Below are 72,089 nucleotides of genomic sequence, written 5' to 3'. Positions count from 1 at the left end.
ATCTTTTTACCCAAATTAAAAAAAAAAAAAAAAAAGGAAGTTTCCCTTGTTAAGAGTCTTCATTGCCTGCATACGACCTCAGTTAAAACTAAAAACTCAATTTTTTAACACATCTAGAAGAAAGTGTTTTGTGAGCAGAACTCTTGAGCTTATAAGTTTTATTAACTTTAGCCAAGACTATGTAGGTGCTACAGGATTAAATCCTTAAAATAAAATGTGCCAAAATGGGTCATTTGAAATCACTGCCTCATTGCAGCTTGGAGTTGGCATTTTGCTGATCAGCTCACCGTGTACTCTTGGGTACTTTCTCTATAAAGTAGTTACAAGTCCAGCCTTTCGATGTTATAGTTGGATGCACCATATAAAAGGGCCATTTTCTAATAAGTACCTTACTTGTTTCAGAGCCAGAGTGCAGAAGCTCTTTTCATCAGTCACAGTTTTGAAACAGCAAGGGGGGCAATGTATCAGTTTTTTTGAAATAGACATTGTGCTTTTTAGGTAGACATGGTGACAGAAATCAGGAAAGAATTTACAACCAGAGTGATGCCATATAATTTAAGAAACAAAAATTGTGCCTAATCTGACCCACAAAATGAGACATTTGCAAACCGCTATAGCAAATTGTGTCATGAACAGCATCTCCAGGGTCTTGTCATGTAACTCAGCTGTTTTTGGCTCTCTTTCATTTTGGTTTGAAGACAGATTGTTTTACAAGGTACATCAGCCTTCAGGGAACAGCAATTTCCTACTCCCACCCCCACCCACGTTCCTTCACCCCCGCCAATAACACAAATGTAACTTTTTAAACTGTTTATCTTTGATCAAAAATACATTACTTAGCGCACTAAGTAAACTGCCTAACAATTTGTCATAGAAATTACTGCTTCCTGTGACTATTTTTAGTGTTTTTAAAAAACATTCACTTGGCAGTTGGTAATGAGAGCTGATAACCCTGCCATTTGTTTTTTATTTTTGTAATGATCTCAGAAAAACGTTTTGAAATATGAACTGCTCTTTAATGTAATGGATAAACTACTATGCTGCCAGGAATTATACCCAACTTCCTGCCCCAATCGTCATGGGAACTGAAGCAGCAACCACAACCCACACACATAATGCAGGAAACGATATGGAACACATACATTACATTGCTGTGGTGATATGTTTACCAAGAAGGGCCACTTCAGCATTAATGAATTTCCAGAAATATTAAATCAGGAAGATTCAGTATATGGAAATACTGGTAGAAGAATATGCTCAATTGTAAAGTATTTTGCTTTTTGAAATAGTCTGATAGCCACCTATTAAATAATGAATTTTATTTAAAATAATACTCATAAATGTGAAAGGGAAAACAGCTTAAGGATAAAACTATTCCATTTGGTTCTTTCCTGGCATGCAAAAACATTTTAAGCCCTATATACATTTTGAATACTTTTGTTAACCTTAAATACAGCTTTAGTTTTTGGTACAGTTATTATAATGTATATAGTAAAACAGTCCATGGAATTCTATTATTGTTAGTTGCTGTTTTTGAATATCAACATTAGAGAAGTTATATCTTTGTACATATTACCTGTCTGTTCCTCAGTCACTATGGAGAATATATTTTCATTCTTGTGTGTGTGTGTGTGTGTGTGTGTGTGTGTGTGTGTGTTTACTATTATTTTGGAACTACATTTCCTCTCATGTTTAGAATAGTCTTAAAAAGTTGAGGTAATCAATTTCATTTTCTAATATATTAGATATGCATCTAGAACATACAGAACAAGTTTTTACTTCTTCAATAATACTTATGGACTGCATGATGGATAATTTTAATTTACTGACAGAGACGCTCTTGATCTTTAACAATGACTATATGTATTATCATTCTTACCCTATGTTTAATAATCTTACTTGATTTCTTAATACAGGAAAAAGAATAATTCTATTGTTGGTGGAAGAAATAAGTTTTACTTCTTCTGTTATCAGTCTTACCACAAGTCTGATTGTTTTTAAAAAGACAACATCCTTAGGGCATTTCATGCATCATGCTGTGCTTCCCAAATCCTATGCTCCATTAAGTTAAAAAAAAAAAAAAAAAGGAGTTTAAGGAAGAAAGAAATTGAAACTAAACAATATTTCAGAAATACATAGATTCAAGACTTTGTCAAATCCCTTCTGATGGGGGGGGCGGTGCCTTTTGAAGGTTTAAAATGAGAATGTTGGAACATGTCTCCACCTTCTGTTTGCTCTCTCCCATGTCTGCTTAAGTTGAGAGTCAGATGTCCTCTGCTACTAACATTATGAACCAAACTAAGAATCTCCCAGAGTGTTTTTGAACTGTTAACTATTTAAGATTTTTTATAGCTGTGACCAGACCTCTTTTTTTACACTTAATTTTATTAAATTCAAAACTGGATATATGCTCACACTGAATTTATATATATACTGCATATGTATGTATGCTAAGCAGTTATATATTCCTGATTGTCTCACTTCATAAACAATTATGAAATTACCTCCAACAAATCTCAAGTTGTGTTTCTTGATGGAGACAGGATGCAAGTGTAAAATTGTACTTGTTTTCACTCCCAAAACTGTCACAGAAGTTAAGTCCCATCCTTTATGGTTCCTCCTTGAACCCAGAACGTGTGGATAGTTAATGGAACAAAATAAAAAAATCAGTTGCTGTGTGTTATAAAGATGTGAAACATGGCTTTTAACCCACCACCCAAAAACACATAAATTTGAAACAATTTTAAAGCTAGTAATTATTTTTTTTAAGTAGTACTATTATTTGATTTGAGTATATATTTTGAGAAGCAAAAGATGAATTACAGAATTTTAATAATGTAAAAACTAGATAAATCATAAGCTATGACAAAAGAAAATAAAAATATTTCCGTATGGCCTCTATTAATTCCAACTGGTACAAGAAAAAAGTGTACACCCAGAAGTGCAATTTTTCCATAGTTTATAAATGTCAAAGTTAAAAAAAAATGAATGTATCTGTAGAAACAAAATAGCACAATGCTTTGCCAGTTTTCCTAATGCTTAGGAAGTAGACAGAACATATGGATTACAATTACCTCTTAAAATTCTAATATAAGCTTTAAGGAGATTATTCTGTATAATAAAAGGGGAATTGTGTTCTTAACTCAATGTTCCTAGTCTCTCACATTCTCCACAATTTCACAAAGTAATGCTTAAAAAAGAAAACCAAATTTAAAGTATTATATATCATAAACACATGGTAGCTGTCAGATAATTTCAAAAGCAAAGGCTTGTATTAATATAAACAATATTTGATGAACAGTGCTCTGACAGCAGATGTTTCCTACAGATCCATTAAAATTTGATTTTTCAAGGATTATATTGATTTTATATTATTTTTTATGCATAAGCCTTGTCAATGAAGAAAAAATATGTGAAAGTAGGCTGCAAGGAAATTACAATCTGCCTATACTCTCCCCTTACATTAAAAACGAGGGCCATTCAAGATACTTGTGTATTAGACCAGCCTTCATCCTATTAGAAACATAAAATTGAGGGGCGCCTGGGTGGCTCAGTCGGTTAAGCATTCAACCAAGGTCATGATCTCATGGTTCGTGAGTTCAAGCCCTGCATCAGGTTCTGTGCTGACAGTGCAGAGCCTGCTTGGGATTCTCTCTTTCCCTCTGTCTCTGCCCATCCACCATAAACTTAAAAAAACAGAAACATAAAGTTGAAAATAAACATTTTTTCTTAATCAGTTAAAACTGTACTCTAATAACTGCTTTTGTCCAAAATAAATTTTTTTTGCACCCCGTCGACTATTCTGTAATGCATTTCCTATTATTCTCTGTTAATAGCTCCACATCAAGGTACAAGAGAAGGCACATGGTCTTTTCACCTGATCACTAGTTATGTGACACAATTTTATTTTGAGGAATACCCACAAGAACCTATGTAAAATAATGCTAAATGGTACTTGACCCAAAGTTGGGTATTACAAGACTACTATTATGATTCCCTTCTTGGCATATATTCAGAAATCGTTCCATAGTTTGAATCTGCTTGTTATCTCCATTTGTTCCTCTGGGTCAGATTGCTTAACTACATAAAATGCAAGTTCTTGGATGAGCATTTCTGTGTATTTATAGAGTTTTATCTTTCTTAAATCCAGCATTCTTAGGATTAATAATTATAGTATCTACCGTAAAGACTCGTATGTGCCCAGTACTATATTCCCTTGGATATCGTTATCCCTCTTCTCTTTAATGAAACTAAGCCTCAGAAGCCAGACCTCCTGGTTGGAGTGTTGCAGACTTAAAATTCAAAGTCTGTTGGATTTCAAAGCCAGTACTTTTCTTCATGTGACATACTGACTCCTTTGGCACATTGGCCCCTGTACCTCACAGTGTAAGTCTACAAAAAGTTCAAATATTCTAAATTAGACTTAGACTATCTTAATATTGACTTCTGTTTCTTTTCTGGTATAGATTGGTTTAAAGTTTTTCTTTAAATTCAAATTTGTGAGCTTTTTTGGGTTGTTAATCTTTTTATTTCATATGGACTATTAGGGATTATATGAGTTACTCTAAAAGAATACATTTTCTGTATCTTGAAAAACTCCTTTAAATGTTAACTTTGTTCTATTATTTATGAATATTTTTTAGTTCAAGGAATCTTTAAAGGTATCAAAATGTGAGTAAAGAGAAAGGGTTCTTTTCACACTGTAGTCCACTTTGAAAGTGATGAAATAAAATAATTATAGGAGTGAAACGAATATTAACTTTAGGACTCCCAAGAAGGGCTAGCAATGGAAAGAATTATTTTCCATCTACTTTCCCAGGGATAGGTCTTACTTCTTTCAGCGAAAGCTAAGTCAAATGACCATGGTAAGAAGACTGGCTGGGGTTGAACAGGCAGTTGCCTGAGGCCCCTTAATTGGTGACAAAGTGTAATGGTTAGCAGCTGTTACTTTAAAAAAAAAATGAGGTAGGAAAGCATCACCAGAAGATACCATGATGGAGATTAAAACAGAGGCTCATTTGTTTCAAAATTTGGAGGTCAAAACATTTTAGTTAAATGACTATGCTTGTATATTTGTTATGTTTACTATAAATTCTTAAAAAGTTGTCAAACCTCAGGCAGATAATTTAAAGAAAACTTTACCCATTCGACTGTAAGCTCCTTGGTAACAGGGATCCTGGTCTATTTTGTTCATTAATGTGTCTAAAGTGTCTGGACCAACCCTGTATTATAAGAAGTATTTGAGAAATAGTTTATGTCTGAATTATTTCATAATATCCTAATACTGTATTCTGTGCGCAATTAAATTCAGAAGAAAACTAAGTTTTTGGTTTTGTTTTTAATATGTAGGTGTTTGATGTGAAATTTTAATTTTAATTTGTATAAGTTTTCATATTACGTAAATTAAAGCAATCCTATCATAGGGGACTTGTGCTGGTTTTCTACGTTGACCCTGGAATCTGATTGCCTATGTTACTATCTTGGCATCACCACTTACTAACTTTGTGATCTTGGGAAAATTAATAGATCTGTGACTTGGTTTCCTTTCTGTATGAAATAGGCATTATGAATGACATCATAAAGTCATTGTGAGAACTGTGTATTCAAGAGGATATTAGGTTTTAAAGTGTTGCAATCATTATATAAAATGGATATTTATTCAATGATGTATAAATGCAGTGCCTGCATATAGATAGGCCATAGGTAACTTACTGAATTACAGTTTTAAAAAACTTAATCATCTTAAAAACGTTTCCAATATCTTTGTTGTTGGAATTGAAATGCACATATCGGTCCCTCTTTTGTACTATATATCTTACAAAAGTATGCATTAAGCCAATATTGGCTTAAATGACATATTCACATGTACTTAACAGAATGGCTAGACAGATAAGCAGAATTTTAAGATAATAATTATAGAGCCCTTCCTGTATCCCAGGTAGTGCACTCAGTGCTCACATGACAAAGTTTTGATGAAGACACAAAGAGCCACAAGAATGACATTTCTGGGGAAGAGGGAAATCCCCAGAGAGGTAAGGTCCACATACAAAATCGCAGATGGTTATTACAAAGATCATTACTATGTGAGGTGTTGGGCTGGTTTAAGGTCAATCTGAAATTATAGTTTACTGACTTAAGAACAATCCTTGGGAATGTATATATGCCAGAACTGAAAAGAAGGGACACTGAGAGGGAATATATGATTATCTAAGCCTTGAAAGGTAGTGGCACACCTTGCTTTTAGTTTGCAAGCAAAGTTAAAAACATTAAAAAATAAATAAATGAAAAGGTCTGATGACTGTAGATCATTCGATCTCTCTCCCTCTCTCTCCCTATTTTGCTCTCTCTCTTTCAATGAGGGTATAGCTGGAAATGGTGCAATTACTAGAAACACTTAGAGCAAGAATACAGTTCCTGACAACTTACATTTGATTTATTCAACAAACATCATATACACAGAAGCAGCTTCCTGGCTTCATTGTCTTGACACCATCTCCTCCCTTTGTTTCCAGCAAGGGCTGTAATTTCTATATTTTAATAGGGTATCAGGAAGCAGAGCTAAGATAGAACAATATAAAATGTAAATGTAGAATAACAATCTTTGATGGAAAAGATAGTGCAGAAGGCTCAATGGAAAATCTCAACCAGTGAGACCATTGGCCACATAATCAAACATTCACCCTTGTAAAATTCTACTACTCATTGGTGGCTGAGGGAACAGGTTTCTTCTAATTCAAGGCAATGTTAGTAAATACTCATTTCACCTTAAAATAAAGGACACGAGCAGTATTTTATGCTATGTCAAATATATAAACGCAGCAGTGGAAACCATTTAAAATAATGGGTTGTGGAGCATCTGGGTGGCTCAGTCTATTGAGCATCAGCTCTTGATTTTGACCCTGGTCCCAATCACCAGGTTGTGGGATCGAGCCCTGAGTGGGGCTAGGCACTGAGTGTGGAACCTGCTTAAGTTTCTGTCTCCCTCTCCCCCTCTCCCTCTTTCACACACATTCTCTCTCTTTATCAAATAAAAAAAAATTAAAAATTAAAAAAAAATGGATTAGCCTAGTAGTTAGAACTTGAGTTTTTCAGGTGAATTTCATATCTTTACATTGCGGCTCAGTACTGTTTGCATAAATTGAGATTCTCATGCACTGTGGTTTAAACTAGGATTATGACACATGTTAAGAGTTAATTAGCAAATCAAATCCAAATGGAACTAAATACCTAATAAAAAAATAGAAGCTTGTGTTAAGAAATATTTTTCTTACTTTTCGTCTCTGTATACTTTTGTGTTCTACTCACGGATGGGCCACATCCAGCCTGCCACCTGTTTTTGTACAGCCCACGAGCTAAGAATCATTTTTATCTTTTTAAGTGGCTAAAGAAAAACAGGAATATTTTGTGAAATGTAAAAATTATATACAATTCAAATTTCAGTGTCTATAGTTACGGTTTTATTGGAACATAGACGCTCTCATTTGTTTATGTATCGTCTAGGGCTGCTTTCACACCACAATGGGAGAGTTGAGTAGCTGTGACGGAGACCGTATGGCCCACGAAGCCTAAAATATTTACTCTCTTGTCCGTTACAGAAATAGTTTGCTGACCCCTGTTGAAGCTCATGCACTGACCCTCCTGGGAAGCAAAAGTACTCGAGAAAATGAATGTGTGCGTAGTAGTTTGAGTCCGGGAGACTTCAGCAAAATAATTGTGTTGGCATTCTATTTAGTACTCTAATCTTAATTAACAGGTAATGAACGTTCCTAAAACGGTTACAGGACCAGTAGAAAAGGCACACTCCAAGTGTGAAAGATTTTTGCAGCTTAAAGGAACAGTATAGCCACTTTTTCCCCAAAGGACTTTGTTTCCCCCATATCCCGGGGGTCCTTGAGTCAGCAGATGACTGATGAAAACACAGACTAGCTAGGTAGATCCTTAGCAAAGATCTGTTCTCCGTTCTCCACCTGGGTTGACTTCACATAATTTGGCAGCTCATTTTTTTCCCCCATTTCTCTCGGAGCCTGTGCTACCATCCATTGTCAAGTATTTTGCAAGTCGCCGCAGGAATGTAAAATATTTATTTTCATGCAAATGTGGGCATATATCTGGAAACCTCTGATCTCAACCTAATGGGCCAGGCTTTGGAAATAACTTTCTCAACGTGTTGAAGTAGGTTTTCTTCATTTCTGTGGCATGGCCTTACTTACTGTTACAGTGATGGTTGGGCACCATTACACCTTAAATATATATTTATAACTGTACACCCTTTGCTCATCATATGTACTTTTAAAAGATGACTCTAAATAGAATAAAGAGACACTTATTTTCATTTATGACGATTTTACTCTGTGAGGGAAAAATGACAATTTGAATCCTTGTATTAAAAATCTTAAGCCTTGGGGCGTCTGGGTGGCGCAGTCGGTTAAGCGGCCAACTTCAGCTAGGTCACGATCTCGCGGTCCGTGAGTTCGAGCCCCGCGTCGGGCTCTGGGCTGATGGCTCAGAGCCTGGAGCCTGTTTCTGATTCTGTGTCTCCCTCTCTCTCTGCCCCTCCCCCGTTCATGCTCTGTCTCTCTCTGTCCCAAAAATAAATAAACGTTGAAAAAAAAATTAAAAAAAAAATCTTAAGCCTTATAACTTGCCCTCAATATACTTATTTCTCCTTAAAATTATTACTCTTGATGCAGCGATGGATACTCTATACTTAGAATTTAGGAAATGAAGACTTTAGCTAGCACTGTAAAATTATTGCACTGCTTTTTAATTGTAGTTTATAGAGTCACTAGACTGTTAGTGCAAATGCCCATGTAAATTAAAGTTCCATTTAAAAAACCACTGTGTTTGAAAAATAATATAGACCTTTAAAATCCTGGTTAGATTACCACTTTTGAAAAAAAAAAAAGGAGGTAAAAACAGAAGCCTAAAAAGGATGTTAGCTACCAAACTTCTTCAGCATTTAAACTTCAGCCAAGTACTTAAATCATAGAAAAATGGTTCTCAACTCAACTGATCTCAAGATGTTCAAACACCTACCAGGATAATAATTTTTCCCACCAGTCTGCAAACAGGAAGTTAATAAAAAAAAATAAGGAAGTTTAAGCAACAAGTTTATATTGTACATAACAAACCTCATATGTATAACATACACAGAAGTGTGAAGGCTGCCAAATTCCAATCTCACATATACGTTTAGATTGGATCTAATTTACAAACATAAAACAAGTTTAGCATGCAGACCAGCAAATTAAAATGAGAAAAAAATAGCTTCTTCCTTGTTCACAATGACACACACAACATGAGTGACTTTCTTGCTGTTATCATTAGAAATACCGAGTTTTTATCTTTAAATGTTAGTTCAAGTGTGGTCAAACTTAGGTTATTTTTAACGTTATGTACTTTTTTTTTTCATAAAACTGATTTGATAAGTAGTTCTTTTTTTCCACAGATGGCTTTATGAGATTTTGTTATAAAACACAAAACAGTCACTTTTTAATCTTTGCATTGGAAATACCTATAAATTAGTATGTATTCATGGTATCTTTGCTCCCTTGGCTCTCTCACCCTAAAACGAGAAACTTGCAGCCACCTGGTAAATCTGTTTAATGAGTATGTTAGCTTTGCACTCGGGCCCAGTTTTTCTAAATATACTGAGCGTTTTCCACTTTCCCCATACTGTGTCATCTGTCAGAGTCTCGGACTTTGTAGGGAGATCCTGCTCTCCCTTCCACATCAAAGCCATTTTCTTCATATAAAAGGAAAAACACATACTACTTATAATAACTTAGCATTTTTTTCCAAGTTATAAAAGCTATGATCTATACCAAAGTGTGGATAACATGATTCCTCTACCTTTGGCTCTTTTTGGAGGCCTGCTGCCCCCCAGTGCCCAGTCCCCAAGTGGCCCTAGTCAGGTGGTCAAGTATCAGTCCTGCAGCTCTTGGGGAACTAAAAACCAGCACTTAAAGCTGAATGATGGAAAAATAGACCTACCTTATGACCCAGCAGTAGCACTGCTAGGAATTTACCCAAGGGATACAGGAGTACTGATGCATAGGGGCACCTGTACCTCAATGGTTATAGCAGCACTCTCAACAATAGCCAAACTGTGGAAAGAGCCTAAATGTCCATCAACTGATGAATGGATAAAGAAATTGTGGTTTATATACACAATGGAGTGCTACGTGGCAATGAGAAAGAATGAAATATGGCCCTTTGTAGCAACGTGGATGGAACTGGAGAGTGTGATGCTAAGTGAAATAAGCCATACAGAGAAAGACAGATACCATATGTTTTCACTCTTATGTGGATCCTGAGAAACTTAACAGAAACCCATGGGGGAGGGGAAGGAAAAAAAAAAAAGAGGTTAGAGTGGGAGAGAGCCAAAGCATAAGAGACTCTTAAAAACTGAGAACAAACTGAGGGTTGATGGGGGGTGGGAGGGAGGGAGGGTGGGTGATGGGTGTTGAGGGGGGCATCTTTTGGGATGAACACTGGGTGTTGTATGGAAACCAATTTGACAATAAATTTCATATATTAAAAAAAAAGCTGAATGATGGAGGAAAAAATAAAGGTGGTATAGTGGTGAGCATAGCTGCCTTCCAACTCAGCCACATTAGTCACCTGTCACTATGTTACCTTGACATTTGCTTAGTGTCTGGAAGACCCCCTTAGGAAAATAGTTCCTCCCACGTTGAAAGAACTACATTTAGCCCTTTTCCTCTTCCATTTCTACATCCCTGTCTTCAATGTGGGAAATAAGAGAAATTGATCTATGGTCCTCTGTTACAGCATTATTTTATTTATTTATTTATTTAGTTAGTTAGTTAGTTAGTTGGTTTTTTTGAGTAAGGTATTGGAGGGGCACCTGGATGCCTCATGGGTTAAGCGTCTGACTCTTGATTTTGGCTCAGGTCATGATCTCACGGGTTCATAAGACTGAACCCTGCATCCAGCTCTGTGCTGACAGCCCAGGACCTGCTTGGAATTTTCTCTCTCTCCCTCCATCTCTGTCTCTCCTCCACTTGTGCTCTCTCTCTCTCTCTCTCTCAAAAATAAAGAAACATTTAATAAAGTAAAAGGTATTGGAAACTTTCATTACTATAGGTTTATTGATTACGTTTTATTTTTCATTTAGTTATTTATGAGATACACAAAGCCAGACGAAGATAATTAGGGAAAAAATAATGCACTGTCCTTGTGCAAGTATAGCTTAAAATAAAATTAAATGTATCAAATTTGTAATTTGTAACAGAATATTGAATAGCTTTCAAAATCAGGAACAATTCAGTAGTAGCATCCTACACGGGATTTGAACTAATAATCTAAATATAAAGATTGTATGAGCCATTAATTGCAGCCCTTAGGCACAAGTCCACTAAGCATATAGTTTCAATTTGTGTGACCATTAGAATAACAAATATGTAGATAATAAATTTGCCAGTTTAAATTGATTCAATGAATTCATTACATTGGTTTCCCAATATAACACACATATATTGAGCCTCCTTATGTATATACATACCTTTATCCACATGCATATATAGTATAATACATAACTTGATGCATTTTTAAAAATTAAAAAATTGAAAACTTAGGAAATAATAGAAACTATTTTTTTTTCATCATTATATCTTCTATGTCAAGAGATTTATTAGACTGGAATGGCCCGAAGCATAAGGTAATATCTGTAAAGGGCTGGTTTTCTATAAATACTGGGTTTTTAGACTGAATGTTAATAGTTTTTGTTGATGTTCAAAGATGATATGATTAGTAGGCATTGTTGTAGCAATGTAGTATGAGAGGTTAGAAAGCTTAGTTTCTTAATAATTGCTGACTAGTCACAGTGAATCAATTCCCTTGATTGAAATTACTATTATGACACCAGTCCAAAGACTGAGGATTAGACAAAAGGATTTTGGAAAGAATATTTTATTTCTAAGATCCAAAAGCATATTGTTTCAACTGACAAACATACCAAAATACAAATGTATCAATCAAGAATTTGACAAAACTAGCCCCAAATAAAATAAGGTTAGAATTTTTACCATTTCCCCCCCCCTGCGATTTAGATAATATGTTTGTGAAAATACATTTTGACCCATAATTATTTAATTTTTAACTATTTTTGTTAAAAAACTTATTGCCAATAAATAGTTTACAAGAGCATATGGAAACAGTTTTGAGAGCTAAGCAAAATTGATATTATTAAGAAATATTTGGCTGTATCTGATAATGAAAGCAATGTCAAGAAGTGAAGATTCCTCAGCATAGAAATGTCCTAATATGAAACTTATTAAAAATTGGGTTTAAGGGGCGCCTGGGTGGCTCACTCGGTTAAGCGGCCGACTTCGGCTCAGGTCACGATCTCGCGGTCCGTGAGTTCGAGCCCTGCGTCGGGCTGTGTGCTGACAGCTCAGAGCCTGGAGCCTGTTTCAGATTCTGTGTCTCCTTCTCTCTGACCCTCCCCCGTTCATGCTCTGTCTCTCTCTGTCTCAAAAATAAATAAACGTTAAAAAAAATTTTTAAAAAATTGGGTTTAAAAAGTTTTAAATGATGAAAGTAAAATTCATTTACTGATGAGATGTTAGGCTGAGAATATATTTTAGTTTACACAATTATTTGTGAATAGAATTCTAGGTAATGTGGAGAAGTGTTCAGTAAGGGAAAAGTAATACAGGAATTAAAATTTAAAAAGAGAAATCGAGGATATTCTAAAACAGAGGAGGGTTCAGTTCTTTTCAATGAATGTTGCTTCTTTCCAGAGGATTACAAGGAGAAGAAGATAGCAAAGAAAAATCAACTTTTTAATTTACTCAGCTCTGAATTTCATTTAAGAGGAATCTGTATTTTTTTTTCATAATTAATAAAAGGTACATGCTATAATGCAAATGAGTCCAAATTTATAATTTTATGTAGGAGGAGAGAAAAATACAAGTAAAGGCGGTGTTTGCTACACACTTAGCCAGATTGGAATATTCAAGGATGCTTAGTTTGTTCCAACAAGAACATTCACGGGTATTGTCTTCATAATTATACTAGGCATCCAGGGGTTCTCTTCAGCTTTGTCTTTGTCCTGCAGGATGCTACACACAGGCATCCGTGCTCCTGGGGCTGCTAAATGTTGTCAAGGGACGATTCGCGGCAAGAGAGTTAACTGCTTCTGCATCTTGACGCTAAGGTTACTGGGGATAAATGGATGAGTGTACCTGGTGCAATTGGTGTGCAGATGTAGTCAAGTAAGAACTAGTGGCGTAAATGTTTAAAGCGCCTACCCTAGTGAAGTGGTTGGCTGGTAGACGCATGATGTTAAGGTTTCTCTCTCCTACCTTCTTGCCAATGAGCAGAAGCAAAAAGCACAGATTGCTAACGCCGTTATCTATAAATCGATCATCTATAGCTTTCACACATAGATACTGAACGATTTTAGCAACTGTATTATTAGTCTGTTTCAAAACTGACGTGTTCCCAACGATGGAGTGAAGCAAGAATGGGAATATTTTCTTGTTTTAAAATTCTAAGAAAGAAGATCGGCTCTTTTTTAAATGCCATGCAGCTAAAGCACATGTCATGTTAGAATCAAACTCTTTCATATCTGGCCAAAATTATTTTTATGTAAAATAGTAAATGTCTACGAGTTTTAATTTTTAGGTCACAAATTTTTGGGGGGCAGTGAATCTGTAGGATCTCTTTGAGTTTGTTCTACTTGGAGTTTATTGGAATTCTTTGACATATAAACTAATATTTTTCATAAAATTTGGGGAGGTTTTGACCAAACATCCTTTCTTTTTCTTTCTCCTGAGGCTTCCATTATGTGATTGTTGGTATGCTACATATAGTCCCACGGATCTCTGAGCTAAGCTCCCTTTTGCATTCTTTTTGCTTTTTCCTGTTCCTTCAGACTGGATAACCCCAATTTTCAATTACCTTTTTTCATGTTTCTGGATTCTTGATTCTTCCCGCTCAGATATATTATTAAGTCCTTCTAGTGAATTTTTAATTTTAATTCGTTTCATCTCTAAGATTTTAGGTTTATTTTTAATAATTTCTGCCTTCTTTTTTTTTAATGTTTATTTATTTTTGAGACAGAGAGAGACAGAGCATGAATGGGGGAGGGTCAGAGAGAGGGAGACACAGAATCTGAAACAGGCTCCAGGCTCTGAGCTGTCAGCACAGAGCCCGACGCGGGGCTCGAACTCACGGACCGCGAGATCATGACCTGAGCTGAAGTCGGCCGCTTAACCGACTGAGCCACCCAGGCGCCCCAATAATTGCTGCCTTCTTAATGATATACACTATTTGATGAGACACTGTTTTATAGTTTTCTTCCTATTCTATAGACTTTGCCTTCTTTAGTTTTGGAACTATTTATAAGAACTGATTTAAAGTCTGTCTAGTAAGTCCAACACCTGGAATAAGTTAAGAAATCAGTTTTAGGATACTTGCCATTGACTGTTTTAGTTCTTTCCATGTGGGCCGTACTTTCCTGTTCATTTGCATATGTAATTACTTTACATTTAAAACTAAATGTTTTATAATGTGCCAATTCTGAAAACTACATTTCTACCTTCCCGGTCCATTTTATTCTAAGTTAGCTTAATGGTCGTCCAATGATTGTTGACACATTCCTTGTAATGGCTTGAACCAATGAATCTTCCACCTTTTATGAGGGATCTGTGTTTTTGTTTGGGCATGCCTTCCTGCTCACTTAGCTTAGAAGTCTGTCTAGCTTTCACTTTCTGCTCATGTAGGGACTTAAGGTCAGTCATGTGAGGGATCGGGGTCCTCTTTCTTGTGTATGCCCACAGAACTACACATAAATGCAACTTTCTAGATCCTGAAGAGTATTTCAGAGATTTACAAAAACCCTATGGATATATTCTCCAGATTTTTCTTTTGAATTATAGTTACGACCCTTTTTGCACCAACTAGTATCACAGAAATAAGTAGCTTTTATAATCAAAGAAAACTTACAAGAAATTAAAGATATGACTTTACATTCTCAACCAGCCCGCATAGTATTGAGAAAAGTGACACATGCTTATCAAGTGTGTCCACTACGGGATATGTACTATAAATCTAAAGATAAAAGACAAAGTCCTTGGGCTCTTCAGGCAAAGCAAAACATTCATAAGGACCATTGAATTAAAGTAGCATCATTCTACAACTACAAAAAGTGATATACAATCCAGGTCAAAGATAAGAAGTATTGAGGAAGGGGGAGAAAGAGGAGAGCGGGATGGAAAGAGATGTTAAGAAAAAAGTATAAACTAAGGATTTCATATCCATTCAAGCTGTCCTTTAATTGTCAAGGCCATAGGAAAACATTTTCAAGAATCCAAGATTTCATGAGATGCTGTTCCAAAAAGCCATCTTAGAAAATCTATTATATGCATATACTATTAACTACATCTATAGTTTTTTCTTCATTATTAAGATATAATTGACATATAACATTGTGTTACTTTTAGGTATACAAATAATACTAATCTAATCTTATTATAAATATCAACCTTTTTTGGGAGGTAATCAATATGACATTAAAGTTCACATGAAAAAAAAATCCTGCAAGAATGTTAGAAAAATACTAAAAATAAGTTAGGAAAGGGAACCAGTCTTACTGTAAATAAAATATCTATAAAAAGCCTCTTTAATTAAAATTGCATAATTATATGGATCTGCTTTGAACTGACTGACTCCCTCCCCACCGCAGGTTTTTGTTTTGTTTTGTTTTGTTTTGTTTTGTTTGCCTTTTTGAATCTGCTGTCAGGAAAATTGGGCACTTTTTTTTCACTTTAGTTATATATTTTTTTAAGTATTTATTTAGAGAGGGAGAGAGTGAGTGCATGTGAGTGAGGAACGGACAGAGAGTGAGAATCCAAAGCAGGGCTCTGACTCAGGAACCATAAAATCATGATCTGAGCCAAAATCAAGAATGGGGCTCTCGAATGACTGAGCCACCCAGGCTCCTCTCAGTTATACTTTTTAATTCTACAATTTCCCATCCCATTTCACCATTTTTATATAGGTTCCATTTTTTCACCTGAGATTTTCTGTCCACTCATTAATACCATATTTTTCTTTAAGTCTCTCAATCCCTGTCTCCCCCCTCTCTCTGCCTTTCCTGCTCCTTCTCCTCCCTCTCCTCCACCTCTTTCTCTCTAATATCTAATATATATATCATATATATATCATATATATATGTATATATATATGATATATATATGATCAGTCAATTGATAAATTATATATTTTATTGATTGATCTATACATCTATCTATCTATGAAATCCAGTATGAAATATCTTGGGATTAATTTCTTTTTAAAACTACAGGTTAAATTCTCCTGTTGTCTAACAAATTTTGATTGTGTACTAAGCTTTTTGGATTATATATTGGGTAATTACCCTGAAGAGTGTTGTGTTAGTGTTGTTTGTTTCTCACTGACATCTTGAACAGAGGTCCAAGTTGGAGTGCATCCTTAGAAAACCCAAATTTTTCCAAGCTCCTCTCTTTTGGTGGAATTCTACTTCCAAATTATGTTTCACTTAATGATTTTGTTGAGACATGGGTTTTGGCTTTGTTAGGACCAGTCTAGTGTAACTATTACCATAGGTGTGAACTTTATTCCTAAAAAAGGACCTTTCTTGAGACTGAGATGCTTTCTTCCTTCTGACTCAGGCTGGAACTCCACTGTTTCTCAGTACTGCTTGACAGTTATTATCTGTGGTTGCCCCATAGCAGCTGTTGCACTAAAACCTTAGGTAAGCAGCCAGTAACACTGATCTCTGCTTCATCTCCAGCTTCCTGTAGAGATCCAGAATAATCATGGGACTTGTTTCCTGAGTGTCTGTTTTCTCAGGAATGGCAGTATGCATTGCCTGTTGCCCAGTCTGAAAACAGTGACCTCATGCATTTTGTGGTTGTTTACCACACCAGGGTGAATTTAGTTCTAGTTATTTACACATTGCCAGAAGAAGTAGAAGTTCATTGCATGGTTCCTAATTGTTTTATTGACTGTGATTTCATAGGTTGTAACTCCATAAATGCAGTAAGTTACAGCAATATGTTTTTTATTTTATTTTAATTCTCTTATAGTTAACATTCAGTGTTATGTTAGTTTCAGATGTACATTATAGTGATTCAACAATTCCATACAACATCTCAAGCTCATCACACAAGTTCACTCCTTAATCCCCATCACCTATTTCACCCATCTCCCCACACCCCTGCCCTCAGTAACCAACTGTTCATTCTTTGTAGTTTGGAGTCTGTTTCTAGGTTTGTCTCTCTCTGTCTCTGTCTCTGTCTCTCTCTCTTTCTCTTTCTTTCCTTTTCTCCCCCGTTCCCCCTCTCCCTCCCTCTCTCTCACTCTCTCCCTGTCCTTTCTTTCTCTCTTATTTTTACCTTTGCTCATTTGTTTTCTTAAATTCCACATATGAGTGAAATCGCATGGTGTTTGTCTTTCTCTGACTTATTTTGCATAGCATTATACTCTATGTCGATCCATTTTGTTGCAAATGGAATGATTTTATCATTTTTATGACTGGATAATATTCCATTGTGTGTGGGTGTATGTGTGTGTGTATACACACACACCTTTATATACCACATCTTCTTTCTCCAGTCATCTATACAATGGACACTTGGGCTGCTTCCATAATTTACTATTATAATTAAAGCTTCAGTAAACATATGGGTGCATGTATCCCTTTGAATTAGTGCTTTTGTATTTTGGGGGTAAATGCCCAGTAGTGTGATTGCTGGATCCTAGGATTGTTCTATTTTTGACGTTTTGATGAATCTCCATACTGTTTTCCACAGTGGCTGCACAAGTTTACATTCCCACCAACCATGTGAGAGGGTTCCTTTTTCTCCACATGCTCATCAAAACCTGTTGTTTCTTGTGTTTTTTATTTTAGCCATTCTGACAGGTGTGACATTCCTGTGATATTTTGTTATAGTTTTGACTTGCATTTCCCTGATGATGCCCAAAAGATTGAGCATCTTTCCATTTGTCAGCCATTTGGATGTCTTCTTTGCAAGAAATGTCTGTTCATGTCTTCTACCCATTTTTAAATTGGATTATTTGTTTTTTGGGTATTGAATTACATAAGTTCTGTATATAATTTGGATACTAACCATTTATCAGATATGTCATTTGCAAATATCTTCTCCCATTTTGTAGATTGCTTTTAGTTTTCTCGATCATTTCCTTTGCAGTGCAGAAGAATTTTATATGTAGTACCAATAATTTGTTTTTGCCTTTATTTCCCTTGCCTCAGGAAACCTATTTAGTAAAATGTTTTTATGGCTGATGTCACAGACATTACTACCTGTGCTCTCCTCTAGAATTTTTATGGATTCAGGTCTTACACTTAGATATTAAATCCATTCTAAGTGTCTTTTTCCTATTGGATATTCTTCCCAGCTTTGATGGAGATTCATTGATCATGTAATTGTGAGTTTCTTTCTCGACTTTCTATACTGTTCCATTGATGTATGTGTCTAGTTTTGTGTCAGTACCATACTAATTTGAATACTACAGTTTTGTAATGTAACTGGAAGTCCAGAATTGTGATAACTCCAGCTTTACTTTTCTTTGCTTTTGGCTACTTGGGGTCTTTTGTGGTTCCATACAAATTTTAGGATTTTTTTGTTCTCTCTCTGTGAAAAATGCTGGTGGTATTTTCATAGAGATTGCATTAAATGTTACATCGCTTTGGGTAGTATAGACATTTTAACCATATTTGTATCTAATCCAGGAGCATGGAATGTCTTTCCGTTTTTTTGTGTGTCGTGTTCATTTTCTTTCATCGGTGTTTTGTAGTTTTCAGAATATACCATCTTTTACCTCTTTGGTTAGGTTTATTCCTACATATCATATGGTTTGGGAGCAATTGTAAATGGAATCAATTCCTTGATATTTCTTTCTGCTACTTCATTATTAGTGTATAGAAATGCAACAGATTTCTCTACATTTATTTTGTATCCTGAAACTTTACTGAATTTGTGTATCAGTTGTAGCAATTTTTGGTGGAGTTTTCCAGGTTTTCAATATAAAGTATCATGTCACCTGCAAATAGTGAAAGTTTGACTTCTTCCTTGACAATTTGGATGCTTTGATTTGTGTTGTCTGGTTGCTGTGGCTAGGACTTCCAGTACTGTGTTCAGTAATAGTGGAGAGAGTGGAAATCCCTGTCTCGTTCCTGAGTATAGAGGAAAAGTTCTGTTTCTCTCCACTGAGGATGATATTAGCTGTGGGTTTTTGTATATGATCTTTATCATGTTGAGGTATGTTCCCTTTAATCCTACTTCATTGATGGTTTTTATCATGAATGGATGCTATACTTCATCAAATGCTTTTTCTGCTTATATTGAGAGGATCAAATGGTTATTATCCTTTCTTTTATTAATGTGATGTATGGCACTGTTTAGTTCATGAATATTAAACCATGCTTGCATCTGGGGAATAAATCCCACTTGATCATGGTGAATGATTTTTTTAATACATTGTTGGATTTGGTTCACTATTATTTTGATGAGGATTTTTTACATCAATGTTCATCACAGATATGGGCCTGTAATTTGCTGTTTGTTGATGTCTTTATTTGGTTTTGGTATGAGGGTGATACTGGCCTCATAGAATGAATTTGGAAGTTTTCTTTTCTCTTACACTTTTTGGAATAGTTTGAGAAGAATACATACCAACTCTTCTTTAAATATCTAGTAGAATTCACCCATGAAGTCATCTGATTTTGGACTTTGGTTTGTTGGGGTAACAACAAAATCCAGTAAGTCCAGTAAGTATCTTTATGGTCATGATTTTAAATTCTCTGTCAGACAGGTTACTTAATTCTATTTGACTTAGATCTCTTGCTATGATTATGTCCTTTATTTTCATTTGGGACATATTCCTCTGTCTCCTCATTTTGTCTACCTCTCTGTATCTGTAAGAAAATCAGCTACGTCTTCTGCTCTTACAAATAGTGGCTTTAAGAAGAGGTCCGATAGTGCCCTGCAATGCAGTGTCCATTGTTCATCAGAACCTGGCACTTCATGGGAGTCTCCTATGTGTGTTCCTTGCATCCCGCTATTGTTTCTTGGTCAATTTCCCTTTTAGTCCAGAGGTCTGCACCCACTTCCTGCCTGTTGTGAAATGTGATTGATCTTCATGGTGTTAGTGAGACCCAGACAGGATGGCAGGAGGTGGGGCAGTAATGTTAGCAAAATTTGCACTAGCAACTAGTCCTAGGCCAGATCTGAATTCCCTGAAATTTGGTGGCAGCCAGGGGTGAGGTATACAGGGTTGGTTGGGGTACACCAACCAACAAAATTTGCAACCAACAAAATTTGCATTAACAAAATTTGCATTAACAAAATTTACACTCAGACCAGGACAGAGGACAGTGGGCTTGGAATAGGCAAATCCCCAGGAGAACTGATAGGCAGGCTACACCACTAACAGGTTAGGTAGCAAGAGTCTGTGCAGAGTAGCTTCCTTCAGATGCCTCTGTGTTTATGCTGGGGTGCACGAGGGGGGATGGCACCTGCTATCTCCTTCATATCTGGAGAAGTCCCCCAACATCTCTGAAATCCATTTAAACAGATTTCCCTCCATGGGATACCTGGGTGGCTCTGTCTGGTTAAGTGACAGACTCTTGATTTTGGTTCAGGTCATGATCTCACTATTCCTGAGATCAAGCCCAGCCTATGGCTCCGTGCTGACAGCCCAGAACCTGCTTAGATTTCTCTCTCCCTCTCTGTCTCTGCCCCTCCCCTACTCACATGTGCACTCTTTCTCTTTCTCTCTCTCAAAATAAAAATAAGAATAAAAAACCTTTAAACAGATTTTCCTTCCATTTGCCCCAGGTGTTGTTGTCAACTGTTGTTTCCATGTTGCCTCTCCACAGGCTACTGTCTCTCTAAGAGCAGGGACCCAGCTATCACTTGCCCTCCCTGCTGGCCCAGTGCTGAATCAACTGACTTTTCTAGCTCCAGGTTCCCAGTCCTACTGGTTATACAAGCTCAGGGAATTCAGCACCACTGGTTTTCAAGGCCAGACTTAATGAGGCTTTGTTTTCCTCCTGTGTGCTCCTTGGCACTTTCCCCCTCCATGCCTGCAGTTCCCTCTTCCTGTGGGCAGCTCCTCACCACTTTGTATGCCCTTCCTAACCTCTACAATGTGGCTTCTCTGGTTAGTTGTAGAGTTTCTTCTGCCAGTCTTAGGATTACTCTACAGTTTATTTACTTGGATGTGAATGATAACTAATTGTAAATTTGGGATGGGGTAAGCTAAGGGTTCTGCTCTCTGACATCTGTTTGTATCTGCAATACATGTTTTTAATGCAATAAGATCCTTGCTTTCTTGGAATTAAATAAAGATTAGTGAAGTTTCATCTCTCTCTTTATATACTATTTGAAAGTGTTTTGTTTTTTTTTTTTGTATTTTACCTGGTATTTTACGGTATATTCACAAGTGAAACTAATGTAAAGATTAATTTTTAGTGATCACTTTTGTTTAGTGGAAGACAAATGCTAACTTCAGGAACAAACTCGACAGCTTTTTATATATTTCTATATGTTGAGACCATTTAGATAGGGAAGTTATTATCTCTTATTTAAATATTTGATAGATTTTTGCATGCTATTTTAGACCTACTACCTTATTTCATGAGTATATGTTTGCAATTCTCTATTATAAATACTACTGTAATAATAATTTTGTGTTTTCTTATATAATCACTTACATCCCACTCAAACTTGTTATAAAAGGTCTTTTAATTTGATAAATTTGATGGATGGGAAGTATTTCATTTTGCTTTGAATTCTCATTTTAAATATGAGATAAATTCAGTCTGTTCTTATGTTTTAATTTTCCATTTTTTATTCCAAACTTTATGCATTTTCCTAGTTGGTATTTGGAATATCTGTTACCAATTCATAGGAGTTTTATTAAAATCTAGGTGCCAGGCCACTGTCAAAATTTTCTTTACATTGCAAATATCTTTTTTTTTTTTTTTAATTTTTTTTTTCAACGTTTATTTATTTTTGGGACAGAGAGAGACAGAGCATGAATGGGGGAGGGGCAGAGAGAGAGGGAGACACAGAATCGGAAACAGGCTCCAGGCTCTGAGCCATCAGCCCAGAGCCCCGACGCGGGGCTCGAACTCACGGACCGCGAGATCGTGACCTGGCTGAAGTCGGACGCCCAACCGACTGCGCCACCCAGGCGCCCCACATTGCAAATATCTTTTACAAGTTTGTAGCTAGTTTTTAACTCATTGTCTCCTTTAATTGAAATGTTTTCATCTCAATATAGTCTTTTTAAAATATTTATCAGTTTACCATTTTTCTGTCTTTTCTAAGGAAACCTTTCTTATTCAAATGCCACATAGATATTTATTCCCCTTTTGTAGAAATCTTAGCTTTCTTTTTAGTTGTAATAGTTTTCTCTTTCCATTCTTGAATTTTCCAGATAAATCACCATTTGAAATGTTCATATCTTTTCTCCTTTGTCTAGTTATATTGGCTACTTGCTCCAAAAAAATTAAAAATGAGAGTGGAGGCAAATAATATTGTTATATTCATGTTTTTAATTTTAGTAGGAATACTCCTGATGTTTTTTTCATTGAGGGTGAGGTTGGCATTTGGGATGATGGTCTATAAGGAAAATATTTGTCTATTTTTACTTTTAAAATTTTGAAGTTATACCAAATGTATTTTACATATATGAATTCAGTCATATCCATAACACATAACTAGATTTTGAACACTTACTCTCAAATTTGTTCTAATTCCTGTTCTCTCTCTCTCTCTCAAAATAAATAAAGTTTTAAAAGACAGATAATGAACAAGTAATAAAAATATAAATAAGGCAAGGTTAGATAGCAATTACTGTTAGGTAGAAAAATAGACAGAATGAGGGGTTCTAGAAAGACAGTAAATGCCCCTTTAAAAAGAGTGGTTTAGAGGTGCCTTGTGGCTCACTTAGTTAAGTGTCAGACTTCCCTCAGGTCACGATCTCACGGTTCATGGGTTCAAGCCCCACATCAGACTCTGTGCTCCAGCTCGGAACCTGGAGCCTGCTTCAGATTCTGTCTCCCTCTCTCTCTGCCCCTCTCCTGCTCAAGCTATGTCTCTGTCTTTCTCTCAAAAACAAATAAACATTACAAAATTAAAAATTAAAAAGAGTAGTCAATTACGGTCTCTTGTAGAGGGGACATATTATCACACCAGAATGATCTGGGGTGGGGTAAACCTTCCAAATGTACGGGGAAGAAGGTTATATTCTGAGCAAAGGTAAGAATGAGTGCTTTATGTGCTAATATAATTAACTATTTTAACACATTTCCTAATACTGATTTACTTTTGAATTTCTGGATTAAGCTCCACATAATCACAGTGTATACATTTTTTTTTTTTTTTCCTGGAAACTATCTTTGATTACTCTTTTCTGGTGCCATTGCTTCGGTGCAGATATTCTTCATCTGGACTATTTAGTTGGTTTTTATCTAGACCCTTCTAGACTGTTTTAATTGCCTCCCGTTAGACCTCTTGTTTTCTATTCTTTTCTATCTCTAATCAAGTTAGGACTGTCCTTCTAAAATGCAAACTTTTTGTGCGTTCTTACTTAAACAGCTTTCTACAATTCTCCTTTGCCTCCAGAATAAAACTCCAGTGCACCAATCAAGGCATTTGCAACATCACCTCTTGTAACACTGTATTCCAGCCACTCTACATTTACATTTCTGTAAATGGAACATGCGTTGTGATCCATAGGTAATGTGCTAATTCTAATTAGCTAATTCTACATGTGCTAATTCTAGTGTGACATAGGTAATGTCAGAATAATTAATGACAGATAGAAATTTCCTTCCGCAAACTGGCAATATAGAGACACAGTTAATATAATAATAATTTGTATATAATAAGTTCAATATATATGTAAAATTATTCCCTATGCAATTCAGTGATTTCTGTATTATCAAAAGAAAAAAAAACCAAATTATGCTCAAATTTGTCTTAGTGTTGTATGAATTTTATTTTTAAAATTTTATTTTTTATTAAAGTATTATTGACACAAAATATCCTATTAGTTTCAGATGTACATCACAGTGATTCACTATTTTAATACATTATGAAATGATCCCCATGATGTTTTATTACCATTTATTATCATGCATATTTGATGTATAACATCATATAAATTTAAAGTGTACAGTGTATTAGTTTCATACATTTATATATTATGATATGACTATATCAACAATCATATTTATCACATATAATTATACTATAATTTTATTATCTGTTTTCATTATATTGTGCATTAGAGCTCTACTGGCTTACTTGCTCACTACAGGTTTGTACCCTTAAACGCCATACCTTTTAAAAAACTAATACTGCGGTAGAGGCACCTGAGTGCCTCAGACAGTTAAGCAACCGACTTTGGCTCAGGTCATGATCTCACAGTTTGTGAGTTCAATCCCTGTAATGGGCTCTATGCTAAGAGCTCAGAGCCTAGAAGCCTGCTTTGGATTCTGTGTCTCCATCTTTCTCTGCCCCTCCCCGCTACACACTATCTTTTCCTTTCTCTCTCTCTCCAAAATAAATATTTAATTTTTTTTAAAAAATATTGAGGTGTAATTGACACACAGTGTTACATTAGTTACAAGTGTACAACATAGTGATTCAATGAGTCTATACGTTATGCTATGCCTACCACAAGTGTATGTACCATCTTATACAAGTGCTATTACAATACTGTTGAGTATATTCCCTATGCTGTGCTCTTAATTCCCCTGACTTAACTCATTCCATAACTACAAGCTTGTAGCTCCCATTCCCCTTGACCCATTTTGCCCTTCTCCCCACTCCTTCCCTTCTGTCAACTGTCTCTCTGTATTTATGCCTCTGTGTCTAATTTTTATTTATTTTCTTTGTAAATTCATTATGTTTTAAATTCCACATATAACTGAAATAATATGATATATGCCCTTCTCTGACTTATTTCATTTGGCATAATAACCTCTAGGTCCATCCATGTTGTCACAATGGCAAGATCTCATTCTTTTTATGGCCGAGTAATATTCCCTTGTATATATAACAAATCTTTTTTATCCATTTATCTATCAGTGGAAATTTAATTTGCTTCCATATTTTGGCTGTTGTAAATAATGCTACAATACACAAAGGTGTGCATAGTCCTTTTTAATTTGTGTTTTCATTTTCTTTGGGTCAATACCCAGCAGTAGAATTAGTGGATCTTATTATAATTCTATTATTCATTTTTTGAGGAAATTTCATACTGTTTTCCACAGTGCCTTGACCAATTTACATTCTCACTAATGGTGCACGTGGGTTCCTTTTTCTTTATATCCTTACCAACAGTTGTTCTTTTCCTTTAGATTCTAGCTATTCTGACAAGTATAAAGTGATACCTCACTGTGGTTTTGATTCGCATTTCCTTGATGATAAGTGATATTAAACATCTCAAGTGTCTCTTGGCCACCTGTTTGCTTCTTGGGAAACTTTCTGTTCAGGTCATCTTCCCATTTTTAACCATATTTTTTTTTGTTGTTGGCATTGAGCTGTATAAGTTCTTTTTTTGTTTCAGGTATTAACTTCTTACTAAATATATCATTTGAGAATATCTTCTCTCATTCAGTAGGTTCCCTTTTTACTTTGTTGATGGTTTCTTTTGCTGTGCATATGCTTTTTAGTTTGATGTAAACACCATCACTCTTATCCCTAACCTCCATACCCTGATAACCACCATTTTATGGTTTTATACAAGTTTAACTTGTTTTAGATTCCACATATAAGCAATATCGTGAACTTTTCTTTCTCTGACTTTTCAGCATAATGTGTTCACGGTCCATCCATGCTGTCACAAATGGGAGGATATCTTTATTTCTCAAGGGTGAATAATATTCCATTATATGTGTGTACCATAGTTTTAAATCCACTCATTAATTGATGGGCATTTGGGTCATTTCCATATCTCAGCTGTTGTGAATAATGCTGTGATAAACATGGGAGTGCATATACCTCATCAAAATCCTGTCTTCCTTCCTTTTGGGTATGTACCCAGAAGTAGAACTGCTGGATTATATGGTGGGTCAACTTTTAATTTGTTGAGGTACCTCCATATTGTTTTCCATAATTGTTGGACCAATTTACATTCTAACCAGTGATATGTAAGGGTCTTCTTTTCAACACATCCTCACCAGTACTACTCGTCTTGTCTTCTTGCGATGATTCTAACTGATATGACATGGTAACTCATTGTGGTTTTGACTTGTGTTTCCCTGACAGTTAGTGATGTTGAACTTATTTTTATGTGTCAACCATTTTGATGTCCTCTTTGGAGAAATGGCTATTTAGTTATTCCCATTTCTTAATCAGATTATTTTTGTTGTTATAGAGTTGACTGAATTCTTTATATATTCTGGATATTAATACCTTATGGTTTGCAAAATTTTTCTCCCACTCTATTGGGTTGTCTTTTCACTTCCTCTAATGGTTCATTTTGAGTTTGATAAAGTTTTATTTGATTTTTTTTTCTTTTGTTGTTGTTGCTTTAGGCATTATGTCCAAAAACGTACTGATAGGACTAATATCTATGAGCTTCTTCCCTACACTTTGTTCTAGGGGTTTTATGGTGTCAGATCTTAAGTTTAGTTCTTTGATTTTTTTTCTGTAAACTTTTTTGAGTAGTATGAGATAGGAATCCATTTTCATTGCTCTGCATATGTTTTCCCAATTGTCCCAGACCACCCTTTCCTCATCAGGTATTCTTGGATCCCTTGCTGAATATTAGTTGACCATATATTCCAGGGTTTAATTCTGGGTTCTCTCTCCTGTTCTTTTGGCCCCTGCATCTGTTTTTGTGTCAGTACAATACAATTGTATTACCATGGCTTTGTAGTATAGTTTCATATACAGAAGCATGATACTTCCAGCCTTTCCTTTTTCTCTCAGAACTGCTTTTGTTATTCCAGGTATTTTGTGGTTCCACACAAATTTTAGCAATGTTCCTTTATTTATGTAAAGAATGTCTTTGGTATCTTTATGTGGATTATATTGAATCTTTAGAGGGCTTTGGGTGGATTTTAATTTTTTTCAATATGGTTAAATCATCTTCGTAGGCTTGTTAACTCTGAGTTAAAAAAAAAAAAAATCCCTTAACCAAAAAGTTAATTTATTCCTAAGGCAAGTGGAAATTTAATTACATACTGTTAAAAAATGTTTTTTAATTTAAATAAGGTACATGTATAAGCCCTTTAAAATACATGAGATACTATTTTTTTCTTAAATTATGGGCACACCTATATTTCATATAGTTGGATTATTATTGTCATTATTTTCAGTTAAAAAATTAGTAACAACTCTGTATTTGTTATATACAAGTAAGTCCATCATCTTAAAGGACACCACTGTGAAATTAGAACACTGAAGAATAAACAAGCAAAAATTATTAACAGTTCCCAATTAATCACTGGCTTACCTGTGGTGGGAGATAGCTATAATTTTTCCATGTTTTAAATTCAGCTAACCTCATATTTTATATAGAGTATATGGAATAATTCCATATATAGAATATACATATACACTAGATGTATACTGTATATAGAATATAAAATAATTCCATAATTAGGCTTTCTTTCCAAGCATTCTATCTAGAGTCATAGGAGTACTTGGATTGTCCATTTGTATGTTTTTGTGTATGTATTAATATTTTTTAACCCAGAATGTCAAAGGAATAGGCTGTTCTAAAGTATTAGAAAGTATTTCAAAGATTTGAAAGCATTGAACTCCTTTTTTTTTTTATTTTTTATTTTTTATTTTTTTGCCTTATCTCACCAGCCTCAGAATTCCAGCCCTGCGGGGGGGGGGGGGGGGGGGGGCTGGCTATAATGGTATGTTGAAGGTGCATTCATGAAGAGTGGCCTCTTGAAAATATATTATATTACTTAAACAAACCTTCCAGTCCATGAAAGTAGTCTTGTTTTTTGGAGATGCTAATTTCTGTCTTTATTTTGCTTGATTCTACTTTGACAGTGATGTCTACCTTGAAACATTGGCTTTAGCCAAGGGTTTTATCACGTGGGCCACTGATTTGGGCCTTGATCCTTTGCCTAGATTGGTTAGTTCTGATTTAAGTTGTCTAATTCCTCATCATTGTTGTGATTTCAGTGACATCACTGGACTACTTACATGTTTCAATATTATTTAATCTTTCTGATTTTTTCCTTACTCTAGCTTTGCTGCTATACCTTGTGATGTGGCTCCTATAGCTTACTCTTATAGATAGTATATTTTATTTATAGCCTTAAAATTTTTTCATACTTAATCTTCTTAGAATTCTGATACTAATTTATGCACTTAAATTCCATTTCATTCATTAAACTTTTATTATATAGTAAGTACTAGACCAAATGTTAAGAATATAAATATGAATAAATCCCACTGCCTTTCTTTCCAGAATTGAATTTGTATTAACAGGAAAGAAATTCATACACCTAGATAATCACAATGCAATGTACTATTGGTAAGTGTGATTATATAATTATGAAATGAGTATCCTGGGAGTACGTTGGAGAGAGTTTATATATATCACCTTATCTGGTTGGTGGAAAAGGAGATAAGTAGTCCACAGAGAGTTGGTTCTTGAAAGATGACTAAGAAGGTATATAGGATTAGAAGTTCAGAACACCTCTTCAGTGAGAAATTTTATTCTTTGTCTCTGAGATATTGATTGCCCATAATTGTCTAACAGACATAAGTTTTGCTATTTGATAGCAAATATCAGCATTACAGTCTTACACATTGTTTTTTCCATTGGTTGTAAATTCTAAATCTTTACTTCATGTTAATCTACCTGCTAGCATCATACAATTCCTAGTTTGGCTACTAACTAGTTCTATGAACCTGTATGAAATTAACCTCTGTAGGTTTTATTCTCTTCAGTACAAATCAAGTTGCGAACTCCACTATTGCCCAAGTCACTTTCTCCACTGACCTAATGAAGAAAAAAATCAAAGATACAGTCATTGAAAATACATTTATTCATATGTAAAAGTTATTCATTGATTGTTATAATTTGTAGATAAATTTTATTTAACATTGTCAAAAGTTCCTAAGTCAATAAACAGACAGGTCATGCTATATTTCCCATTTCCTTGGATAGCTTTCAACAGGATGAAATGGTGAAAATCTCCCAGTTTTAGAAATAAACCTATGTTCCTGAAGAAAAAAGATCACATTTAGTTTACTATATTATTGTGCTTAAATTAAAATGGAATAAAAATTTGAGTAACTTTAAACAAATTTGATATTCTTAAGATCATATTAATTTGTTGCCAAGGAATATATGACACTTTGCTTATATTGCAATTTAAAGAAGACCGATTGTTAATCATTTGTTTTAAAGATACTCATGTGAGAAAAAATGAGACATAGATAATATCTCAAGTATATTTCACTCTGAAAGTTTTAAGTTTGTGCTGCTATTAAGTTTGTGAGATATTCCACCATAAAAATTAATGATGAAATGATCTGATTTGAAAGTATCATGAAACTCAAAGGCAAATCCATATTTAGAAAATTCTAGTGATGTTTTGAAAACAACTGAGATGACTCATGTAATGAATGATAGTGTGGCTTCCTTGGAATTCTCAGTATTTGAACATTTTCTCACCTAACACCCACTCCATCTTTCTGCTCTTCTGCATTTTTGTGTTCAAAGAATGGATAGGAACTAAGGCATTTTTGGACCCTACCCTTTAACTTTCATATTCCCATACTTCTTCAGTTCTCACTAACACTAACTATCACTATGGTTTTAAATTTATAGTTATGAAAAAGCCTTGTTTAGATAGTGAGGTCAATATAGATGGAAGCAGGGAACCTGAAGATAAATTCACATTCTGGTTTCACATAATCTTAGAGGTAAATCATTTAATTTCACTGGGACTCAATTCCTTTATCGTTTTACAATTTCATATCTAAGACTCTTGGTAATCTCAGTTAATTTGTTTATTTAACAAATATGTGTTAAGTGCTTCGTAAGTGCCAGGTACTGTACAGGGCACTTACACAAACACAACCTGCAAATAGCCGAGACCACTTTTGAAGCTGAATGATTCAACCATATTTAACTTTGTTCTCTTATTCCATTGCAAGAGGGAGGATGAAAAGAGCAAGATAATCTTATAAGCCAGGTCAGGAGGACAGGATTATTGCTTCTCTCTGTATGTACAAAATAAAATAGGACAATGACTTATATGTGACTTTATTAATTTACATGAAATATTGTTACCTGAATCAAAACAGAGAATTCTGAAATAAAACAAAATTAAAATTACCTTTTGTTCTGCTTTAATTGAAAAGCAGTTTTCTGGTGTTTTTTTTTTTTCCTCCTTAGAGTTTCTGAAATGTATTAATCCATTTTTTTAAATGTTTTTATTTCAGAATAACCCATTTGCTAGACACTTCTCCAACAATTTTTAAATTCATGTTTATTTTTAAAGAAATATAATCCATGTGTTTCTGATTCATTTCACTTTATCTATCCAAATGTTGTTTTCTGTGAGTGTACTAATGGAGAAAGACTTTCTTTTATTGGGTGTTTGAAATACTTTAAAGAAACAACAATTTGCCAAAAAGTAAAGTAACTTCTGAAAGTTTGATGTTCTTGGTATCTATGAAATACATTTCAGTAAATTTACTCAAGCACTTAGTTTAAGAATCCTCATAAAGGGGCGCCTGGGTGGCGCAGTCGGTTAAGCATCCGACTTCAGCCAGGTCACGATCTCGCGGTCCGGGAGTTCGAGCCCTGCGTCGGGCTCTGGGCTGATGGCTCAGAGCCTGGAGCCTGTTTCCGATTCTGTGTCTCCCTCTCTCTCTGCCCCTCCCCCGTTCATGCTCTGTCTCTCTCTGTCCCAAAAACAAATAAACGTTGAAAAAAAAATTAAAAAAAAAAAAAAAAAAAAAAAAAGAATCCTCATAAAAATAAAAACAAATTTAACTAAATCAAGATCTTACATTCCTTTCCTTTCCAAACTGAATGAACCTAGTGTCCATTTATTCATAATCTGATTTAACATTTTTTTTTCAGATTCCTATCCATGTTTCAGAAAATAAAAAAAATTCTAATGTATTACTGTAGAGACTCAGATTGAGAATAGCTGAGTGGCTGAGTATGAGTAGGAGGAAAATATTATTATTTCCACATGCCAGTGAATATTATGCAATTAACATAAAAATAACAAGAAGGAAGAAATCTTCCTTTTCAAAGAAGTGTTGTGAACTTTCTCATACTTCTCTGATTTATCTATTGAATACAAACAGCTTTAGACTTTTCCTTGTTTTCTTCCCTAAAGGAAACTTTCCTCCAGGTACATGCATGTTCAAACTATAACAAAAATACCAACAAAGACAACAAAATTCCTTCACTGTTCCTTCACTAGACACAGGCTAACATGTTGTAAGAACTCAGAGAAACAAACCATGTACAAACCCAAGCTCTACCACTTATAAACTGCTTGACCTAAGAGAACTTTTTTGACTTCCCAAGACAGTACCATTTATTTTGTAAAAAGAGATGATGATATCTGAGTTGAAAAGTTGAGAAAACTATCTAAAACATTTATTCCTCCCTTCCTTTCTAAAATGTATCATATTTAGTTCTAGGTGTTGATGGGCTACCAGGTATTAGCTGAATCCTTTAAACCATGGGACTATGGTGAATTCAATTTAATAATATTTTTTAAAGGAAAGACTGAAACTTCTATCAGTTTGTGTACTATTTTCCACAGACACATCCTTAAACACATTATTTTCAACATTTTTCAAGTTTTTCAGTGCAACTCAGAATTCCTAAAGTTAAAAGATTGCTACTTGGGAGGGAGTATTTTCTTTGATGGATTGAATTTTAAATAAATTCTTGAGTTGGTGTTATTCTTCTTTCAGACCCTCCAATTTTGATCAAAATTAATTTATCTCTTATTTGAAGATCTGAAATAGCAGCTGACAATTTGGACTTTGGACAAAACTAAAAAATAAAGCAATTTTATGATTCCTGATGGGGGGAAATACTCCTTCAGGGAATATCTGGCTAATTAAAGATCAGAAAGAATAACAAAAAGGTGATAAAGAAAATGTGCCAGCTATCTTTTTTTTGAGGAAGATTCTTGGAAGATTCTTGAATTCTTGTCAAAAAATCTTGTACTTCTATCTCATTGGCTAGAATGTAATCACGTGACCACACTAAGCTCTTGTGAGCATTTAGAAATGTGACCTGAGTATCCATGCACCCAGCTTCTTATTTATTAAACATGGAAGGAATTCAGAACAGTTATTGGAAACGTTGTGTCTTCCTGCCATATGAACCAAGTCTGTTCTTTTAAAAATTATCTAAGATATTTCCTGCTCAGTAAGTATAAAGCAATGCAGTACAAGTACCTTCTTGTCTAAAGGATTTAACCCTTCACTATATGTGGAATCTCTGTTAAAATAAATGGAGAATATACATATTTACTAAAGATGGGTAAATATGTAAATATACATATTACTAAATATGTAAATATACATATTTACAAATGGGTAAAAATAAATCCCTTTTCTTACTGTTTGTAAATATTATTATTACTCTTTTATAAAATAACAAATTCTTCCTTAAAATTGCTATAATCTCTCTTTGGCCTACTTAGTCCTAGTCCACCTAAATATTTCTTTCTGTATTTCTGTCTTACCTTTATTTTTCATGTACTTATTTTCTGCTCCCATATTCTAACTTAAAAATATTTATAAAAAATTTTTTTATCTTCAAATAGAATAACAATGGAAAATGTATTCACTTTCTGAATATATATATGTAAATATATATGTACATATATGTGTGTGTATACATACACACACACATATACATACACATATATATACACACGTGCATATGCACGTGTGTATATATATGTGTGTGTATGTATATGTGTATATATATATGTAAGTATATATGTATTTGAGAATTTACATTATAAAATCAATATAGTATCTAGTAAAAAAAAAATAGCTCGATTTATTGGCTAAGGAGAATAGAGAAGTAAACAACATAATGCATATTCACATTTTGGAGAGTTGACACTTATATACACAAAAAATAATGAGTAATGTAAGATCTTAAATATTTCCATGCTAAATTTTGGGATAAAGATTAAGTATAAGAGACAAATATTCTTGAGTAAGAAAATCGAAAATGAATATGGAAAGTCTTCTAAAAGTAGGGTTTATAGTGTTCTTTGAAGGAAGGGTAAGTATTCTAAGAGGAAAGAGTACCTCATTGCCAGAGATAAGAATGACCGGAACAATAAAAGAGGTGGGAGTGAGCAAGGCAAGCACCAGGTTATTGAAGGTTCTGATGATACCAAAGAAGTTTGAGAGTAAAAATAATTTTATTTGAATGTGAATACAAAGCCTTCAAAGATGTGAAGAGTTTATCATTCCTTCCGAGTTAAATTAAAATCAATTCTTAAATGACTTATAAATTTTAGAATGATGTTTGATAGGTAGGAAAGTTGTGAAGATAGTGGGAGTTTCCCTATACTTAAAATTAGTAATGTTTTATCGTAATCATGGTACATTCATCACAATTATTGAACCATTATTGACACATTGTTAACTAAAGCCTATGTTCAGATTTCCTTAGTTTTTACCAAAACTTTGTGTCAGGATCTTTTCCAAGATAACCATATTCTACTTAGTTATCATGTCTTTTAAGGCCCTCAGTTGAGAGTTGTTTTTACTTTTGTTGATTTTGGCACTTTTGAGGAACACCAGTGGGTATTTTGCAGAATGTCGTTCAATTGGGATTTTTTAGATTTTTTTTATCATGATTAGACTTGAGTTATAATTTTGGGAGCCATATCACAGAAGTGAAGTGTCATTCTCATTACATCACATCATATCAAAGGTACCATCCATCCATCAACATGATTTATCACCATTGATTTTAACCTTCATCACCTACTTGACTGAGGTAAGCTTTGTTAGGTTTATGAGGTAAAGTTTCCCTGCCGTAAAATAACTCTTTATCCCACTTTCCATGCCCTACTCTTGGAAAGTAAGTCACTGTCTACAGCCCACCTGAATTATAGGGAGTTATGCTCCACTTCCTTGACAGCAAAGTATATAAATTATGTGGAATTCTGCAGAGATTTTTTCTCCTCCATTTATTAAGTTATTATATTATCATAGATAATTATTTTATTCCTTGTGTTATAATCTAAAAATAAAGCAAGGAATTGTGAGTATGTGAGCCTGCTTATATGCGTCTTTTAATATTTTTGTATTATTTGTGTATACATCAAGTAAAATCAGCATTATGATGAGTCCATCCTGATATAAACAAATAATACATACAACTTTAATGCATTACCACATGGATTCTAGCCTCCTCTTGTTGCTTATCTGTAACCTCCCCCTCCAACACTAAGAAACCTGGCTCCTACCATCTGGGATCCAGTTATTGTTTAATTCCAGTATCCAAGTCTTATGGCATTAGAATTGTAACTCCTACTCCCATGGGAAACAACCAACTAGAGTACAGTGCTTAAATTCATTTATTTTTGCCTTTAGTCTTACAGTCTTTCTTCTTTTCCAATGTGACTTTGGTTAACATCTTTCCCCCCTTCACCTTCAGTGAAGTTTTTCATAAATATATAATATAGTTAGATTCTTTAATCACAGTCTACTTTTTATCGTGAAATCCTCCAATCTCCTAAATATTACTTTTTTAATTTGTATACATTAAGGGTAATTTTTGTGCTGTAAAGTCTTACAGGTTTTATCAAATGACTAGTGTCATATAACTACCTTTACAGTGCCCTATTTATTATTTTCACCACTGTAACAAAAAATTAAAAAAAGGAAAATCTGTACTTGGCCTATTTAACCCTCTCTTCTTCCCAAGGCTCAGTCCACCATTGGATAAAATCAATTCTTAAAGGTAATTTTTATAAAACTGTATTAGAAAAAGTAAATAGTTATGGTGCTGGAATACTTCATTAATTTTTACCTATTGCTATAAATTATAATAGAAAAATTGTTTCACCATTCTTAGAGTTGAATAATTTTATAGTGTATTTCAGTGTAATAGTTCCTCTATATCAGATTTCCCCAATCATTTAAATCTCTAAGTATTACTTAGTGTAATACATATTATTTAACATCATTATGGACTGTTGGCTTTTGCGTGGAACAACTAAATACAACAGTACAATATTCATCATACGTGGAAATTTTTATCCAGTCATCCAAAACTGGAAACCACAGTTTGTCCGATGAAGTTCATTTAGGGGTTTAGTCAATACTAGCAAATATTGCAATAATTTCATGGAATATTTTCACAAGGATTTCAGATTTTCTTTTTCCCTCTCATTTTTCAATATTTGAAATTTCATTCATTTTGGAAATCACAATGTTATCAATAAGACAGGATATATACATATGTATATATATATATATATACATACATACACGTGTGTATGTATATGTTTATGTATACATATGTATATATATACATATATATGTGTGTGTGTGTATATATATATATATCTACTACCACCACACATTTCTCTCACATTATTCAAATAAGATTGTAAAGATTAAAGAGCCTGGACATGTGGTTTTACAGCAAAAGCCATATAGCTTTTTTCAGTGGAAAGAATTTAAAGAACACTGTAGGATTTTCACTGTAACAAGAAAGTGATAGATTTTGGCACTAAGTCTCATACTGCAGCTTGGCTTAAGTGTACCAATACTGTCTTTGCATTGTTTTATGTCGTCCATAATGATGCTTAAGGGCTCAACAAAACTCTTTCTAAAAGACCATTCTAAAATGAAAATTCATTTTTATTTCACATGTTCATATGTGTTCCTCTAAACACACATACACACACACACATAAATAGATCAGCACCTTCAGAGATGTTTACAAATATCTTAACCAAATTTGGCATCAAGTTAAGCTGTTTGGCCCAGTATATTTTATAGGTCGCTGATGCTTTGCTATGCTCTTATGCTGTGTCCTAAATTTTTCAGTAGAAGGAAATGGCTCAGGAAGAAAGCAAACCAAACCAGGGCCTTAAATGGTATGTAGAAATGTGACAAAGATTTTCTCTTTCTAAAATAGAGTTGGATTAAGGAGTGGAGGGCTATCGGGTGCATCAAGTTTGAGTAAGAGAGTAGCAAGTGAATGGGGCATATTTCATCTTGAAAATCCTGCATTTTCCATCCAGGTAAGAACTTCTCTGTAATCATAGCACAGCGGTAGGTGTGGCAGAGCACACAGGGCTGCATCCAATGCACCAGAGACCAAAGTGTCATTACCTGAAGGACTGTTTGCTGTTGGAGAACAAACAGGCATGCAAACTAGGAAGCTGTTCTGACCTTCTACTCTTTGGTCCCCAGGGAGGCCTTTTATTTAAAAAAAAGTAAGGAAACCACTGGTTTTTTATATCAGACAGATACATATCACAACTAGTAGTAAATTGCCCATGATTCCCTGTATTATGTTACCCAGGGAGTCCTCTGTGAGGGGAAACCAATGATTTCAACTTTTCAGGTATGAAGTTGTCCTTAAATTATCTCCTTTATGGTCTTAGTCCATACTGTGTCAATAACAGGAAAACAAAAAGGGAACATAGTTCAAACATATTAAAAAAAAAAGAATATTTGCCGAAAAGACAAAAAATCGAATGTGTCTGACTACTTTTATATACAACTCAACATTACATTTCTCCATAAATATAGGAATGTTTTATGTCCCAATGAATACACACATTTGTAATAAGACAGGATTAGCTCCCTATCGGATTCCTACTCGTAATCATCATCTCTAAGTGTAATAGAGAGTTGGAATGTTAAAAATATCCACACATTTCCTTTTCTCATGCAATTATCCTAGTTCTCATCCCCTTTTGTGGTATCTTAGAATAGATTTTGTTCTGAGTAACTCTTTAAAAATGCAGTAATATCTAAGAATTCAGTGGGGATAAAAGAAAAAAATGAAAATCCAAATGCACTGATATCTTTATTTACTACCTCATTTTTGGAAAAAAAATGATTTGGGGTGCCAGTCTTATATGTAAGGAAGAGTTTGGTTACTACAAGAGTTGAGAAAAATGCATAGTAAAGTGGAATGTATGTAGCACTAATACTTCTCTGAACTCATATAATTTAGCACCTCTGAAACAAGGCCCTTACCTTACCCATTTCCATGTACTTTTAGGATCTTTATTTTTCACTGAATAGCTTACATTTTCAAATGCTTTCCTTTTTACTCATATGCTCCTTTGGCCTGCTAACAACCATACCACCTAGAGGATACTTGTATTAAAGATGTATTTGTACAAGTCCTACAGTTAGCTCAGACGGATTTGTTTCAGGGATCAGGGGCATGACCCAATCATGGTGACCCAGGTGATGTGGCATTCCCATTGGGCTGATGTGGCTCTAGTAGAATTGTGAATGTAGTCAGCCCAATGAGGAGCACATTGGTGGGAGTTTTATTTAAAGGAAATCAGGCTGCAGAAATCAAAAGATGGGAAAATCGTTGATTGACAAAGTCCTCTACAAGTTGTGATATTTAAAAAAAAATTGTTTATTTATTTTTGAGAGAGAGAGAGAGACAAAGCACAAGTGGGGAAGTGGCAGAGAGAGAGGGAGACACAGAATCCGAAGCAGGCTCCAGGCTCCGAGCTGTCAGCACAGAGCCCAACACTGGGCTTGAACTCACAAACTGTGAGATCATGACCTGAGCCGAAGTCGGATGCTGAACCGACTGAGCCACCCAGGCCCCCCCAGGCTGTGATATTTTGTGAAATGGAAAATATTGGGATTTGAGTATGTATGAATTCAACTGTGCTTATTTAAAAACTCTATCATTTACTGATCGTTCTATTATGAAAACGAGAGAAAGAATGTTATAAGGAAAAAAGTGTCCTTGAGCTTGAAAGTGGAAGAACTCATCGTTAATTTCAGTTTTTACCACTGAGTTAGACCAGACACTTTGAGCAGGCAAAACAAGAGGTTTTTTAGATCATTTCTAGGTCTCTTCCACCTCTTTGACTCCATAATCCATGAATACTGTCAGTGACCTAAAACGGTGTATGTCTGAAGGAGTTGAAACCAGATGGGTGGCCTCATGTGATTGGAACAGTTGAGGATAAAAGACTTATTGTGTTTGGGAGAAATCCAAAGTTTATGCATTATCCCAAGTTTGTATCTTTATTCATATTTTCCTTATAGTTTGTTGTAATTACTCAATAATTTTAAAAACCACCCAAAATAGGCATTACGAGATTGTATTTTCATTCTAGCCTGCCTCGTTGTTGCATACCTAAAGAAAAATAAATAAAAACCCTGAAAAGCAGCCAACTCAAATATTGCACACCTGGCTCCCATTTGTTATAAGATTATCACTGAAAACAAAGATTCTTGACTTTTACAACCCTCAATCCTGTGGCCTCCTCAGCAGTACTCCCAGTCTAACCTGCTGGAAACTGAACCAAGAACAAAAGAAAGCTCTCGAAAAGACCCATGCTATGATCTCCATATTAACGTCTCCCTCTCCTGGCCCCTGAACTCAATGACAACATTTAAAACAAAGGCATAAAAAAGGAATTATGACAGCAAGAAACATGTTGGGCTTCTTCCATCCTCCCACCCATGTGTAACGATAAATCTAAAATACGACAAAAACATTTTCCTTTGGCAGGAGGGTTTTGCTTTTCTTTTGGAGATACCAAGGCCCCATAAAAGAAAAACATTTCTCTCTTCAGTTCTTTCCGTTTTAAAAATGTTTAAGTTTTTTAAATATGCAATTGGATTAGAAATCACAACGAACAACACAATAGAACAGACTGCCAGAAGGGCCGCCTGCTGCCTAGGTGTGTCTACATTTAACCATTCCATTTTGCTCCAGCTCTAAATTGTAATTTCTAATTACAATAGGCTTGCCAGGTTCACTGGGTCTGCGAAGAAAGTAAATACAGACAACAGATTCTAAATACAGAATTCTATTTAAAAAGACCTCCAGATCATTCAGACTAGCCCTCTGGCTGTAACTGCTCAAGTATCCCAGAGATTGAGCAGTTGGCCTTTTTTTGTGTGTGTGTGTGAAGGTCTAGATGCATATATTTGAATAATAACCTCATCGCATTTAAAAGCATCCACATATCTGAAAGTCTTTACTAAAAGGAAATTCCGTGTTACACTTCATCTATAGCTATTAAGTCTTTTTGAAGCCCGTTAAAAAATCAATCTCATTATATATGGAGAACTGCAATATTCTATCCTTCTATATTACATGAATAGCGCAAATATATTAGGTATTGTCTAATTTAAAATAACACCACCCTGCACTTGGACAAACCTTGATAATCTGTCCGATGTGCCCAGCCCTGACAGAGGATAATACTTTCTTTTTCTTCTGTTTTCCCTAAGAGATTCTAAATACACTATACCTGAACTCCCGTATCTTAATAAAATCAAGAATTGTTGTTAACTATTGTGAGTAGTTTAATCATGACACAGGAGAGTTGTGTGAATAGTGGGTCTAGGGATTACAAGTGATTGATTAGGGAAAGACAGTGGGGAAAAGGGGGATAATTCCAGCACAGTGCTTTGGGAGAACTGGAGAAATGGAAGATAAGTAGATGTAGAAGTGTCTGTTATAGGACTTAGCTGTGGAGGAAATGCTGGAGTTTAGTTGAATTGATATGGTGCATGGTGATTATTAGAGGACTTAATTTTGCATTGACAACAAAGTAAGGGATCGGCTTTTCAGGAAATGAAAGTGATAGGTAAAGCTTCATGTAGGAGCACTGGCGGGAGATGACAGGTTCAATCAAAGTCAAAATGAAAGGTGAGGATCTCCTGGTAGTGAACTGGAGTATGTACTAGTAGAAGACAAAAACTTCAATAACAAATCCTGGACAGAGGAGGTGTGGGAGTACAATATTTCCTGTGGATTATATCCTCTCTCTAACTTCTTGCCAAACCACCTACCTAGGTCGATAGTTATAGTTTCTTTTCTTTCTGCAACAGTAATGAAATGAATTACTTTGCAAACATTCAGGAAAACTGCTCTGAACTTAGGGATGGAAACTCTTGGGTAGTTATCATTTGTGAAATCCAAAGTGAAGAGTAGTTCCAAGAACAGCACCATCTGCAAAAGTTCTTCGTCTATGTTGCGGCTTTAAATTGATGGTTTTTGAAAGTATGAAAACCAAATATGGCCATTCTTCTTGAAGAAAGTGAATCTACAACTTAATTAAAACTTCTATGACCAGCATTGCCAAAAATGAAATGAAAGAGGTGTTCTCTTTTCCTACTCTTGGTGGAAAATATATAGGTGATACCCTGTCAATCTGCACACAGTTTTAAAAATACTGATACTATTAATTTAAAAATACTGATACTATTAATTAGTTAATGTCCTAAAAATTACACTTAAGATAAATTCTAAATGTGAATATTTATTACACTATACAGTAGTATCAAATTAGGAACAGTTCAAATAACCAACAATGAGGAATTAGATAGTAAAACTTTTTTATTCATGTTAAAGAATATTATCCAGTCAGTTAAAAAGTCAGCCTATTGAAGAATAGTGACAAAAAAGAACATTGCTCATGTAGTGAAAAGCAGCATATTGAAATGCGTATGATTCATGTCTTGATCTTGCAAAAACAAATTTTAAAAGATGGGAAAAGCACAAATGAATTTATTTATTTAGTCATTGATTTTGTCCACATGGTTACTGAGCACCCAGCTGAGTATACACATTCCTATCTTACAGAGTTTATACTTTGTGGATAGGAGACAGATAATAGAGTAGGTAGGTATGTAGGTAGGTAGATAGATAGGGATGTATATTTAGTTATATTAAATTGTGTGTGTATGCGTGTGAGTGTGTGTGTGTGAGTCACTTAACACAATTTCACTGAGTTTCCTGAATGGATAAAGTCAGGAACATTATAAAAGTGTCTACCTGATAGTAAGGTCAAAAGAACTTAATAAATACCTACAAAGTGCCTAATACAGTAAGTGAGAAATAAATGTTACAGTTAGTTTTTATTGCTATTCCCTCTCCTACACATACAGGTAAACTTTATGAATGGGATCCTCCAGGCTTTGACTCTAATATTGCAAATTTGACAAATCTTATTCCCTGAATACAGCTTTCAAGCTTACTGTTTTGTTAAAGTTCTAAACTAATAAGCCTTCTTCTGACTTAGGATTATATGCTTCACGAGGCACCTGAGTGGCTCAGTCAGTAGAGTGTCTTACTCTTGACTTGGGCTCAGGTCATTATCTCATGGTTCATGAGTTTAAGCCCCACCTTGAGGTCTGTGCTGACAGCACAGATCCTGCTTGGGATTCTCTTTCTCTTTCTATCTCTCTCTCACCTGCTGGCTCTCTCTCTCTTTCTCTCTCTCTCTCTTTCTCTCTCTCTCAAAAAAAATAAATTTAAAACAGAGGATTATAGGCTTCATGAATGAGTCAGAGAATGAGAAACTCCTATAAAATTATTTAAAAGGTGAATTGAAATAGATGAGCTTAATATTTGACAACTATGATGCTTGGTATATACTTTTAGAGTGGATTAATGGATTAGTGGTAGGTGAGAAAATGGGAAGAAAGAATAAAAGTTTTTCAAAAGTTTGGCTATAAAGGAGTAAGACAGGGAATGCAGGAAAGGTAACAGACTCTAGAATTTTTGTTTCATTGTGTAATTTCTTGTTGGTTGATGACTTTTTAAAGATGGAATACTGGGGTAAACCTTTGCCAAATAGGACCACCAACAATGTTTCCCCTTTTCTTATGATCCCACCTCTCATGCCATCCATGAAGATGGAAGATGCATAATCTAGTTCCTTTCACCTTGAATCTGAGCTGGACTTGTGACTTGGATTGATCATCAAAGTGTGATGGAAGTGACATTTTCAAATCTCTAATATCAGTCTTGAGAGACCTGTAGCTTCCACATTTACCCTCCTGAGATTAAGCATCCATATACAGAAGCTTAGGCATGTACATGGAGAGAGAGATTTGATCGGCCTCCAGATAATGGAGGCACCGCATGTTAGTATAGCCATCTTGGCTTTTTTTTTTTTTTTTTAAACCTGTTGAGCTATCACCTGAAGGCAGTGCCATAAATGACCCTGACTTACACCACATGGAGCAGAGACTAGCTGTCTTTGTTGTTTCCTGGCCAAATTTTGAAATTGAGAGCAATTAAATGGTTGTTTTGTTTGTTTGGGGTTTTGTTTTGTTCTGTTTTTGTGTTTGTTTTTTTTACCAAAGTCTTTTGGGATCTAATTCACTGACCATACAATTCATCCATTTAAGTATACAACTCAGTGTTTTTTTAGTATACTGAGATGAGTTGAGCCATCATCACAATTTTGGAACGTTTTAATCACCCCCAAAATAAAACCTCATGTTCTTTAGCTATCTGTCCCTGTAGTTCATTCCCCTATAACCCAGAATACACACAAGTGGCTTTAGCAGGGACCTGAGTTCTGGGTAAAACCCTGGAGGAGGGAAAGGAGTCTAAGGACCAAAGTCAGTACCTTGGGATTGTGGTGTAATGCCACCCAAGATGTGTCTTGTTCCTGAGCTGGGAGATTTCTTTAGTTCATTAACTTCCATAGTCAAGAATGAAGAGGGGATAGCTCTGCAATGCCCAGTGACATGAAGACCCCAGGGCACTTGTCCATGCAGGCAGGACTGGCCTTCAACAGCAATCCCAATTTTCTCTCTTCACCTCAGAATGACCACTGTCATTCTTGGAACAGAAAGGAAGAGTTTTCTTGTTTGTTTGTTTGTTTTTTTTTAAAGGCCCTAAGCAAACTCTGATCTCTCTTGTGTCTGTATAGATTTTCCAATTCCAGAGATTCATATGCATGAGATCATAGAATACATGAACATGCATGTCTGGCAACTTTTATTTAGCATAATGCTTTCAAGATCCATCCAAGCTGTAACATGTGTCATTACTTCATTCCTGTTAGTAGGAATAATATTCCATTGTACGTATATACCACTTTCCTTATCCATCACTCTGTTGGTGGATATTTAGGTTGTTTCATTGATTCTTTGCACTTTTTAGCTATAATGAATAATGCTGCTACAAGCATTCATATAAAATATTTTTGTCTAGATATACGTTTTTATTTTTGTTGTATGTATATATATATACATAGTAGAGGATCATAATTCTGTTTAATCATTAGGGGAGCTGCCAAACTGTTTTCTGAAGCAGCTGTACTATTCCATTTTTCCACTAGCAGGCTCTGAAAGTTAAATTTTCTCTACACTGTCACTAATACTTCTCACTATTTGTCTTTTTTTTTTTATTATTATAGCCATGCTGGTAGGAATAATGTTGTCTCTTGTGATTTTGATTTGTATTTTACTGACAGTTAATGATGTCTAGCATCTTTCATGTACTTACTAGGCACTTGACTATTTTCTTCGGAAAAATGACTATTCAGATCCTTTACCAATTTTTAATGGGGTTATTTTTTTATATTGAATTGTAAGGATTCTTCATATACTCTAGATACCAGTCCTTCATCAGATATATAATTAGCAAATATTTTCTCTCTTTCCATCGATTGTCTTTTTTACTTTTTTATTTGAAGTACAAAAATTTTTATTTGAAAAAGTCCAATTTATCTATTTTTTTGTTGTTGTTGCTCATGATTTTGGTGTAATATTTAAGAATCCTTTGCAAAATCCCAGGTCATGAAGATTTACCCTTTTGTTTTCTTTTAAGAGTCTTAGAGTATTGGCTCTTACATTTCATTATTTGATGCATTTTGAGTTAATTTTTGTATATGGTTTACGAAATGGATCTGACTTTATTCTTTTTCTGCTATTCACTTGTTGCAGGAACATTAGGTGAACATATTTTTCTTTTCCCACCACTGGTTGTGGCACACTTGTCAAAAAATTATTGACCATAGATGCATGCATTTATTTCTGTGCTCTCAATTTTATTCCATTTTTCTATATGTCTATCTCTGTCCCAGTACCACAGTCTGTCTTTCTTTCTTTCTTTCTTTCTTTCTTTCTTTCTTTCTTTCTCTTTTTTTTTTTTTTTTTTTAAGTTTATTTACTTGGAGGTGGTGGTGCAGAGAGAAAGTGAGAGAGAGAAAATCCCAAGCAGGCTCTGTGCTGTCAGTGCAGAGCATGATGGGGGGCTCCATCTCATGAACCATGAGCTCATGACCTGATCCAAAATCAAGAGTAAGGTACTTAACCAACTGAGGCACCCAGGTGCCCCCTAGTACCCCAGTCTTCATTGCCACTGCTTTGTAGAAAGTTTTGAAAGCAGAAAGTCAAGGTCCTCCTACTTTCTTCTTTTTCATAATTGTTTGGCTATTCCGGGTCCTTGGAATTTCAAATGGGTGTTACAATTAATTTGTCAGTTTCTACAAAGAAGTCATTGGAGCTTCTGATATGGATTGCATAGCATATGTAGATAGTTTACTGAGTATTTGCACTTTAATGTTAACTCTTTTGACTCAAACAGGATATTTTATAAAATGCATTTAGATTTTTAAAAATCTTGTATAACAACATTTTATTATTTTGACAGTATGAGTTTTGGCTCCTTTTATTAAATTTATCCTTAAGTATTTTATTATTTTTGGTGTTATTGTGAATAGAATTATTTTCTTAATTTCCTTTTTAGATTAATCATCATACATGTATAAAATACAACCCCTCAAAGACAGTAATATAAATTTAGCATGGAGAAGTTACAACATTAGAGGAATAACTTGGCGATAAATACAGCAGGAGAAGTGAGATTATGGTGTGGTTAGGCTTGGAGATCCAGACCAGAATTGAAAGACTGTGTTACAATATGTGATAATAATTCCTTTTTTTTCTTGGAAGATAATGTGGCAAAGGCTTTATACAATAGATATTTTTTATTCTTTTTTATTCTTTTGAAGTAGATCCACTGAGAAGGAGAGTAGACAAGGTGTCTAAGGTGTTTCCTCTGACAAAGGAAACAATGTTAAAGGGCCTGTAAAATTTGGTGACTGAATTAATGGTAGTAGCAGCATCAGTATTCCCACTTAGTGTATGTTCTTCCAGGCAGAGGTATGGGAAGTAATTTGGGTTATTTCTGTATTGGAATTTCTCTAAGAAGGTATGATGTAAACATATGAGAAAGAGAACTTAAGATATTAATTTAAAATGTGATGTAACTTATTTTATACTTTTAAAATAGAAATGGGGATTTATGAAGAGGAACAAAGTTGAAGAGTCATTGCCCTCGAGGTTCCAATGAGGTCAAAAGAACAACTAATAGGGAAGAATAGGTGATCTGAAATAAGATGAGGTTGTTGGAAACTAATTCATTTGATTTAATGACAAAACCAGGGTTTGATCACAAGATTTTGTATATGAGAGAGTGACAATGATGTCCATGGTAAGGAAAAAGTCAAAGAAATGAAAAATTTTTGTTTTAATTGTGTTGTTCACATTGAAAGCTTTTAGGATGATAACTGAAGTTAGGATGACAGAGAAGAAAACAGTGAGCTACGTTATATGTTAGGTGATGAAGAAAAGGACCAAAATGTGAGCAGATGGCAACAATAAGGGATAGTTTAAATTTCTAGTGGCATGAGCAGAAAAATAATTATTTAAGTCTATTCATTGTGACAGAATTGGTATATTGGTTTAGATTTTTTAGGCATGAAAATTATGTAGTTCTATATTTTTAGTATAGAGAACTTCCTATCACCAAATGAAAACAGCATATATAGTATGATTTAATTATTATAAAATTATGAATCAAATCAGAACAACATAGACCTATAAGGTTACTAGTGATAATTTCTGCAGAGACCCAGCTGATATTTTCTTTTATTTTAATATATTGTTTAAAAATAAACAAATATTATTTTGAAGTTCAGAAAAGATAAAACAAAATCCATTTGTTATTTTGAAATATGAAAAGGAGTTTCAAGAAGCTTATATGCCACAATCTCAAAATTCAAATGCATGAGCTTTGCTCTTGGGAGAATGTTAACATGTAAATGTAGAAATATATTGCTTCCTTTATTTTGCAGTTAAAAACATATTTTTCAAATTATAGATATGTGATGGTAAATCTCTGGGGGGAAAATGGGAAAAATAAGTTGAATGAAGTGATCAAATGATTTTGTGTCTGTCAGTGAGTATGGCAGAAACAATAACCTGGAAAAAATGCACTTATATTCCAGACTAAGGTAAAGGAAACTTAGATACTCAGGAAGGAAATTGGACAGAAAAGGAGATTACAAAATTCAACTGAAAACTAAGAATGGTAGTTACAAATACATGAGTTTCCTAAAAGAAAAAAAAACGAATGGCAGGGTGGGGATGGGGAGCCAGGAGAGAATAATATAGTCAAGAAAGCAGAAATTAGATTTTCTTATACATTCTTGTGTTCTTATATGTCTCCCTGGGTGAGTGCTTGAAGTAGGAAGCACTAATTATAAGATGTCAAAGTTCAACTGTTTTCATCTGAATTTTCTTTTAGACATAGAGACAATATATGTCAGCCATCTCTAGATTCCAGAGTGTGATGGGGCACTGATAATTCAGGCCATTAAGATGGTCAGAAGTCTACAACTTCCCTGAGTCTTTTATTTTCCTCTGGAACTCGAGCAAGTTACCTGTCTTCAGATGAAGACATTTTGTAAAAGAGGCTGATAGAGAAAGCTGTGAGGTGGTTACAGTTCCAGAGTATAGGGAAATGAGTCCTTCATTCCTGAAGAAGGATTATTTATTTATTTATTATTTATTTATTTACATCCAAGTTAGTCAGCATATAGTGCAATAATGATTTCAGGAGTAGATTCCAGTGATTGATCCCCCATGTATAACACCCAGTGTTCATTCCAACAAGTATCTTCCTTAATGCCCCTTGCCCATTTAGCCCATCGCCCCACTCACAACCCCTCCAGCACCCTTCAGTTTGTTCTCTGTATTTAAGAATCTGTTAGGTTTTGTCCCCCTCCTTGTTTTTATATTATTTTTCTTCCCTTCCTTTTGGTTCATCTGTTTTCTATCTTAAATTCCTTACATGAGTGAAGTGATACGATGTTTGTATTTCTCTAATTTCGCTTAGCACAATACCTCTAGTTCCATCCATGTAGTTGTAAATGGCAAGATTTCCTTCTTTTTGATTGCGGGGTAATACTCCATTGTATATACATATCACTTCTTCTTTATCCATTCATCCGTCGATGGACATTTGAGCTCTTTCCATACTTTGGCTCTTGTGGATAGTGCTGCTATCAACATTGGGATGCATGTGCCCCTTCGAAACAGCACACCTGTATCCCCTGGATAAATACCTAGTAGTGCAATTGCTGGGTCGTAGGGTAGTCTTATTTTTAACTTGTTGAGGAACCTCCATACTGTTTTCCAGAGTGCTGCACCAGTTGGGATTCCCACCAGCAGTGCAAAAAGAGATCCTCTTTCTCCGCATCCTCGCCAATATCTGTTGTTGCCGGAGTTGTTAATTTTAGCCATTTTGACTGGTGTGAGGTGGTATCTCATTGTGGTTTAAATTTGTATTTCCCTGATGATGAGTGATGTTCAGCATCTTTTCATGTGTCTGTTAGCCATCTGGAGGTCTTCTTTGGAGAAATGTCTATTCATGTCCTTTTCCCATTTCTTCACTGGATTATTTGTGTTTTTTTGAGTGTTGAGTTTGAAAAGTTCTTTATAGATTCTGGATATTAACCTGTTGTTTGATATGTCATTGGCAAATATCTTCTCCCATTCCGTAGGTTGCCTTTTAGTTTTGCTGATAGTTTCATTCGCTATGCAGAAGCTTTTTATTTTGATGAGGTCCCAATAGTTCATTTTTGCATTTGTTTCCTTTGTCTTTGAAGACATATTAAGAAGTTGCTGCGATCAAGGTCAAAGAGGTTTTTACCTTTCTCCTCGAGGATTTTGATGGCTTCCTGTATTATGTTTAGGTCTTTCATCCATTTTGAGTTCATTTTTGTGTATGGTGTAAGAAAGTGGCCCAGGTTCATTTTTCAGCATGTCACTGTACATGTACATGTACATTGTCCCAGCACCGTTTGCTGAAGAGACTGTCTATATTCCACTGGATATTGTTTCCTGCTTTGTCAAAGATTAGTTGGCCATCCATTTGTGGGTCCATTTCTGGGTTCTCTATTCTGTTCCATTAATCTAAGTGTCTGTTTTTGTGCCAGTACCATACTGTCTTGGTGATTACAGCTTTGTGTAATACATCTTAAAATCCAGGATTGTAATGCCTCCATCTTTGGTTTTATTTTTCAGTATTGATTTGGCTATTTCGGGTCTTTTCTGGTTCCATACAAATTTTAGGATTGTTTGTTCTAGCTCTGTGAAGAATGCTGGTGTTATTTTGATAGGGATTGCATTGAATGGATAGATTGCTTTGGGTACTATTGACATTTCAACAATATTTGTTCTTCCTGTCCAGGAGCATGGAATCTTTTTCCATTTTATTTTGTGTGTGTGTGTCTTCTTCCATTTCTTTCATAAGCTTTCTGTAGTTTTCAGTGTATAGATTTTTCATCTCTTTGGTTAGATTTTCTCCTAGGTATTTTAATGATTTTTGTGCAATTATAAATAGGATCAATTCCTTAATTTTCCTTCTGTTGCTTCATTATTGGTGTCTAAGAATGCAACCAATTTCTGTGCATTGATTTTATATCTTGCCACTTTGCTAAATTCATGGATCAGTTCTAGGAGTTTTTTGGCGGAATCTTTTGTGTTTTCCATATAGAGTATCATGTCATCTGTGAAGAGTGCAAGTTTGACTTCCTCCTTGCCGATTTGGATGGAATCTATTCCCTTGTGTTGTCTGATAGCTGAGGCTGGGACTTCCAATACTATGTTGAATAACAGTGGCTAGAGTGGACATCCCTGCCTTTTTCCTGACCTTAGGGGGAAATCTCTCACTTTTTCCCCATTGAGGATGATATTAGTGGTGGGTCATTCATATGTGGCTTTTATGATCTTAAGGTAAGATCCTTATATCCCTACTTTCTTGAGGGTTTTGATCAAGAAAGGATGCTACATTTTGTCAAATGCTTTCCCTGCATCTATCAGGAGGATCATGTAATTCTTCTCCTTTCTTTTACTGATGTATCACATTGATTGTTTTGCAGATATTGAACCAACCCTGCATTCAAGGTATAAATCCCACTTTGTCGTGGTGAATAATTCTTTTAATTTATTGTTGGATCTGGTTGGCTAGCATCTTGTGGATTTTTGGATCCATTTTCATGAGGGAAGTTGATCTGTATTTCTGCTTTTTAGTAAGGTCTTTGTCTGCTTTTGGAATCAAAGTAATGCTGTCTTCATAGAATGACTTTGGAAGTTTTCCTTCCATTTCTATTTTTGAAAGAGCTTCAAAAGAATAGGAGTTAAGTCTTCTTTAAATGTTTGGTAGAGGGGCGCCTGGGTGGCGCAGTTGGTTAAGCGTCCAACTTCAGCCAGGTCACGATCTCGCGGTCCGTGAGTTTGAGCCCCGCGTCGGGCTCTGGGCTGATGGCTCAGAGCCTGGAGCCTGTTTCCGATTCTGTGTCTCCCTCTCTCTCTCTGCCCCTTCCCCGTTCATGCTCTGTCTCTCTCTGTCCCAAAAATAAATAAACGTTGAAAAAAAAAATAAATGTTTGGTAGAATTCCCCTGGAAAGCGAACTGGCCCTGGACTCCTCTTTTTTGGGAGATTTTTTATTACTAACTTGATTTCTTTCCTGGTTATGGGTCTGTTCAAATTTTCTATTTCTTCTTGTTTCAGTTTTGGTAGTTTATGTTTCTAGGAATTTGTCCATTTCTTGCAGATTGACTAATTTATTGGTTATAATTGCTCATAATATTATTTTATTATTGTTTCTATTTCTGCTGCGTTGGTTGTGTCCTGTCTTCTTTCATTCTTGTAAAATCAAGAAAGTAAAATCTTATTTGGGTCCTTTCCTTTTTGCTTTTGATCAAACTGGCTAGGAGTTTATCAATTTTTTTAACTCTTTCAAAGAACCAGCTCCTGGTTTCATTAATCTGTTCTACTGTTTTTTGTTTGTTTGTTTTTTGGTTTTGATAGCATTGATTTCTGCTCTAATTCTTATTATTTCCTGTCTTCTGCTGGTCTTGGTTTTATTTGCTGTTCTTTTTCCAGCTCATTAAGGTGTAAGTTTAGGTTTTGTATCTGAGACATTTCTTCCTTCTTTAGAAAGGCCTGGATTGCTGTATACTTCTCTCTTATGAGCGCCTTTGCTGCGTCCCAGAGGTTTTGGGCTGTGGTATTATCATTTTCATTGGCTTCCATGTAGTTTTTAATTTCTTCTTTAACTTCTTGGTTAAGCCATTCATTCTATAATAGGATGTTCTTTAGTCTCCAGGTACTTGTTATCTTTCCAAGTTTTTTCTTGTGGTTGATTTCGAGTTTCATAGCATTGTGGTCTGAAAGTATGCACGGTAGGAACTTGATCTTTTTGTACATAAGGGCTGACTTGTGCCCTATTATGTGATCTCTCCTGGAGAATGTCCCATGTGCACTCGAGAAAAATGTGTATTCTGCTGCTTTAGATGAAATGTTGTGAATATATCTGTTAAGTCCATTCTTTCCAGTGTGTTATTCAAAGCCTTTGTTTCCTTGTTGATTTTCTGTTTAGATGATCTGTCCATAGCTGTAAGTGGGGTGTTGAAGTCCCCTACTATTACAATATTATTATCAATCAGTTTCTGTATGTTTGTCATTAATTGATTTCTGTATTTTGGTCTTCCACATTTGGAGCATAAATGTTTACAATTGTTAGATCTTCTTGGTGGATAGACCTCTTAATCCTGATATAATGTCCTTCTTCATCTCTTGTTACAGTCTTTATTTTAAAACTTAGATTGTCTGATATAAGTGTGACTACTCCGGCTTTCTTTTGGCGACCATTAGCATAATAGATGGTTCTCCATCCCCTTACTTTCAATCTGAAGGTGTCTTTAGGTCTAAAAAGGGTCTCTTGTAAGCAGCATATAGATAGATCTTGTTTTCTTATCCATTCTGTTAACCTATGTCTTTTGAGTGAAGTGTTTTATCCATTGACGTTTAGAGTGAGTACTGAAAGTTATTAATTTGTTACCATTATGTTGCCTGCAGAGTTAGAGTTTCTGTTGGCATTCTCTGGTCCTTTGTAGTCTTTGTTGCTTTTGGTCTTTTTTTTTTTTTTTTTTTTTTTCCATCTTTATCCCCTCAGAGAGCCCCTGCTAAAATTTCTCTCAGGGCTGGTTTAGTGGTCACAAACTGCTTTAGTTTTTGTTTGTCTGGGAAACCTTTTATCTCTCCTTCTGTTTTGAATGACAGTCTTGCTGGATAGTCTTGGCTGCATATTTTTCCGATTCAGCACATTGAGCATCCTGCCACTCCGTTCTGGCCTCCCAAGTTTCTGTGGATAGATCTGCTGCAAACCTGATCTGTCTTCCCTTATAGGTTAAGGACTTTTTTTTGCCCTTGCTGCTTTCATAATTCTTTTCTTGCCTGAGTATTTTGTGAATTTGACTATGATATGCCTTGATGATTGTTGTTTTTTGTTGAATCTAATGGGAGTTCTCTGTGCTTCCTGGATATTGATGTCTCTGTCTTTCCCCAGGTTAGGAAAGACTTCCACTATGATTTGTTCACATTAACCTTCTACCCCTTTTTTCTCTCTTTTCATCTTCTGGGACCCGTATGATTCAGATGTTAACTCCTTTTTAATGAGTCACTGAGTTCTCTAATTCTTACATCATTCTCTTTTGCCTTAGTTTCCCTCTTTTTTTTCTGCTTCATTATTCTCCATAAGTTTGCCCTTTATATCACTGATTTGCTGTTATGCTTCTTCTGTCCTTGCTGCCGTGGCATTCATTAAAGATTGCATTTCAGTTATAGCATTTTTAATTTTATCCCAACTAGATTTTATTTCTTTCATATCCACAGAAAGGAATTCTATGCTTTTTTCAACGCCAGTTAAGTAGTCTTATTATCACAATTCTCAATTCTGGTTCAGACATCTTGCCTTGTATCTATGTTGATACATATACAGTCCCTGGCTGTCATTTCTTCCTTTTCTTTCTTTTTGGGTGTATTCCTTCTTTTCAACATTTTGAAGGAAGAAAAATAATTAATAAAATAAAATAAAATAAAATAAAATAAAATAAAATAAAATAAAAATTAAAAAAATTAAAAACAACATAAAAAATTCAAATAAAGGATGTTAGGTTCCCGGTGTGTTTGGTCTGGTTGTTGAAAGAAGCTTGATAGAATAGAGAAAAGGGGGGAAGAAAAAACAAAAAGAAAAAGAAAAAAAAGGAAAACATTTGAAAACTTAAAAAAATGAATACGATAAAATACAATAAAATGAAATGATCAAAGTAAAGTAGAATTTAAAAAAATTACAAGAAAGTCAAAATATGGTAGAAAAAAATTAAGTCTTTTTTTATAAAAAGAAAATAAAAATATTTTTTTCTCTTCCTATATTCAAGAATAAGAAAAAAAAAAAAGAAAAAGAAAAGAATAAATGGACCAGCAAACAGAATGAAATATGATTGGAATTACATACGGTTTCCCCTAGAAGTCAAACTATGAAGCACTTTATAGTCCACAAACTAATCAGGCAAAGAGACTTGCAGTGTTGCTTTAGAGCAGCTAGCCGATTTGGGGGGGCGGAGAGGCTTGGTATAACAACTGCATTCTCCACTAGATGGAGCTGGGATGGATAGTTGTGGCGCGAGTGTAGGTTGTATGCGCATGTGCGGGACGGGTAAAAATGGTGTCACCCAGCTACCCAGTCTCTAGTATCAGAACTCTGTGCTCTCTGGGACCAGAAAGCAAGCACCCCTCCTTTACCTCTGGCTTCTGTCCACTCCCCGCTTCTACCCTGTCCCTGACCAAGCTATCAGTCTGCCAGGTGGCACCTCCCTCCCAAGTTTTATCTTAGATGGGGCTGTGTTTCCAAACCCCTCATTTCTGAGGGCCCTACAGCTTTGACCCACTCAGACCCCCTGGGAGAGGGTCTTGCCAAGCAATGTCTGGTGCTGGCCTTCCCCCAAGAACATTCATAAGATCGTGCTGATGCAGATGCCCAGAGACTGCAGCCGGGTGCCAGTCTGTCCCAGAAAAAGTTCACATGATCGTTTAGCAGCAGCGTTTCATGGATTGTGGTAAATCAAAACACACATCTGGCACCAGCCTTCATCCTAAAAATCCTTGTACTTCCACCAGCAAATGTGGCTGTTTTCTGGGGTCCACTGGGACCTTTGTGGTAGAGGCCGCACAGCCTCTACCAAATGTCCTCCCAGCAGGGGAACCACCTCTTTCCACGTGGCCTGAGGACCTCTCAGACATTCTGCTCTGCTCCTGGGGATTCCCCCTTCCCACCAGAGCTCTCCAGGTATTGAGCTATGGAGTTTCAGCCTCTGTGCTCCCCTGTTTATAGAGTCTTAATGGAATTTAAACCTGGCCTTTCTCCTTTCTCCCTTTTTTGTTCAGTCCTTGCAGCTGTTTCCACTCTGTCTCTTTCTCTCCAGCTGCTTTCATGGTGGGGAGAGGGGAGGAGGAGTGCTTTTCCTGTACTCATCCTCTCTCCACAAGAAAAATCAGCTCCCTACTCTCCACGGCTTCTTTCTCCCCCGGTTCTCCTCTCTGTGACCTGCTGAGTTCTGTGGTTCTAGATGTGCAGATTGCTGTCTTAATCCTCAAATAAGTTTTCTAGGTATTCACGATGGTTTTGTGTTGATCTAGCTGCATTTCAAGGATGAGAGAGGCAAAACACCAACAACAACAATAACAAAAACTTCCATGCTGCCCCACCATCTTGGCCCCTCCCTTCCTGAAGAAGGATCTTAATGAACATTCACTAGGTATTTAGTCTTCCAAATTGAGGATATAACATGGGTAAGAAGGGGACTATTAGAAGGAGATTATTTAGAAAGCTGTGGGTATTTTTATTTCTATCTATTTCTCCCCTTACTCCTCACTATACACATGTTCATTTTCCTACCTCCTTCCTACAGGGTAATTTTCTTTTACTTTAAATGTAGGAAAGGGGGCTTTAATTGGTACCCTTACAGAACTTGATGTTATGTCCTGGAGTTTACAGAATGCATTAGACGAGTGTCTAATTCATAATGGTGAGCTGCTGTCTGTGAAGCAAAAATCACTCAATGACTTGAGATTAGCAATGGCAACACATTCAGTTTCTACTATGATCAACTAGACAACACCAAAGGTCTCCCCTTATTATGCCATGGATCCGCTTTTTAGTATAGTGACTCTACTTGACTTGTCTTTGGTGACTAAATACTGTCCTTCATACCTGCCATGTAATCATCTTCATTGTATTTGGGGAGGTCAGTTTGATGATAGCAATTCCTACAGTAAGTCCTGGTCTATAGTGTGTAGCCAGTACTGAGCTCTTCAAGATGCTCTTGCTCCCCCTGCAGTGCTTTTCTCATCATCTTGGTGTAAAGAGTGTCTCCCAGGCCCTCTGGGTGGACATGGTGTGCTGTGTCATGGTGATTGGTGACAAGGTAGGTGTTCCTAATGTAGCATTTCCAGTATCCCTATATGTTCTCTTATATTGTACCAAAGGTGTCCTGGTATTTCAAGTTCATTTGGTATAGGCCATATTTGGTTCTAGGTTTCGGTCAATAAACCAAACTTCTCTGGTCATGGCCAACTACCTAAGACAATACATTCAATACAAATCTTTATAAGATTCTTCATCCAAGGAGAGAATCACTTTAGTCAGGAGAGGAAAGGTTTCTTCTACTGACAAATGAAGCTCAGCAGAATTTAGGCGTTTGATGTCTCCAGTTACACTGAAGTAAGCATAGGTGTGCCAGTTCCGTTTTCAGGGTTTAATTTCTTCTCAATAACTGCTCTAACTTTAATATTACACAACCCAAACTTTTTAATTTAATTTTCATTGTAATACAACCATCTTCAGAAATAGTCTTTTGGTTAGTTTTATAGAAGCTTTGGCCCTGTCACTACAGAGGAGATGTTTCTTTGGGGCAGCCATGGAAGCATTTGGTCCCTTATCCAGATCTTAGGCTGGTAATTTCTAGCCCTGCATGAACCTTTCTTTTCCTAGATTCTTTAATGCACTTTGAAGAAAGCACTCATCTTAATAAAGCACGTTCCTTATTTTCACTATAATCTTCTATATCATTAACAACTTAGTTTCACCATGCTTTGTCTTCTGTACATCCTTTACTACAGATGTTTACAGGTAATAATTAAATATCTGATTTACCTGCGCTTTCCTTGGACTATGTGTATTCCCTTCACCAAAAAAAAAAAAAAAAAAAAAAAAAATAGAAACATCGATGTCTTTAGTCTTATTAGGTATGAGGCCCATTCCAGGTATCTTAGAGTCAATTCTGAAAACTTATTCCTAAGGTTCTGTTCCTCTGGAATATTACTGTCCAATAGAAATATAAGGGGAACCACAAATGCAAGCTACCTCTGCACTGTTAAAATATTTACTAGGTACATTAAAAATATTTTTTAAAATTAATTTTATTTTTAAATCAAACTATCTAAATATTATCATTTCAACATGTAGTCAAGGTAAGAATTATTACTAAAATATTTTTATAATTTTTTTCTTACTACCTTTGAAATCTTGTGTGTATTTTATAGATAGAGAACGTCTCAATTCCAACTAATTACGTTTCAAGTTGCTCAACAGCCACATGTGGCTGGTCGCTACTCTTTAGGACTCTTCTTTATTAAAGAAGCCGACCAACATAAGTGATACAGAGTAAGGGATTTTATATAAGGACTAGAAATTACTCAATTATGGAAATGGGAAGAGGCCTCCTTGCAACGCTCTTTCTCTGCATCTGATATTGAGAGCGAAGCTGTTTGCAAATGGCCATGAGGTATCAGTCAGACCAGCCGCAGAAAGGACAGCTGGGTATATACAATACCCAGGATAAGGACTCACTAGGATGAACTGGCACCAACATCATTCTTTTGTTGTCTCCAATTACTGCAGGGGAAGTATGGAAGAGCAGCTGCTGCCCTTTACCATAGACCTGTACCCTCAGCAGTCCTGGGAAAGTAAGAAGCAGGAAGGCTCCCAGGTCATCAAAGTGAGACTTCAGATAGGTGAGTAAGGGTGTGAACTGCCTCAAGGCATGGTATTCTACACTAATCTTCTTTGCATAAAAAGATGTGGCTGCTGCTTCACCTCCCCCTTCCAAATTCAGGCAAATTTCTTTTGTAGCTGGTACGAATCTAGAGCCATACGGTACAGGGAGCTTTAAATGCCATTTCCAGCCCAACTAAGGTGACACAGTAAGAAGCCACGACAATGATGTTACATTCAAAAGGGTAAAAAGATGAGCAAATTGAGAAACAAAACTTACATGAAATATCATGGGAAAAATGAATATCCATAATTAGTAAAGGACTCTCACCAGTCACTTAGAAAACAGTAGTAACCACCAATGAGTAAATTGAACATTGAACATTCTCAAAAGGTGAAAATAAGCTATAAAGGGTGGCAAAAGTACAGCCTCATTTCTCATAAAAAATAATGTAAATAAAAATATATAACTGGCAATTTGGTATTTTTTATAGTTAGAGTTCTGAGAACATGCTATCATGCATTGCTGGGTAGCATAAAAATCAGTGTCAAACCGATGAAATGTAATTTTGTAAAATGTCTCAGAGCCTTAAAATGTTTTCACTCTTGAGTTGCCTGGGTGGCTCAGTCAGTTGAGTGTTGGACTCAAGCTTAGCTCAGGTCTTGATTTCAGGGTACTGAGTTCAAGGCCTACATTGGGCTCCACCTTGGGGTAGAGACTACTTAAAAAAAAAAAAGTTTCTACTCTTTACTGTAGCGATTCCATTCATTTTATATTCATATTTTGAAATGGGTTAAGTTTTATAAATATCCAAAATAAGAAAATAACAATCATATAAAATACTCTTAGAAAGTATAAACATGATGAAAGCCAGATTCGTTTCTGTGTATAAAGTGACAGTATGATCCCAACGATTAAAATCCACGTTATAATGAAATATTTCCCCAATTAGAAAAAAAAATTTTAAAGGAAATATTTTAAGATGTTAACAGATATTGTAGATTATTTTTAATTGTTATATTTTCCTCTCTCTCTCTCTCTCTTTTTTTTTTTTTTTTTTTTACCATTTTTGCAATTTGGTGTTCACTAAATTCTAAAAACTAATCAATATCGTTAAAGTGTTTAATTTAATGGCACTGTTTTTTGCAACTGTTTGGTATACATCATATATTACACATTTTTTAAATAATGGATCATAGTTAATGATTTAGTGGGTACTATAAATAAGTTTTCTTAAAATCTTTTGGCCAATTTAAGCTTCTCCCAGCATTTTATGGGCATTCTCTACATTCTTGCTATTGTCATTTTAGCCTGTTAGTCATTTTTATGGGTATGTAGTGATAGGTCACAGGTGTTAATTTGCACCTCTTTGAGAAGTAATTTTTATATGCATCTTGGCAACTTGCACATCCTCTTTTGTGAAGTGTTTTTGTTTACCTTTATGGTTATTTGTCTTTTCTTATTGGAGGTGTTCTTTACTCCTGGGATGCTAGTCCTACCTCATGTTTATATATTGCAAACAAGTTTCTCCACTCTATTCCTTACATTTGCATTTTCCATTTTTTTTTAATGGCAATGAGATTTTAATTTTAATGCAGTTCAACTTACTAAGCTTTTCCTTTAGGGTTAGTGTCCTATATAAGTGTCCTATATAGTGTCCTATATAAGAAAAACCTTCGCATACTCCAAGGTCATGAAGATGTTTTTGTATGTTATCTCCCAAAAATTTTATGGTTTGACCTTTCACATTTAAGTCTATGATCCGTCTCACTTGATTTTTTATGTATCATGTGGGGTAGAATTTAATTTTTATGTTTTTTTTTTTTCCTAAATGGAAATCTTGATTAAGCCTCATTTATCTTGCAGACTTTTTCATGGCAATAGCAATTTGGCTTTAACTTAGATTACTGTATATGTGTGGATCTAAATCTAGATACTTTGTTCTATTTCACTTCTATCTTCTCCTGTTGTACATATATATCACTTTGTTTTGAATACTATAGCCTTATAATTGGGTTTACATCTAGTAGTATACATCTTTCAACCAAGTTCAATTCTTTTTTTTCGTATATAATTGACATATATCAGTTTTAAGTGTATAATGTAGCAATATGATACATGTATCAAATGATCAACATAATAAGTCAAAATAATACCATTACCATACAGTTGCAACTTTTTCTTGTGATGAGAACTTTTATGGTGTAGTCTTAGCAACTTTCAAATATATAATACATTATTATTAGTTATAGTTACCAGGCTGTATGTTATATTTATTTTATGACCTGCAGTTTATATCTGTGGAACAGCTTCACCTATTTTGTTCATCGTCCACCCCCACCACCTGCCCCTGACGACCACTCAACTGTTCTCTGTATCTATGAGTTGCTGGGTTGTGGTGTTGTGATTATTCTTAGGTTCCACATATAAGAGAAATGGTACAGTTTTGTTTTCCTCTATATGACTTATTTCACTTAGCATAGTGCCTTCCTCAGTGTCTACCCATGATGTCACAAATGGCACAATCACATTGATTTTTTGTGGCTGAATAATATTCCTGTGTGTGTGTGAGTGTGTGTGTGTGTGTGTGTGTGTGTGTGTGTGTGTGTGTGTGCGCGTGTGCTACTTTTTTTTGTATCCATTCATCTATCAATGGACACTTAGGCTGTTTTCATGTCTTGGCTAATATAAGGAATGCTGCAATGAGCATAGGGGTACATATATCTTTTTGACTTAGTGTTTTTGTTTCCTTTGGTTAAATACCCAAAAGTGAAACTGCTGGATTATACAGTAGTTCTGTTTCTAATTTTTTTGAAGAATCTCTGTGCTGTTTTCCACAATGTCTGTACCACTTTCCGGCCAACAGTACAAGGGTTTCCTTTTCTCCACAACCTCTCCAATACTTGTTTCTTCTTGTCTTTTTTATAATATCCATTCTAACAGGTGTGAGATCATATTTCATAGTAGAATTGATTGCATTTTACTGATGATTAGGGAGTACATTTTCATGGGTCTATTGGCCATCTTTATACCTTCTTTGAAAAAATATGTATTCAGACCATCTGCTCATCTTTTAATCAGATTGTTTTTGCTATTGAGTTGTAGGAATTCTTCATATATTTTGGGTATTAACCTCTGATTGCATACAGAATTTGCAAGTATTTTTCCCATTTGGTCGGTTTTCTTTTCATTTCCTTGATGGTTTCCTTTGCTGTGCAGAAGCTTTTTAGTTTGAGGTAGCCCCAATTTTTAATTTTTGCTCTTACTACCTTTGCTTTTGGTGTCAAATAAAAAAAATCACCACCAAGACCAATATCGAGGAGTTTACCACCTGTTTCCTTTTAGGAGTTGTGTGACTTCAGGTCTTATGTTCAAGTCTTTAATCCACTTTTACTTTATTTTTGTGTATGATGTAAAGTAACAACCATTTATGACATTTAACGGTTCAATCCATTAATTTCATACTAACATTTCATGGAAATTAGAATATTTGTTCATTTTTTCCCTTTATTGATTGCTGATTCTTTTTTTACGTGTGAAACTCCTGCATAGAGATCCCTGACTTCCCAGAATATGATAAGAAGTATATGTCATTTAACTTTTAGTGAGAAACTGAGAGAGGAAGGAACAATTATTTTCAGTTTATAAATAAGTAGTCTAAAGACTTGTAAAATCTGAAGTAAATTGCTAATAAGAGTGAGTATATAAACAAATTGGGTGATGTTAAGTAATACAGAAAGCACACAAATATGCAGTTATGAATATAGAAGAACATTCTATTTTGACCTTCTACATCAATCTGCTCACACTCTTGCCTCTATAGTTTATCAAACATGCTATTTTACCACAGTCCAAATGTAGGGTTTATCTCACAAGATAATCCTGTTATAGACAATCTAGTTATTGAATGTCTTCAACAAAAAATAGTTTTGTTAATAGCTTTTTGTGTCACTTTAAATCCATCTAATATCTGGAACTCCATTACATATATTTTACAAAAATCTCTCCTTCCTCAAACTGATGGTGATTATTTTGCCTAGAACTCATAGTGTTTCACATAAAACAAAACAAACAAACAAAAAAGCGAAACAAAAACTTACTCAGCTGGTAAAGTTTGTCTATTCTTTTATTTTTTTCTTAAAAACAGCAAAAAAATAAAACAAGGGTTTGAATGACCAAGGTTTTATTTATTCCAGTAGCCAATGTCTTTCTCACTTAGAAGCACATAAAGACCATTTTATAACATTTCTTGAGCAATATTATCCTTTATATCAGACTCGATATGAAAAGATAGAGGTTTTCAAAGCATTTTCTATATATAAATTTAAATGTTGCTTACTGTCATCCCTCCAGGGTGTTTCCCACCTGAAATAAAAAGGTACATTCTAAGCTTTTTCATAGAAAGAAAAGACCTATGTTTAGTATCAAAGAAGAACTTAAAATTTGATCTTTCAGATAATCTGAAAGACAAACTACCGTTCCACAAGGAATACTTCCCAGAAAGGTTTACTTACTGTCAGGATAAATGGCCTATTTGAAGGAAAGGGTAATAGCAGGTGTTGAGAGTAGAAACTGTGAGCTTGATTCTGTGTCAGGGATTAAAGGAGGGTCTGCAGTTAGTATACAACAGAGACAATTAGTTCAAGTTCACATAGAGAGTGCGAAAGAGAGACACTGAAGAAAACACTCTTAATAAGTAGAGTTTCAAGAAAGTACTGTGCATGTCACTACCAATACACAATGCTGAGTCTTTTTAGAGTAAGAGCTCATGTTGCTGACATTTCCAAATGCTTCCTACTTTGTGTTCCTGAAGCACTTTGAATATGTGTGTGTTGGCCCATTTATCTTAGGGCTTTGTTTAGGGTCAGACATGAAAGCTAATAATTTTGGTGAAACTACCTTGTTTGTCTCTATATCCTGAGCATCAGCCATGCATTATATTAGTCTAATTCTTAATACTTTTTTTTGTTTAAAGTTGTTTTTCTTTATTTTAAATAATATTTGACTTGAAAGTCTGAAAATTTTCCCTATTCTCCTTGAATAGGTTAGAGATATATGGTTGGAGGCATACTGGAAAAGAAAAAGATAGGATGTTAATTAAGGCTACCCATCTGACTTTTGTCTACCTGAGTAATGGATACTTGATGAGGATGGGAGCTGAAGTGTGGAGGCAAAGGGAAAGGATTTGGAGGCTTATTAGAGAGGAGATAAAGCAGATGACAGGACAGAAGAATTTGGGGGAGAAGAGGAAATTTTAAGGGAAATTTAATTAAGTTTCTGTGGTGTGATGTATAGTGTAAACTGTCTTGTCTGTTGCCCTAAGGAATCTTCAATAAAATATCTAATTTTTATTGATATATTTCAAAACTGGAATTAACTTTAGGAGCTGAATCCAAATACCAAGTCTTGCGTCAAAACAGGTGTTGGCTTAAGAACAGAAGTAATCCATAGGAAAACTGTTAGGTCAAGTTTATAAAGAAAAAGTAAAGTAGCTCTTTGGTAAGATTGACAGTTAAAAAATACACAATTATGGAAACCATTACTAACGTTTTAATAGTAGTTAACATCTATTTAGCACCTACTATTTATTAGGCATATGCTAGTATTTCCTATGCATTATTTTATCCTTGCAGTAGGCCATTGAGGTATTTTGGTATAGTAATGCCTGCCAATAAAACATAACATTCTCTTTTGTAGTCCCTTCTAGTACTGGCTTTAGCTTTGGCAGCGCAACTTACTTGAACAGTGTGACATTAGTATAGGGGTTGGAGATGGAAGCTTGAAAAGTGCTTGGACTTTGGAGCTTGCCCTCTTGGACTGCTGCTATTATCACAAAGTGAAGAAGCCTGGTCCAATCGTCTTAAAGATGAAAGACCCTCAAGGAGAGTAAAGCCCAGCCAGCCTAGCTGAGTCCAGCCCCCATCCAACTCACCATCTGAAAGAAGTGTCATGAGTAAGCACAGGCAATACCACTGGGATTTAATCTAGGAACTGTGAAAAACAGTAACCTCCTTTTGTTTCAAGACCCTAAGTTTTGAGGAAATGGGTGGGCCCCTTCAGAAACCTAAATCATGTAACATTTGCTTTAGAACAGGGTAGAGTAATGGCTGGGAAGGAAAAAGGACATTGTTATTGGGGGTTGAGAATGCAGTGGGGAAACCACTATTGGAAGATGGAAAGATTGATGGCTCATGTTTGTAGTAAAACAATTGGCAAGATTATCAACTTCTTTTAAGTATAAGATAGCTCTTTGGAGAAGCAGATTTCCAGGTACCATGTTAAAAATGCCAGTTGACCTTCACAGCTGCATGGTAATAACTGATACAACCCTAGAGGTAAATACCATTTTTGTCACCAATTTACAGATTAAGAAATTAGTCCTAAAGAGGCATTCTTGCTTAAGGTCTCTATGCCTCAATTTGTTATAGGGCAGATTTGGCTATATAGGTTTACTGGTATTCATCATAGAGTCTACCCATGTGAAGACTTTTTACATTATTATGAAATAGTTATATATGGTTAAAATATTATGTGAATCCTAAACCATAAAGATAGTATGCTGGCAAATTTTCTACATAATAGAAGTACAAAAAGTTCAATATTTCCCATATATTATATTATATGTGATATCCATAATGGTGTACATTACTTTGCCTAGTTCTTACAACATGTATTTTTTTAATGTTTATTTATTTTTGAGACAGAGGCAGACAAAGTGTGAGTAGGGGAGGGGCAGAGAGAGAGGGAGACACAGAATCTGAAACAGTCTCCAGGCTCTGAGCTGTCAGCACACAGCCCAATGCAGGGCTCGAACCCACAAACCGTGAGATCATGACCTGAGCCAAAGTCGGCCGCTTAACCGACAGAGCCACCCAGGCGCCCCTTACAACATGTATTTTTAAAAAAACTATTCCTGATACAAATCAACAAAATTTACTCTTAAATTGAGTCAACTGTTCTTAAATTTTCTCTGGTCTTTTATTCAACTAACATGGACATTGCTCAGGCCCTGTAGGTCAACTTTAGTCTGAGATATAGCAATAGCTACCTAAAAGTCTTCCTCTGCTCATGTCTTCTCCTGAAGGTTCATTATCTTTGTTGAATGCCTTTAGATGAACACCTAAAAAATACCATTTTTAAGTCACTTTTGTAGTGAGATATTTTCAATAGTTTCTCTCTGGCCAAATTTATTCTAAAACTATCTCTCTCCTTACCTGTCCTTCCTTTTCTTTTACTCTCTTTTAAGTTAGGTCTGTTTGTTTGCCCAGCTGGTCTAATCAAAGTTCTTTGGACACCTCTATCATCTCCATATGGATGTATATCAGGTTCTCTCACCTGGAATGCTCTTCTATATCCTTTATTAAGTCTTACCAGCCATTATGATCTGCTAGCATTCATAGGAATATTGGAGATAACAATTTGGATTTTTTTTTTTTTTAGAATGCCACGTACATCCTACTGGTTGTGTCTTCCTGGGCCACTGTTTTGAGATTATTGCTATTGTCATTTCATGATGATGCACCTTCCCATGATACTCTACAACTTGTTCAAAGCCCAAGAGAAGAAAAAAATCATTATCTTCAGTGTTCAGTCTGTAGACAAACATGCTATAGTATTAATTCTGAAACCATTGAGATAAAAAAAATAGTAAGCTTGTGTGATTAAAAGGTTTGCTTCATATCTATTCTGATTTTACTGCAACAGATTTCTAGATGCACATCATAATTTTCATCTTCCAACAGTTGGATGTTTAAAGCTACGTAATCCAAACGTCCCAGACTTGATTTTTAGTTTGGCATCGATGAAATACAGTGAAACATTATTTAAGGAATTAAATATATTGAGTGAGTATGGTTGGTTTAATGGTGAGGTAGAATTGTTAACACAACTGAAATGAGTCATAGGTGAATCTAACTCTGTGTTGTTATAAATAAAAATAACTCTACCAGAAAAAAAAGTTTGTTCAAGATTAAATAGGGTAAATATTCATAAAATATTTTTATGTTAAAAATAATTATTAAAACTTTGAAAACAACAGATCTGTAATGATACCTTGGTTTTTACACTCAAAATATTAACTAAAAGTTAAGTTCAAATTTTAAAGTCTAGAAACTACATCTTCCAGTTAATCTGATTGTTTGAGAGGATATCATTTTGAAGAATAAAATCATTTTTTACATACAAGACAATTTTGATAATGGATTTCTATTGTAATTGTTCATTTACTTTATATCAAAGCAGTGGTAATGAGAAAAGTCTAGTGGTAATGATAGTAATGAATTTGCCCGCTTAATTACTGTCACAGGTATAAAATGAATTAGAATTAGAAAATACATTCTTTACTATTTTTTAATGTCATTGTTAAAGACAAGAAGGCGAGGAAGGAGGGAGGGCAATGACGTAATGGCCAGAACCTCATAGGGGCAAAGACAGTTCTTTTAAAATATGTCGTCACCAAATAATTGCCTCTTTTATGAACTGAGTGTCTGTATCCCTCCCTCCAATTCTTATGTTGAAGCCCTAACTCCAATATAGTAGTATTTTGGGATGGGGCCTTTGTGGTAAATGAGTATAGTTGAGGTCATGAGAGTGAGGTCCTCATAATGGGATTAGTGCTCTTAGAAGAAAAGACCAGAAACGAGACAAATCTTTCTCAGCTGTGTGAGGTTACAGTGAGAATTTGGTCATCTTCAAGCCAGGAACAGGGCTCTCACCAGAAACCGAATCAGCAAGCAGCTTAATCTTAGGCTTCCCACCTCTACAAGTGGAGTTTTATTATAGCAGCCCAAGCAACATAATTTATGTCATAATGATCATACTTTAAAAATGGAAATAAACCATTGGTCATCTTCTTTAGTCAAGCAATGGGACATCCTGAAATAGCACTTAAAATGCTGATAGGTAATAAACAGCTGACAGGTTTATTTAAAAAAAAAATCATTCCATGGAAAGGCAAGGAGTCTGCATCTTACTTTCACATTCTTGGCCCTAGCATAACATTTCTCAAAAAGATTTGGGGAATGAATGAATAAATGAATGAATGTTATTTCTGATGGTGCATATAATAACCAGCCCGAGTAAAAATGACTGCCTATTGCCTGTGAAATAATTAGCAGAATTCAAGAATTTTTTATGTTGCAAAATAATGACTGATAATTTTTTTTTTTGCTTCATTACTTAACAATTTAGGAGGCTACAAGTTGACTTAAATATACACAGATGAGTGTGTATGTGTGTGTGGCTAAATGTCAGTGGATTAGTAGAGAACTCTTTGTTACTCAGACCAAAGTCCACTTTCCCTTTTTTCTTACTTGTATCTCCCTCCGCAAAGAACTTTTAGAGAGAATAGGGGAACATGCCTGATAATTACAACTTAATAAGTAGTTGCAAGCGCTGACTGAAGATAGGGACACTTTTTAAATGTTAAACTTTGTGAACTATTAATATAGACACAGAAAATTCACACATAATAATTGTACATCTTGATGAGTTTTAACCCAACAAACAAACCCAACATGTAACCAGCACCCATCTGAAGAAACAGTATATTATCAGAATTCCTGAGATTGCTTCATGCCCAGCCCATGTCCCTGTGGTCACTTCTAGTTCATTAGTTATGACTAGGTTTGAACTTGGAGTGAATCGTTGAATGTATGCCCCATTTCTTTGGCTCATAATTGTTTGTGAGCTTCAGCTATGTGTTATGCATAGCTGTATTTTCTTGACTTTCATTGCTACATACTATTGCATTGGACTAAAAAAAAACCTATATCTATCTGTATCTATATCTATATCTATATATCTGTATCTATCATCTATCTATATATATAGAGAGAGAGATGGCCCAATTTATCCATTCTAGTGTTAATAAACACTTACATTGTTTTTATTTTACCCATAGTAAAAAGCTTTATACATGTGCCATATTTTGTGTATATGTATTTTGCATACATATTTTATGGGCATTGTTTGGTTTTGATGATTGATTGCTCATGTTCTTTTACGTTTCTTTTGGATAAGGTATACCTGTATATCTTTGGGAGAGAAGTTGTTGGTTCATAAAGCAAATGTATAATCACCTTTAGTAAGATTAATCAAATGTTCCCAAAGTGATTGGCTACCAGCAAAACAGGAAGGTTTGGATAAAAGCAGAAGTTGGGCATTTTACGTAAACTCTAATTTCAATCTTTATATCTTCCCAACCACAATCCTGTTCTTCCCTCTCAGTCCTAAGTTGGAAAAGTGCAAATGGGTAGATGTGCATCGAGGGTGGATACTTTACATTTGATTAAATTCCGAAAACTGTTTCATAGAAATATATTTCTATTTATATATCAAGTTCTATTTGTATACTTTATATTTCCAAATTATTCCACTGTTTACTAATTTTAATGATTTGATTAAAACAGATCTAATGAACTATTCACGCCAGTAACAAAATGGTTACCTCAATTCTATTTGTTTCTTTTCTATGAAATATCACATATACACCTTTATCTGGAGCCTGAGCACTCATCAAGTAAATAAGAGTCATTTTTAGTGTTCTCTTGAAAACCTCCATAGGAGGAAAAAAATACATATTCATAAACAAACAAAATTAGAAGTCAGTGTTCTGAAAAAGGAGTGCTTGAAAAACACCATGATTTTAAGCTTTACAGAACATATCATTGTACTCAGTGTAGGAGGTGAAGACAAGAGGCAATTTATTCTGCAGCTGGTTTCGAAATAAACACAGCAAAGAAAGATAAGGAGTGAAAAAGGGATAAATCCGCCGGTAGCAAACTTGATGGACAGACAGGCTGCCATTAACAATGCTGTTGCCTTTGTAAGTACAGAGTGATGTGGAGATACCCTGGCATTTATACTGTAGACATGGTCCTTGAAGATTTTACACCTCCAATTCCTTAGAATTATCAGCTATCTCCAGCCTGTCAGTCATCCGAGCAATCTTAGATTTTTAGCTTGCAGGCCAGGCAGATTATTGACAAAGCAATCCAGGGTGATATAACACACCCTGACAAACACCAGTGAGGGGATTGTGTTTACCACTTTCACTGCACCAATTCGGCTAAATTAATTCTTAACACTGAAAGTAAACTTTCTCTTGATAACCATTCACTCCCTACCGGTGTTGTTTTGCCACACAGCACTAGCTCCAGTGGAAGTGTAATAGTGCCTTGATGCAAGTAATTTAATCTGGTGAGAACTAATAGAAGCAAAGAAGGTATCTGTCTCCACAGCGAGAGAGAGGCTAATGAGGGCATCTGTAAATAACAAACTCTGTGTTAGAATTCAGTTAAGGATTTGACTTAAGTATACAAAAGTAGGAGAATTCTAAATTAGGTCTGCCACTATGTCCTTAACTCACCCCTTCATCTGTAGAAATCGAGCACACGCTACTCTTCGATTATATCTCAAGTCGAAAAAGCAAAGATAACAAAAGAATAACTATGGAACAAAGACAAAGAAATAAAGATTTAACAAAATTGATCCCAAGCAGGGTTTTGTTTTTTTTTTTTTTAATTGTATTTTTACCCAAAGGTGGTTTGAGTGTTTGGATGATAAACTCTTAAAGCAGGGGAAAGGAGAGTTTGGAGGAAACACAAAATAAGTGTCGAAGGCAAGACATTGGCACACCCTTAATTTTAGCCATTGTTTCGGGCACCGCTAGCATTCAGAGCTAATTTTTTGGACCATACTCATTTTCAAAAGTATGTTACACGTTAAAGCATTTACGGAAATTAAGTGCCATGTGTAATTGCTGTGTTGCAATCATTTCTCTGGCCTCATACCTTGAATTTTTAAAGCTAATTCAATAGCATTAGACTAAAACTCACATGTTTTTCATGGAGAATTTTAATGCTGTCATAATTATATGAAAATATTATGCCTTTCAAAAGCTTTTGAAATATCTTAGGATGTGTATTTATTTACAGAATTGTCTAAATTTGATGAACTTAACATGAATGTTGGCTTTCTTCTAAACTAGAAGTTGAGTATAACTTCTAAAATGGAGAATTTTTATAAAATACATGAATATATTTGCTTAAATATATTCATATGTTATACACAATTCCCAACACAATGCATAATTAAGTTTTACAGTCAGCTAAAAACTCAAAATAGTTAAAAATATGAAAGTCAGAGAAATCAAGTGACTTAGTAAAATTTCATCAGCTTAGATCCGTCTCATCCTCTTTGCATTTTTTGCAGCATGAAGGAATTTTGGCTGGTGTATTTATTTTAGAATCTGGTTCCTGTCTTTCCTTTCAAATCCAACCTGGACCAATGCCCCATACATTGAATAATTGCCAACACCCTGAACTTGCTGCTCTGTCGTGTAAATGCCAAGTTCATTGCCACCCCAAGGCATTTATTTCTGCTGCTGCCATCCCCCAATTTTTGTCCAGTTAGGCTCTTCACAGGAGGAGCTGGAATGCCACCTTCTCCAAGCTGCCCTTACTAATACCCTAATGAATACACCATTTTTCAATTATCTTCCCTCCCCTTACCCTTCTTTATTTCCTTTGTGGCGTATATTACGACTCACATGCACACCGTTTATTTATCAGTTTGCTTGTTTATTATTTATTTCCTCCACGAGAACATAAGGTCTGTGATGACTGGATCTTTGTATTTTCGCTAGAGTAAGTATATCTACCGCTGAGTGGGTGTCAGAAGAACTCTTTGGAAAGAATGAGGGACCGATTCTGGTAATTTGAGTGGTATTACATACAGGTTAAATGGTGAAAATATTAGGATTACATATTTAACACAATTTACAGACTGACTAGTAGAGAGCAAGGGAGAGAAAAGTAAAAATTATTATGTATTTTCTATCTTATTTAGGTAAGATAATATGTACTACTTGTCTAGCAAAATATGCTAAACTCACCTTTGGACATATACTGAAGCACCAAAGAGACATCCATATAACGATAACCTTATACAGAAAGGGATTATAACAGTGGTTCTCACAGGGGGGTGATTTTGACCCCCAGAGGATATTTGGCAATATCTGGGGGCAGTTTTTTGGTTTACAACCAACGTTGATACTGGCTTCTTGTAGGTAAAGGCTAAAGATCCTGCTAACCGTGCTGCAATGTACAGGACAGCTGTAACGTACAGGACAGCTGTACATTAATAAATGTCTAGTTTTAAACGTCACTAGTGGTGATACTGAGAAACTGAGTTAGCAATGCACACGGATGTGAGATGGCTATATGGAGATGGTTGATGAAGTGAGGGTAGATAAACTGTCCAAAAGAATGACTTCAGAAAGATTATAGGACTAATTTACATTCATCTACAACTTACTGTCAGGCATCATTCTACTCATTTTATATATATTAACTTATTTAATTCGTAAGGCAACCATATGAAAAAGAACCAATATCACCATGATTTTACAGATAAAAACATTAAAGCACATAAAGTGAAGTAAACTGCTTAAAATAATAAAGCTCAAAAATGATAAAGATTCAAAACTAAGCAATTGAATTTTACAGGTCAAAATAATTTTTTTCAAAATTTATAGTAAAAGTGGGGGGAGGAAGCAAATATAAAATAACTGGGTAGAAGCTCATAAAGAAATCTGAAATTGAAGAAACCCACAACTATTCCAAAAAGTAGCTATCCCATGGTGTCAGATGCTAAACTAAGCAAAGAGAATGTGATTGGAATTGGCACATAGTGGTTGGTGACCTTCTGGAGAACAATTTCACTCAAGGGCAGGTAGTGATATGCACACAAAACTGATAGGATGCCTGGATAGTTCAGAAGGAAAAGTATTGTTCAGTACTTTGAGAGAGTATCAGGATTGAGAGAAAGATGTTAGACACTCGGGGATTTCAGTCTTGGGAAGCAGAAAATAAGATTGATCATTAAATGATTTGGAATAAAATTTGGCTTTTGAGGGTACAGAAAGATTGCAATAACCCCATGGAGAATGTACTAAGAGTCAACATGAAGTACACTTTTAAATGAGAGGCAAATGTCCACATGAAATACAAAAGCGCAAGTTTGTAAAAATCCCAAATACCTGGTTTGTTTCCTTTTTCCATGAAGATGTAATTGATAGTGCTTACTTCCTGAGACTGGGCTGAGAATGTGATATGATAAAATGTATTTGGCATGAGAAAATGGGGTCCAATTTCATGTTGAAATGACTGGTTATACAATGAGATGGATGAGAAGATGGCTTAGGGAAGTTGGCTGGATAGGTCAAGGGTCTGGAAGTTGTTATGAAAAATAAGAATGAGATTAGGGGTACTGAGCCATCAGGGATGGATAGGACTATATCTCAGAAAACTCAATTTTCATAATTTAACCAAAAAGCAGCTAACTGTGAATGATTGATGTATGTTAGTCGAAATCACAAAACCCACTAAAAATAATAGCAGACTTCCCTCTGTGAAGTTTGTGGTAAGAAAATAGTTTAAAATTTTGATCTAGATCCTTCCCACTTAGGTGTTATTCTCTGACGAGCAGAGTTCTCATCACCTGGGATGTATATTACTTGTTAGAAATGCAGATCTCTGGCCCCATGCCAGATCTACTGAATCAGAATCTGCTTTTAATAAGATGCCCTGTGATTCATATACATGTTAGAGTTAAATTGGCAGTTACCTGGATCACTGATTCTCCTACGGATTTTCTTCTGTTACGTTCTAAACCATGGATCCCTCTCATGAAATAAAATATTATGTGACTCCATGTTAGTGTAGTTGAGTTGGAAATGGGGCCATGGCTAATGCCATCCCCTCTACCTGAAATGCACTACCCTCAGAAATGTCTGGTGTTTTGCAGAAAATAATTTGCAAACCCCTGACTGATGATGTTTTAAGATCTTTTATAATGTATTCACATGAATATTATGTATTCACTCTAGTTGCTGTGTGACACTGACCTGGCTACATGGAATGCTGAGTTTCCCTCATTCTTAACCATTAGATAGTTAATAATTGATTGGCCATTGATGAAACCACAGTTTCCCTTGTCTAATATAATAGAGCAGTTTTTTAGACTTTAAAGTTATAGGTAAGGGTGCCTGGGTGGCTCAGTTGGTTGAGCGTCTGACTCTTGACTTCCCCTCAGGTCATGATCCCCGGGTGGTGGGATCGAGCCCTGCATAGGGCTCTGCGCTGAGCATGGATCCTGCTCGGCATTCTCTTTCTCTCTCCCTTTGTGCCTCTCCCCCACCTTAAATAGAAACAAAATAAGATAAAGTTATATGTAAAGTGTTTTATTTTTTAACTGTTCTCTAGACTTCATTCACAATTAACAGTCTTTCTGAATGTTCTCTTTCTGTTCTAGATCCAATCCACAGAACCACATTGCAGTTAATTATGATTCCCTAGTCTCCTCTGGACTAAGAAATCATGTCAGGCTTTTCTTGTTTGCCATGACCTTGACAGTCTTCAGGAATACTGACTGGCTGGGTATCCTTCAGAACTGTCACCCAATCTAGGTTTATCCAGTGTTTTTCTCAGAATAGTCTGGGGTTATAAATTTTTGGAAAGAATACTCAAAGGGTACAGATCCCTTCTTACCACGTGTCAGAGAGAAAAAACATCCATGGGACATCACTGACAACGTTAGCTTTCTTTGCTTGGCTAAGATCATGTTTTTCAGGTTTCTCCACTGCAAAGTTACTATTTTTTTTTTCTTGTTATTTGGAAATCAGTCACTGTGTCTCAAGGGTGGGGATGTTAAAAAGCATTTTTAGAAGCTGGACTATTGCATATATAAATTTTAATTTAGTTTCGCACAACTGTTCCACACTAGGTAGAAACTTCAGTATTTGATGGGTGACCTCTTGAATGGAGGAAACTTAAATTAATCTCTGCATTCCCAGCATTGAGCAAATACCTGGAATGCAA

Source organism: Leopardus geoffroyi, chromosome A1 (genome assembly GCF_018350155.1).
Source record: "Leopardus geoffroyi isolate Oge1 chromosome A1, O.geoffroyi_Oge1_pat1.0, whole genome shotgun sequence".
Lineage (NCBI taxonomy): Eukaryota > Metazoa > Chordata > Mammalia > Carnivora > Felidae > Leopardus > Leopardus geoffroyi.
Note: the sequence above shows the minus strand (reverse complement) of the source record.